This window comes from Leptodactylus fuscus, chromosome 1, assembly GCF_031893055.1.
Source record: "Leptodactylus fuscus isolate aLepFus1 chromosome 1, aLepFus1.hap2, whole genome shotgun sequence".
Taxonomy (NCBI): Eukaryota; Metazoa; Chordata; class Amphibia; order Anura; family Leptodactylidae; genus Leptodactylus; species Leptodactylus fuscus.
The window spans coordinates 198,840,719-198,912,807 of record NC_134265.1 but is presented as its reverse complement, the minus strand read 5'-3'; the positions used below and the strand labels follow the sequence as shown (position 1 = coordinate 198,912,807).

General features: G+C 41.4%; 2 protein-coding genes across 3 annotated transcripts in view; one reads left to right on the top strand and one right to left on the bottom strand.

Annotated features, from left to right (window-relative positions):
* SH3GL1 (SH3 domain containing GRB2 like 1, endophilin A2) overlaps positions 1 to 24,856 on the top strand; it is a 35,853-nt gene extending 10,997 nt beyond the window's left edge. Inside the window, exons 3-9 of the mRNA XM_075281610.1 lie at positions 655 to 727; positions 4,505 to 4,648; positions 7,862 to 7,995; positions 10,727 to 10,885; positions 16,357 to 16,582; positions 22,854 to 22,910; positions 23,932 to 24,856. Of these exons, the coding sequence (XP_075137711.1) occupies positions 655 to 727; positions 4,505 to 4,648; positions 7,862 to 7,995; positions 10,727 to 10,885; positions 16,357 to 16,582; positions 22,854 to 22,910; positions 23,932 to 24,128 (990 nt within the window). The 3' untranslated portion in view covers positions 24,129 to 24,856. The remainder of the gene's footprint in view (positions 1 to 654; positions 728 to 4,504; positions 4,649 to 7,861; positions 7,996 to 10,726; positions 10,886 to 16,356; positions 16,583 to 22,853; positions 22,911 to 23,931) is intronic.
* Positions 24,857 to 39,532: 14,676 nt separating this feature from the next.
* On the bottom strand, positions 39,533 to 70,339 carry MPND (MPN domain containing). 2 transcript variants are annotated; one of them, XM_075281460.1, is made up of 13 exons: positions 70,065 to 70,339; positions 64,247 to 64,452; positions 62,435 to 62,665; positions 62,242 to 62,353; positions 57,469 to 57,541; positions 54,380 to 54,476; positions 54,226 to 54,298; positions 54,061 to 54,137; positions 52,434 to 52,602; positions 52,277 to 52,347; positions 52,098 to 52,187; positions 39,987 to 40,079; positions 39,533 to 39,714 (listed from the first exon to the last, which is right to left on the bottom strand). In XM_075281460.1, the coding sequence occupies exons 2-13, from the start codon at positions 64,448 to 64,450 to the stop codon at positions 39,637 to 39,639; spliced, it is 1,368 nt and encodes a 455-aa protein (XP_075137561.1). In that variant the 5' UTR covers positions 64,451 to 64,452; positions 70,065 to 70,339; the 3' UTR covers positions 39,533 to 39,636. The 2 variants fall into 2 exon arrangements, with proteins under 2 accessions (XP_075137561.1, XP_075137553.1); XM_075281452.1 differs by having other exon boundaries at positions 70,076 to 70,338.
* Positions 70,340 to 72,089: the final 1,750 nt, after the last annotated feature.

The following is a 72,089-nucleotide window of genomic DNA, read 5'->3' as shown; positions in this document are numbered from 1 at the left end:
GACATTAAGCCCTCGTATGGCTCTGAACTGAAAAATAAAAAAAGTTATGGGGTTTGGAATGGGCAGAGTCAAAAACATAAATCTAAAAATGCCTCCAAAGGGAAGGTGTTAAAACATAGAATAACTATCAATTTGGTATAGCTGTTGCCATATTTAACTAAAGAATTCAGATACTCAAAAAAAAAATACCTGTGAAAAAATGGCGCGGCAGAATTGTTTCCAGCTGCCCAGTACAGTCTTTGATACAGAACAATAAATGGTACCACTGTGAAATAAAATGTCTTCCATAAATCAAGCCCTCTTCGCTATATCAGCGAATTATAGCTTTTTGACTGTAATATTTGAAAACTTTAAAATAAAAATTTGGCTTGGTTCTGAAAGTGTTCATTCTGTACTGGTTGTTTCATTTGCAGTGTTTTGCACCTTGCTGTGTAGTGTGAAACTTAGCTATGTAAAAGTGCATGTATTTCAGTGTAAAGAAAAATGCCCCCAAAGGTGTCCATAGATGGCCTCTAACAATGAGAAGTGTACATCAAATCTGATATTTCACACTGAAATTTAATTTTGTCAGTTATCATAATTCATTCAGTTTGGTTAAATTGCCTTTATACTATCTGTGTTATGTTAAACGACTAAATTGCTCTGTTCTTGCAGAAGGTTGATGTTACCAGTAAAGCAGTGTCTGAAGTGCTGACGAAGACCATTGAATACCTTCAGCCAAACCCCGGTACTTTTATAGTGGTTTCACTTTCTTTTTGAGTTTTATTTAATCCTTTTGTGTCATATCTCTATCTATCTATCAATCTATCAATCTATCTATCTACAGTGTTGGCCAAAAGTATTGGCACCCCTGCAATTCTGTCAGATAATACTCATTTTCTTCCAGAAAAAGATTGCAAGCACAAACTCTTTGGTATTATCTTCATTTAATTTGTCTTCAATGGAAAACCACAAAAAGAATTGTTAAAAAGACAAATCCTATTAATATTATAAATGTGAAAGTTTGTGAGTTTGGATGTTTGTGGGTTTGTGTGTTTGGATGTTTGTGTGTTTGGATGTTTGTTCCTCAATCACGCAAAACCCGCTTGACCGATTTGGCTGAAATTTTCCACAAACATAGTCATTACACCTGATTGCGCAATAGGCTACTTTTCGTCACAATTGCACACATACGTTTGTGCCAGGACCCCCACAAAACCCAAACTCACACCACCATCTCTGCAATCTCACACACTTTGGACCATAGCAAGCCCCAAAATTCATATTGCCCTCTACAGCCTCGCCCCTAACCCCACACAATCACATATACATATACATTACCACTTTGCCCCTCACCTTACCGATACTCCAGGAGGTTCTCTTTAACGCTCCGGAGCAGCCATGTTTGCTGCCCCACCACTCTGACAATCCGCAACACCGCCCACCCATGTCAATACCCCTAGGAAGTCTAATAAATGCAAAAAAAAAATTTTAAAAAAGGAAAAAAAATATAAAAACAAATAAAAAGGATTAAAAATTCAAATCACCCCCCTTTCCCTAGAACACATATAAAAGTAGTTAAAAACTGTGAAACACATACATGTTAGGTATCCCCACGTCCGAAATCGCCCGCTCTACAAAGCTATACAAATATTTTTCCTGTTCGGTAAACGCCGTAGCGGGAAAAATGGTCAAAAGTGCCAAACCGCCATTTTTTCACTGTTTTGATTCTGATAAAAATTTGAATAAAAAGTGATCAAAGCAATAACATTTCCCGAAAATGGTAGAACTACAAAGTACACCCGGTCCTGCAAAAAAAGACGCCCTATACATCCCCGTACACGCACGTATAAAAAAGTTACGGCTGTCGGAATATGGCGACTTTTCAAAAAAAAAAAAAAATTTAACACAGTTTTGCCTTTTTTTAAGGGGTCAAAATGTAAATAAAACTATATAAATTTGGTATCCCTGGAATCGTAACGAAACACAGAATACAGGGGACATTTCATTTTATACATGAAGAAAAAGATGTCCGGCAACTCTACGATAAAATATAACTTTTAATGATAATGTCATAAAATGACAAAAATTGACATAGTACAGAAAAAAGGAAAATAATAAACCCCCTAAAAAAACGCAGACGCGTTTCGGAACACAATGTTCCTTCCTCGGAATAGAGTGTCTGTGCCGTGCACCCCGGACTATATGTAATACAGCCGATGGAACAAAGCATTATGTAGGTGAGCTGAACCTTTTTCTTTTTTGAATGTTTTTTTTGGACATTTCATTTTGGTTGCACAGTGAGTGCCGTAAAACCAAAGCCCGTAAGAAAGTCGCAAAAATGCATTTTTTCTTCAAATCCACCCCATTCTGAATTTTTTCCCTGCTTCCCAGTACATTATATAGAATAAATAATGGTGGCATCATGAAGAAAAATTTGTCCCAGGAAAAATTAAGACCTCATATGGCTCTGGGAGCGGAGAAATAAAAAAGTTATGGGGTTTAGAAGGAGGGGAGTCAAAAACGAAAATCAAAAAATGCCATTGGCGGGAAAGGGTTAACTTCAAATACTTCTGTCCCAAAGTCACTATGTAAAGTTTCTCACAACACCGCATAGCAGCTCAAATACAAAGTAACTTCAACACAAAAGTCTCACGTATTCTCTGAATTACAGCAAAAACAAGATACAAAGTTACATTTCATATCCCATCCCTTATACACAGTACGAAAACCTTACCCGCGCTTGTATATACCCACCTCTACAATCACCGCAGACGAAGTCGCGGGTACCAGCTAGTTGGATATAATTCTACCCCAAACACAAAAAAGGGGGTGGACAAAAGTATTGGCATTGTTTGAAAAATCATGTGATGCTTCTCTAATTTGTGTAATTAACAGCACTGTTACTTACCTGAGGCACCCAACAGGTGGTGGCAATTGCAGCCAGTTGAAATGGATTAAAGTTGACTCAACCTCTGTCCTGTGTCCTTGTGTGTATCACATTGAGCATGGAGAAAAGAAAGAAGACCAAAGAACTGTCTGAGGACTTGAGAAGGAAAATTGTGAGGAAGCATGAGCAATCTCAAGGCTACAAGTCCATCTCCAAAGACCTGAATGTTGCTGTGTCTACCGTGCGCAGTGTCATCAAGAAGTGTAAAGCCCATGGCACTGTGGCTAACCTCCCTAGATGTGGACGGAAAAGAAAAATTGACGAGAGATTTCAACGCAAGATTGTGCGGATGGTGGATAAAGAACCTCGACTAACATCCAAACAAGTTCAAGCTGCCCTGCAATCTGAGGGTACAACAGCGTAAATCCGTACTATTCGTCAGCGTCTGAATGAAAAGGGACTGTATGGTAGGGTACCCAGGAAGACCCCACTTCTTACCCAGAGACATAAAAAAGCCAGGCTAGAGTTTGCCAAAACTTACCTGAGAAAGCCAAAAATGTTTTGGAAGAATGTTCTCTGGTGAGATGAGACAAAAGTAGAGCTTTTTGGGAAAAGGCATCAACATAAAGTTTACAGGAAAAAAAAAAGAGGCCTTCAAAGAAAAGAACACTGTCCCTGTGTGCATGGCATTATGAAGTCTGAAGACTACCAACAAATTTTGCAGCATGATGTAGGGCCCAGTGTGGGAAAGCTGGGTCTCCCTCAGAGGTCATGGGTCTTCCAGCAGGACAATGACCCAAAACACACTTCAAAAAGCACTAGAAAATGGTTTGAGAGAAAGCACTGGAGACTTGTAAAGTGGCCAGCAATGAGTCCAGACCTGAATCCCATAGAACACCTGTGGAGAGATCTCAGATTGGCAGTTTGGAGAAGGCACCCTTCACATCTCAGGGACCTGGAGCAGTTTGCCAAAGAAGAATGGTCTAAAATTCCAGCAGAGCTTGTAAGAAACTCATTGATGGTTACCGGAAGCGGTTGTTTGCAGTTATTTTGTCTAAAGGTTGTGCTACCAAGTATTAGGCTGAGGGGGCCAATACTTTTGTCCGGCCCATTTTTGGAGTTTTGTGTAAAATGATCAATGATTTGACTTTTTTTTCATTCTCTTTTGTGTTTTTTCATTGCAAGCAAAATAAATGAAGATATTAATACCAAAGAGTTTGCACTTGCAATCATTTTCTGGAAGAAAATTAGTATGAGGGGGTGTACATCTCACCCACACTACTAAGATGGGTGAGATGAGAAAACTCCCGAAGGAATGTTTATTCCATATAGCAGTGGGTTTATTTAACACAGCCTTGTTCAGTAAAGTTGTTGCTAAATAAAATCTGACTCTGCTGACGCCATGAAATGCGTCTTTTTTTTTTTTTCTCCCCCTTTTCCCCTGCAACAACCAAAACAGTGTTTCTGTAATTTGCTGGATTAGCTGAAATTAATTGGTGTTTTACTCACACAGAACTGAAACCACTAGTTGCATGGGGATGGGATGTGGGGATAGCACTATTTAGTGTGTTACTTTACGTTTTACCATATTCATTGCTAAACTTAAAACTTTGTATTCTAATCTATTCTGTTTAGCCTCTCGTGCCAAGCTTTCAATGCTGAACACTGTATCCAAAATTCGAGGGCAAGTAAAAAATCCCGGATATCCTCAAGCAGAAGGTCTTCTGGGAGAATGCATGGTACGATATGGAAAAGAACTGGGAGATGAATCAAATTTTGGTGAGTAGTATAATGGTAAAACTGAAATATGTTTGTTTCTTTTTCTATGAGATCTGGTTCCCCATTTCTAAATGTGGCGATGCACGTTAGACTTTGACTGAAATGGGTGATTTTGACCATATCAGATACTGATTGTTTAAGGGGAAAAAAATGCAAAGGTCGACAGCAGACTTCTATTTGTCAAAATAAATATTGGAAGTGTCTGTTGGATTAACTTAAGTGTATGACCTAATCATCTTCGTTTGGCAGATCATTTAACATTTTGTTCAGGCTTGGTGATTTATTTATTTATTTTTTTTCTTCACACACAGTTGGGCAGTTTTAGTTGTTCAAGTCAATGGTGAGATCGTTCATCTAATATACTGTATATACTTGAGCATAAGCCGACCCGAATATAAGCAGAGGCCCCTAATTTTACCCAAAAAAACTGGGAAAACTTATTGACTCGAGTGTAAGCCTAGGGGGGAAATGCAGCAGCTACTGGAAAATTTCAAAAATTAAAATGGACGGAGTTTTTTGGTGCAGTAGACGCTGAGGAAGGGTAGGGGGTGTTTTGGTTGTCTGTCTGCCCCTTCCCTGAGCTTGTGGACTGGGATTTTCCCCCACTTGGAATTCAGCCTGGCTGAATATAGGGTATCTGCAGGGCTCCTATTAACCCCTTCCCGACGGAACAGGAGCACTGCAGATACCTTATATTTAGCCTGATTATATGTTGTCAGGCTGAATTCCAAGGCGGGGGGGGGGGGGGGAACTCAGTCTCGGGGAAGGGGCAGTTAGACAACTTTTTTTCCCGCTACAACATTTACCATACAGGAAAAATATATTTATAGATTTGTAGAGCAGGCGTTTTCGGACACAGGGATACTTAACGTGTATGTGTTTCACAGTATTAGTTTTATATGTGTTCTAGGGAAAAGGGGGAGGATTTGAATTTTTTTAATACTTATTTTTATTTAATTTTTTAAATTAATTTATTTTTTTTCCTTTCTCTAGACCCCCTAGGTGTCTTGAACCCCGGGGGGTCTGATCACTAATGCAATACATTGCAATGCTAATGCATTGCAATACATTGCAAAAATTGTCATTTCTTTCGCAGGCTGCATAGAGCAGCCTGCAAAAGAGATGCTCTGCCGGCTGGGGAGCCTTTACAGAGGCGCTGGGGGGAATCCCCGGCAGAAGCGCTTCTGCTTGCGGCTGGCCGCAGTTCCTATCTTCAGGATCGCCCTTGAGAGAGCGGTCGCGCCCACTCCCTCCTCTCTCCAGCAGCATGGCAGCGCCTGCCGGTTCCCCTTGGAACGGGACATCATCGGAGAGCATCTCCACTGTAACACTTACAGCGGAGCTGTCAGAACTCATGCTTGCAATCAGAGATTACAGCGGAGGTGCCGGTTGGTATGGCGTCCGCTCTGAAGCAGAGCGGTGCCATTATAGTTATAGACCCGACGTACAGACACCGGGGCGGGTGCCGGGCCGCAGTATCGCCACACTCATAGTAGGAGCGTGGCGATGCTGGTCATTTCAAACTGCAGAAGTACATACGGTACTTCTGATAGCAGGCCCGAAACGCAGATCCACGATCTGCATTCTGGGCCTGCTAGCAGAAGTACCGTAAGTATACTGCAGTTTGAAATGAGCAGCATCGCCACTCTCCTGCTAAGAGCATGGCGATGCTGTGGCCCGGCACCCGCCCCGGTGTCTGTATGTCGGGTCCGGATGCCGGGTCTGTAACTATAAATATTGCTGAATTACCGTAATGACTCGAGTATAAGCCGAGGCGGACTTTTTCAGCACACAAACTGTGCTGAAAAACTCGGCTCTCCAGTATATATGGTAGCTAATTGTTTGTGTGGCTAGTCTAATTATCTATGCCATTTCTAAAGCTGGCCATATAAATGATATAGCGGTAATTGTCTATAGATCTTTGGAAAACGCTGTTCACTCTAGAAGCGTCTACTGTTGATCTTGTGTTTGAGATGACCACAGAAATAAGATTCTCAGCTTTCAGATTTCACCAAATTTCATCCGATTGACCTAGCCTAAGAGAGCCTGTCTGCTAAAAAAAAAAAAAAATGGTTAAACAGGGACCGCATAGCTGGCTGTCTATCGGGTTTCTACTTTTTTTTTTATACTGAAACAGACAGCGAGAAAATTCCGCCGTGCAGGACTATTTTCTCTGACAATATTCGTCGGAATGTGTGGAGGAGACGGCAATGTAGATGTGAACCTAGACTAAAGCTGGTTCTGCCAAAGGTCAATAAGATATCTTATTTGTGTGGCAAGCTTTAGGCACCTAAAGAAACTGTAATATGTAACTGTAATAAAAATCAATGTAAGGTAATTAAAAGAGAAAAAAAAAATTAACATTACCCACATTCTCTTTTTGAATCTACCTGTGTCAGAATAGTTAAATCTATTTTTTTATTTAGCTTGCTTGCATATTGCCAACATATTCAGTAGTAATTTACAGATATTGTTAACACTTACCCAAGTAGGCCTCACAAACTAAATCTATCAGTATGTCTTTGGGGTTTGAAGAGGACTCCCTCAATCCATACAAAAGTTTGCAAAAAAGAATAACTTTTGCTTGAAACTTGTACGTTCTCCACATGTTTGCCTCTTGGGTACTCCACTTTCCTTACACACTCAAAAAACATGCTATGAGCCCTATATGTGACAGTGACTGACTTTTTCTGTGAAGTGCTGTGAAATATCAGTGCTATAAAAGTAAAATAAATTAATTAAAAAAAAAACAAAAACTTTTTTCTGATTTGACTTTAACCCTTTCTCATTAGTGTAGGTTTTTTTTTCCTTTGAATTTTTATTTAACCTCCCACCTTCCAAAAGCCAGAACTTTAGTTTTTCCCATTCACAGACCCATATGAGGGCTTATTTTTTGTGCAGTACAAACAGTCCTTTCTAATGATATTGGGAAGCTGGAAATAAATCTGAATGAGTTGGAATTAGAGAAAAAAAACAAACTGCAATTGCACCATTTTCTTATGGGTTTTGTTTTTATGTTGTTGAATTTGCAGTACACATGACTTGTTGCTTATATTCTACAGATTGGGGCAATCATGACAATTCCAGATTTACATGGTTTTATACATTTTTATGTACTAATAGCTTTATAAACATTCAAGTTTTAAAATATCAGAAACTGAGTCCCAACATGGTGACACTTCCTAAGTGATAATGCTTTTTGTGTGTGTGTAGGTAATGCGTTGTTGGATGCCGGTGAGTCCATGAAAAGACTTGCAGAAGTAAAAGATTCTCTGGACATAGATGTGAAACAAAACTTCCTGGATCCCCTGCAAAACCTATGTGACAAGGACCTCAAAGAAATACAGGTTAGAGAATATAAAACATGACCTTTCTAAAGATACTTTCAGACGTGGGGAGGGGGGTTGGGGTTTTTTTTGGGTCAGAATTTTTTGCAGTAAGAAAAAATTATTTGAACCTAGAATGTGGCTTAAACGCATCAAAACTTCTGGTGAAAACGTCATAGTTAGTTCTAGGCCAACCTTTCCAACAGCAGGTATTTTTCGATTTTTGTTTGTCTCCCTGTCAATACAATACAGAAGACAGGGAAAGGATAAAGGTAAGTAGAATTTCATAGAAGGGAACCAAAATATATTAATAATATACTACAATATGTATTAATTACACAAAGGTTGTCAGAAAGTTTAGTTCTTTAATTTGCACAGCCAGCATTAATTTAGCTAATTTGAAAGGAGGTCTTAGTTATCGCCTTTATACTGTTGGAGTATAACCAGAAGAGTTGTCTTTGTTTGAGAATTTGTTGGTACTTAAATTGGGATTATAGAAATATCATCAAAAGTAGCCAAAGTATTTGGACTTCCTCTAGTATCCAAATGTAGTTGTTGTACAGCTTCTCCTGTCATCTTCCTGGAAATAAAGAACATAATCATATCTTATCATGTATGAATCATCCTTTCACGTGACGTGCATGCGGCCGTTGGGTTATTTCACTTCACTCACTCCATCTTGCACTCGCCCTTCACGCCGGCTGAATATTGAGTGTAAATTGCACCCCAAATACACTCACCGGCCACTTTATTAGGTACACCTGTCCAACTGCTCGTTAACACTTAATTTCTAATCAGCCAATCACATGGCGGCAACTCAGTGCATTTAGGCATGTAGACATGGTCAAGACAATCTCCTGCAGTTCAAACCGAGCATCAGTATGGGGAAGAAAGGTGATTTGAGTGCCTTTGAACGTGGCATGGTTGTTGGTGCCAGAAGGGCTGGTCTGAGTATTTCAGAAACTGCTGATCTACTGGGATTTTCACGCACAACCATCTCTAGGGTTTACAGAGAATGGTCCGAAAAAGAAAAAACATCCAGTGAGCGGCAGTTCTGTGGGCGGAAATGCGTTGTTGATGCCAGAGGTCAGAGGAGAATGGCCAGACTGGTTCGAGCTGATAGAAAGGCAACCGTGACTCAAATAGCCACCCGTTACAACCAAGGTAGCCAGAAGAGCATCTCTGAACGCACAGTACGTCCAACTTTGTGGCAGATGGGCTACAGCAGCAGAAGACCACACCGGGTGCCACTCCTTTCAGCTAAGAACAGGAAACTGAGGCTACAATTTGCACAAGCTCATCGAAATTGGACAATTGAAGATTGGAAAAACGTTGTCTGGTCTGATGAGTCTCGATTTCCGCTACGACATTCGGATGGTAGGGTCAGAATTTGGCGTCAACAACATGAAAGCATGGATCCATCCTGCCTTGTATCAACGGTTCAGGCTGGTGGTGGTGGTGTCATGGTGTGGGGAATATTTTCTTGGCACTCTTTGGGCCCCTTGGTACCAATTGAGCATCGTTGCAACGCCAAAGCCTACCTGAGTATTGTTGCTGACCATGTCCATCCCTTTATGACCACAATGTACCCAACATCTGATGGCTACTTTCAGCAGGATAATGCGCCATGTCATAAAGCTGGAATCATCTCAGACTGGTTTCTTGAACATGACAATGAGTTCACTGTACTCCAATGGCCTCCACAGTCACCAGATCTCAATCCAATAGAGCATCTTTGGGATGTGGTGGAACGGGAGATTCGCATCATGGATGTGCAGCCGACAAATCTGCGGCAACTGTGTGATGCCATCATGTCAATATGGACCAAAATCTCTGAGGAATGCTTCCAGCACCTTGTTGAATCTATGCCACGAAGAATTGAGGCAGTTCTGAAGGCAAAAGGGGGTCCAACCCGTTACTAGCATGGTGTACCTAATAAAGTGGCCGGTGAGTGTACATGCCCCCACCACCTATTGTATTCAGAATCAGAAACAATAGGAATCCCATTCACAAACTACTATTCCCAGCATTCAAAAGCAAACAAGGTAATGGTTCATAGAACAAACACACAGTACCATTAAATTATAATGATTTAGTATTCAAAAGATTCAATGGTATATAGTGTGTAAAGGACTAATAAAAGATGTCAAGCAAAACTGTTTTTAAAAATAAAGAAAGAGAAAAGGCAGAATTAACTTGGTAACTTAGTCCTTTTGTTTCCCTGTTGATTGGAGAAGGAATATGGCTGAAACTCAGCTTGTTCGCTGGTTTCCACAGTATGACCAAGTTTCCAAGGTATACCCAGTCCTTTTTCCTTTGTGAAGCTTTTCAACATTTCCAACATTCGGAGCTTATGTACTTAACTAAAATGCAACTCCAGTGGAGGAGCGAGGAGGGCTTCTCTCGTGTATGCAGTACAATGGACTTTTAACTAAGTGCATATGCTATATTTCATTTATTATTATTATTATTATTATTATTATTATTATTATTATTATTATTTTATCTTTTATAATAAAATATTTCATTAGATGTTATTAGACAAATGGAACAATATTTTTTATGCTCTTTGGTTTTAAAGTGGATCTGTCACTGTAATATTCTATGCAGTTTAAAAGTTTTAGTACCAGATCATTCTTCTGTAAGCTGGTCCATTGTATCGAAGAATAACAGATATTAAACACGGCCAATGTTTATTAATTATGAATGCTCACTTCTCCTTTAATGGGTAGTAATGTCTTGTTCTTTTCAGCACCATCTGAAGAAATTAGAAGGTCGCAGGTTGGATTATGACTACAAAAAGAAACGGCAAGGAAAGATCCCAGATGAAGAGTTGAGGCAAGCATTAGAGAAGTTTGCAGAGTCTAAAGAAGTGGCAGAGACAAGTATGCTCAATCTCTTGGATACTGATGTAAGAAAAAAAGAAATATTCATTATTCCTTTATTTTAATTTTAAAGAGGCTGACTGTAACAAACAAAACAAAAAAAAAAAAAAAATCAAAACTTTTATATATTTATTTTGCTTACTTGTATAGCGCCATCATATTCCTAAAACTTAACTTTTATCTAATAAAGCATAATAAAAATGACACTGTAGTTGTCAGTCAAATATTTACAAAAATCCCTCAAAGTGTGAGGGAGAATTATACTTTTTTTTTTTTTTTTTTTGTTAAAGCTCTAAGTAAGGAGTAGCAGATATCGGTATTTTGCTGAAGGTTTATTTTTTTATACATGATGAGGCTGTCTGTGAATCAAGAAAATCAGTTACTCATATAATAATCACTTTATGTGGTGACAAAGTATCTTGCAGCACTTTACAAATCAGAGCGCCCATGAACAGACAATTCTTTGTCACATTGTAATTAATCAATAGAATTGAGGGCCTTGCAATCTATGAGGAAATAGGGGAACATAAGAGGAAAGAGAGCTTGTTTGGTACAAGGGTCCAGCCATCTTTTAACAAATAAGGTCTTTAATTGAAGCTGTATGAGCCCACCACCAGCCTATCTGTGAATATACAGATACTAAGTGCATTAATTGCAAGGTAACTTCAAGATGGTAACTTCTGAGGCATAGTATAGAAAGGATAGCCTAGGATAAGAAATATTTGCTTAGGATGAGGAGGTGTAGAACGGGATCAGGTGACATAAGCCTGCCTAAAAAGATGTGTTTTCATGGCATTTTTGAAGCTTTTGTAGTTGATTATTGATATGACTGACCAGAGGCAGAGCATTCCAGAGCACTGGTGCAGCTCGAGAAAGATCTTGGAGACAGAAGTGGGATGTTCCGATAGCAGAGGATACAAGTCTAAGGTCATTGGCAGAACAGAGAGGATGGTTAGGATGGTAAATGGTGTTGAGGGAGGAAGTGTAGATGTGGGTGAGTGTGTGAAATTTATATTGTTTTCTGTAGTGGATGGGCAACAAGTGCAGAGATTGGCAAAAGGTTGATGCATCTTGATGCAGTGTGACAGAAAGAGAAGTCCGGTGGCTGCATTCAGGATAGATTACAGAGCGGAGAGTTTAGTAAGAGGTAGACGAATTAGAGCATTGCAGTAGTCAAGGCTAGCGTGAATCAGAGCAACAATTATGGTTTTTGATGCTTCCACAGGGAGAAAAGGGTGAAATATGGAAATGATTTTGAGGTACAGGTGAAAAGAACGAGCAAGTGTCTGGATACGTGGGTTAAACCTATAGGTATATAAAAATGGCAGCTGCTGGGTCTCTGTTTTGTCTGCAGAGACCCGGTGATAATGCCACGATTTACTGAAACACTTCCTGTACCATGGGCCATATAGGAGAGGCAGCTAGAGATTAGGAATGTAACCAAGTGGCTCAACAGCTAGTGTAGGAAGGGGTTTAGGTTCTAGTATAAGGCCCTGTTCCCACGGAGTAATGTGCCACTCATTTAGACACGTAAACATGTGTCAGAGTGAGGCGCTTCAAAACAGATCCCATTGACTGCAATGGGTGGCAGCTTACGCGTGCTACACATTGAAATCAATGGGAGGCTTTATAACCCATTGATTTCAATGTGAAGCGTGTGTAAGCCAGCACCCATTGAAGTCAATGGGATCTGTTTTGAAGCGTCTCGCTCTGACACGTTTACTAGAGGTGAGCGAACACTGTTCGGATCAGCCGATCCGAACACTGTTCGGATCAGCCGATCCGAACAGCACGCTCCCATAGAAATGAATGGAAGCACCTGGCGCGCAGACTTTGCCGGCAGCCGGCCGCTTAACCCCCCGCGTGCCGGCCGCTTCCATTCATTTCTATGGGAGCGAGCTGTGAGCGTGCTGTTCGGAACGGCTGTTCCGAACAGTGTTCGCTCATCTCTAATGTTTACGTGTCTAAATGAGCGGCGCTTTACTCCGTGGGAACGGAGCCTTATTGTGTCAACTTTGCTTTGGGCAACAGATTATAAGGTAGGAATGGTCTGCACCTCAAAAGGGAGAAGATGGCTAGAATGTGGCCCACAAATTAAACGCAGCAAGAGCGCAGGAAACGACCTGTTCCTATGACAGCCACAAGGCCTGCCATAGGAATATTAGCAAAAGTCACACAGACTGTAATAGAAGTGTATTGAAATCTATGGGACTGCAGTCAAAAGATTGCAGGCTTAAACCTCCTACAGGGAATAATAAAATAGTGTTTTTCCTGTACGGTGAACCCCGTAGTGGGGAAAAATAAAACATCAAAAAGTGCCAAACCGCCATTTTTTTTTCACCTCAAAATTTTTAAAATAAAAATAAAAAGTGATCAAAGCAATTATACCAAAAGGGTATAACTAAAAAGTACAAGTGGCCCTGCAACAAAAATAAATAAATAATAATAGTAATGCCATATGCATCCCTATTCACCGAAATATAAAGTTACGTGTGTCAGAATATTGCGACTTTAAGAAAATAATTTTTTTTTTTTTTTTTTTTTTTGAAGGATCTGTATTTTTATTAAGGGGTTAAAGTCTAAATAAAACTATATAAATTTGGGATCCCTGGAGTAGTACTGAAACATGGAATACAGGTGACATGTAATTTTGGCTGTAGAGTTAACACCTTAAGGACGATGCCCATAAGAAAGTTGCATAAATGCTCTCCAGTTCTGCCCCATTCTAAATTTTTCCCAGTACATTGTACTGAATAATACATGGTATCGTTATGAAGAAGAATTTGTCCTGCAAATATGCTATGTGAATGGAAAAGTACCTTATATACTCGAGTATAAGCAGACCCGAATATAAGCAGAGGCCCCTAATTTTACCACAAAAACTGGGAAAACTTATTGACGCAAGTATAAGCCTAGGGGGGAAATGCAGCAGCTACTGGAAAATTTCAAAAATTAAAATGGCCGGAGTGTTTGGGTGCAGTAGTTTCTGGGTGCTGGGGAAGGGAAGGGGGTGTTTTGGTTGTCTGTCTGCCCCTTCCCTGAGCTTGAGGACTGGGATTTTTACCCCCACTTGGAATTCAGCCTGGCTGAATATAGGGTATCTGCACTGCTCATATTAACCCCTTCCCAACAGAACAGGAGCACTGCAGATACCGCCAGATATTCAGTAGACCGGGCACTTTCAGACATAGGGATACCTAATGTGTATGTGTTTCGCAGTAATTTTCTACTTTTGTATGTATTCTAGGGAAAGGAGTGATTTACAACTTTTATTTTTTTATTTTTTTTCAAGCTTCTTTTTTTTTTTCTTCCAGATAAAAGTTTTTTTTTTTTTTGCTGACTTGAGTATAGGCTGTGGGGGGCTTTTTCAGCACAAAAACTGTGCTAAAAAAATTTGGCTTCTACTCGAGTATATATGGTAACAGTTATGTGGTTTGGAAGTGGGGGTGGAAGGGGTTAACCCAGGTGGAAGTGTGTTAAATTGACACTAATGTTAAACATGACAGAAGATAGCTTCTGTCATTTTGCTAACTTTAAGGAAAGTTAAAGTCCTGCATGCAAGACTTTATCTTATGTTACAAAAGTGAACAAACATGACAGAAGATGGCTTCCATCATTTTGACACTTATACTATTATGTGCAGTTTTGGGCCGCAGTGTACAAGAGGAATAAATTGAAATAGAGTGCAGAGAAAGACTGGGAATGGGTGGATTGAAGTACAGAGACAGATTAAGAAACGTGCGTATTCACTTGAGATCTCTTCATAACCATCTTTTTTCTAAACCGCATGTACAAACACTTGAAGGGGACAGGACAGAGAACTTTCTTATTATTTTTTCACTCCTAGGCTGGTGACAGTGACAACAGGCTATTTTCTATGCCTAGCAAAAAGAACATTATCCCAGCAACATAGACAGGGATTCTTTACTGTAAGGATGCATTCACACTACCGTTGGTGACTGTCAGCAGTGTCTGTAGCTATTGTCCGTTACAAGATTTTAGCAACGGACACTAGCTGAACCATAAGAAATCCGTTAAAATTTCCATTAATTTCAATGGGATTTTATTTTGTGTCCGTTTACACCCAATCCATCAGAAGTCTGTGTTTTGTTTTTTTTTGTTTTTGTTTTTTTTGTTTTTTACAGCGAACAAAAAAAAATCCTACATGCGGGACTTTTGTGTCTTTTTGGAAAAACAGACAGCAGGTGTCCGTTATTTTTTTTTACATTGAAATCTATGGGCAACTGACTGATAGCCATCAGTTACTGTCTGTTGTTTGTTTGTGTCCGTTTTTTTTTTCTCTGCAGCCTGTAAAAGCAGAAACAAAAAAACGGACAGTATAATAAAACGGACACTGATGTTGATGCTAGTGTGTCCATTTTTCTTAATTGATCCATTAAATGGATCAGTAAAAAAAAAAAAAAAAGACACATTAACAAGAGTTAGTGTCTGTAAATGTTTATGATAGGTGTCTGTTTTTTGCTGAACTCATTCCTCGCGCTGTGCCCGTGATCGTTCCGGCATTTCAGCAGCTCGCTGGGAAGCCATATAATGAGCAAGTTGTTGGCATTGATAAAAAAAAAGGGTTTTTTTGTTTTTTTTTTAAAGCTGTAAAACAAGAAAAACCTAGACATCTTAATCCTCATAGTCGAACGAATCTACAGAATAAATTTGGAATTTTATTTTTTACCATATGATTAGGTCAGGGCTCTTAGAAGGCCACTTCAGAAAAGTCCAATGTTTTCCTCTGAGCCATTCTTGGGTGTTTTTAGCTGTGTGTTTTGGGTCATTATCCTGTTGCAAGACCCATGACCTGCAACTGAGACCAAGCTTTCTGACACTGGGCAGCACATTTCTCTCTAGAATCCCTTGATAGTCTTGAGATTTCATTGTACCCTGCACAGATTCAAGACACTCTGTGCCAGATGCAGCAAAGCAGCCCCAGAACATAACAGAGCCTCCTCCATGTTTCACAATAGGGACAGTGTTCTTTTTAAGATATGCTTCATTTTTCTGTCTTTGAACATATAGCTGATGTGTCTTTCCCAAAAGTTTGATATTTGACTCATCTGTCCATAAGACATTCTCTCAGAAGCTTTGTGGCTTGTCAACATGTAGTTTGGCAAATTTCAGTTAATTAAATTCAAGTTATTTTTGTGACCATTGTGGGTTTTTCTTTCATTAAACAAGGGGTACCAACAATTTTATTCGTGTGTGTGTGTATATATATATATATATATATATATATATATATATATATATATATATATATATATATATATGCACACACATTTTTTTTTTTTTTTCTGGTAATGTAGCCATATAAGGACTTTTTTGTGGGATTTGATGCATCTGGTAATAATGAGCACTGTAACTTATTGACAGATCCTGTTTAAGATTGTAAAAAGAGAACATGTTTCATATATTTTAGCCTGTAGTGCATACAAGGGTAATCATGTTAACCATTTCATTATATAGTCTGTATCTTTTCTTACAGGTGGAACAAGTAAGTCAGCTTTCGGCTTTGGTAGAAGCACAAGTGGATTATCACAGGCAAGCAGTTCAGATACTGGAGGAGTTGTCAGACAAACTCAAGGTTAGCGTTCGTGAGGCTTCCTCCAGACCCAAAAGAGAAGTAAAAGTTAAAACACAGGACTATGACTATGGTGATACTGACCATTCCAATGGAGGCATTTCTTGTAACCCTATCAACAAGGCACCAGGTAAGACTTGTAAAATCCCCTTCCTTCTGAAGGTGCTGTGTAAAAGAGGTTGACCAGGAGTTCGGGGGGGGGGGGGGACATAAAAAGCATATGAAATATAGCAGTCACCTCTTTAATTCCCTGTTTAATCATCACTGATATTCCAGTGGAACCTCACTGTAAACAGTGTTGTGTCTTTTTGGTATGTGACTGATGCAGCCACTCACTGGCCTTGGTGGTTATGTACCTAAAGTATCGGCATCTGGCCTCAGCAAATCATTGCTGCAGCCTTTAAACTAGTGGTTCTTAACCTTGTTTGAGGTACCGAACCCACCAGTTTCATATGCACATTCACCGAACCCCCCTTTAGTGATAAATCAAATATGATTTTTTTTCCAAATTCAAGACATTAGGTATATGTTTTTTTTTGTTTTTTTTTACTGGTACACAAAATGAACCGCGCATAGGGTCTAGGGTTTGATCGAACCCTGATTAAGAACCACTGCTTTAAACAAATACTGAAATAAGCCATTGGATAATTCCATTGGAGAATGATTCAAAAGGTGACTGCACTTTTTTAAAACTTTTTGTTCCAGGGGTGCACTAAGTTTGAATGTTTGGAAGGGAAATGCTGGTGTAAACCGTGTAGAAAGTGCATACTGCAGACTTCAGGGGGTGGGAGTGGATAACATATACAGTGTATGGTAGTGAAAAAATAAGGCTTCCATGGTAGACTCTTTATGGAGGGGGAAATCGCCTTCTGTTCGGCACCATTATTTATAAAAGTGGAGAGATCCCTCATGCGCTGTAGAAGGATAAAGCCATTCTAAATCCAGAGTCCATGAATGAAACTCTTATTACATTAAAACTAGCATCAAAGACCAGACATCCAGCATGTATGTATTGCTCCAACATGCCTTTTTATCACTTCCCTCCTGCGTTGCACAGTTCCTGTGCCATTGGCCTGGTAATTTTAAGGGCTAATTTAGATGACGATGATGTGTTCCTACAAATGGTGTTCTGGTCAAATTCAGACATACTGGCTACCAGTTCTGTATTCACAAGCTACTGAAGTAATAAGTTGCTTGACACTAAAAGACATAAACACATGGCTCATAATGGTGCTGCCCTGTGTTCCTAATGAAGAGCCAATATTAACCGTTTATTATCGCCATATCGCAGCAGAGCACCTATAGATGGCACAGTTTGGGAAAAGCTGCTCTACATCATAAAAAGAAATGGTGAATTCTTCCCCCCCCCCCATTTAAATATTTAAATTCAAAGGAATTAAATGACTACAATTTTTATTTTTTTCCCCCTGTGAATTAGAGGAACTTTGCAGCTTCTGTGTGACCGGGACTATCAGCCATTTATGAAAGCATGAAATTAGAAGAGTACAGACTCCACAGCCTAGATGTTTGTCCAAGAGACAGGGGTGCAAAGGAGAGAGTACCAAAGAATGCCTGTGTTGTACACTGGTCCTTAGACGCTGTGCATGTGTTATGTGCCTGCACTATATTAGTGCAGTGTATCAATACGGCTGTACTTTTAAGTGCATTAAAGACGTTCTTTCAGGTTGTTTCTTGGGCAGGTGGCAGCTCAGTATAAGTGGAGTGTTTGGGTTTTTTTGTGGTTTTATGAAGCTTCAAGCTTCATTGGGACCCGTTAATTTGACTTGATAGACTCAAGTGTTTAAAGGGAATCTATCAGTAAAATAATTTTTTTTTTTTTCTTGAGTACACGTAGGAATAGCCTTAAGGCAGGCTATTCTTCTCCACACCGACGTTCGGTAGAAATCCCGGTTTCCGTCTGTATGCAAATGAGTTCTCTCGCAGCACTGGGGGCAGTCCCCAATGCTGCGAGAAATCTCCAGTGCTTAATTCTACCAAAATAATAATTGTGTAACGTGCCCTCAATAATATGTAAAACCAAGAGTAGCAGAGTGGGCCTACCCAAAAGGGGACGGATACTGGAGTCTAACTAACTTGTAACATAACCCCCAGCTCCCCGCCGGCATTAATGTGCAGCTGTGTGTGCGAGCCCAGAGTACGGTCTTTTAAAGCTCAAGGGCCACCCATTCATCAAGTCCTGGCCAATCACTGGGATCCTCACCCAGCCAGCTCAAAATCTATCCAAGGGCTTTGTCCTGGGAACATGTGCCGACCGTCAGCCGGTAGAAGGAGAGGCCAGAAACACCATCCCCCCCCCCTAAGCTCCGCCCTCACAAAAGGATGTAAACAAACACTGCCTAATCCAACGCGGCTATCAATTGCAGGTAAGTAAATATTGCTCCCTCATGATTATAGAGATTCCTCCACACCTCCAGGAGCCTCTACACAGTAAATTAAGCAACTCAACAGACACCATCATCAGTGACGCCGCTGTAAGTAGCTGGATAATCACAGCGGCCGTATCCAGCGGACGTAACCAGCAGACCGCTCATTAACCCTTCGCAACTATTCCTAAACATTCTCACAGGATATCAAAGACGCCAGCAAATAACTGTCACAGCAGTCTAGATATCTGTAGTAAACCACCATAGATGTTAAATAAAGCAGGCATATGAGATGTTATCGTTTAACCCATCTAACCTCCTTTTGTAAGAGCTTGTTGTCAAAATTGCCCCCTCTGGGGGAAGGGGGATACCTTTTCAATTCCCTGAAATGACAACTGGGATACATCACCCCCGTGATGTTCAAGGACATGTCTCACCACTGTCATCCTCCCTACCGACACCTGTGACATGTTACCTCTTGCGGAGTTCCCGAGTAGTTTTTCCCACATATTGAACCCCGAAGGAGCAGGTGATGAGGTAGACGACCCCCTCCGTCCTACAGTTAATGAGCGACTGATTTTGAAAATGTCGCCCAGTAACCGTACTCGTAAAGCTCTTGCTATGGCATATAAAGGGGCACACACTACTGGACCCACATGGGTATGTTCCGACCAAATCCCTAATCTGTCTTTCCAGCCGTGTCTCTGTACCCACTGGCGCCACGTGACTATGCACCAATTTATCTCTTAAGTTGGTCCCCCGCCTATAGGTGATCAAAGGCTGGGGGCTTAATTGGGAACCAATATCAGGGTCTGAAAGAAGGATCTCCCAAGTATCCTGAATCACACCACGTACCACATGATGAGCCTCATCAAATGTTCCAATGATGCGCATTTGTTCATTTTCCTCTTTCTTGATAGGTTTCAAGAGGTCATTACGTGCCGATGACAGGATGTGTTGATGGGCTTTTTTCAGGACTCCATCAGGGTAGTCCCTACGATGAAACCTCCCCTTCAATTCCTCAGCAGCAGTTTGATAATCTGCTAGGCATACCTTTTCGTAAGGCATGCGGTTGCCAACTGTCCCATTTCAACAGCGAATTTGTCGCTGTTATTTTCCGAAAGATGGTAGTAGACAGCTGGCCTGAGGCGGACTTCTTAATTTTGAGATCCAAAAAAGTAATAATATTATCATGGATCTCTAATGTGAAGAAGAGTCCTAGGGAATTCACATTCAGAATATTGACAAATTCAGCAAATGAGGCCTTAGTACCTCCCCACAAAATCAACACATCGTCGATAAAACGGACCCATAAAATTATACTGGATCCCCTATGTTCTGTGGCGTCCGAGAAGACCACCTCCCTCTCCCACCAGCCCAAGTATAGGTTGGCGAAGGTTGGGGCACACGGGCTCCCCATGGCCACACCTTGGAGCTGGTGGAAGAAGAGGCGGTCGTAAATGAAGGTATTACGTGTGAGTACAAAGTTAAGAAGGTCAATCACAAATCTATTATGCTGGGAGAAAAAACTGCCCCTAGTTTTAAGGTAGTCCCCTACAGCTCCACACCCCTGGGAGTGGGGTATGGAGCTGTAGAGGGCCTCCACATCAAGCGATGCCAAAAGGACATCCTCGGGCACCACCAAATCCTCCAGCCTCCTAAGGACGTCAGTATACTTCTTAGATGGTAAATGTAAATCCATGAAAGGGCCTTCTTCTATTTCCTGTTGTCCCTCTTCCCACAAGCCCCCCAACAATCTCAAAGAAGGTAGATCCTCAACCTGAATGCCCAGCTCTTCTCATTTCCTTCTATCATTTATTGCAAATAACTTTTTTTCACTTTAATTTTCTGCAAAACAGGTTAAGATCTTTAACCTAGGTGAAGGCGTTAAATCTGGGTGTGGGGACAAATGAAAGGCCCCTTTTAAGTAGAGATTCCTCCTCTGGTAACAATATTCTGTCTGACAAATTTACAATCTGCATCTCATCCTGCTTAAAGCTTGTTGGACACATCATTTCTGATTCCGGAGAAAATACTCCGAAATTGGGGGGTCCTGGGCTAAAAAAAAAAACCCTTTGTTTTCCGCTCTACCTCCTCTACTCCGATTCTGTCGAGGGCTATTCACACTTGAGTTATATTGTGCCTGTCTGTTATACCCTCTTCCTCCTTGTTGTGGTCTACCCCTTGATCGTTCACCCTCAGACTCTCACACTCCGATGAGGATGGTTCTGTTTCCAGGTCCCTACCAGGTGTCTCCTTAATACAGTAGTCAAAGATTTTGCCCTCCTTAAAATCCTCCAAGTCTTTCTTAATCTTAATATATACAATACATCGTAAATCATTAATCCTAATTCATAAATCTAAGAGAGAAAGCAATGGATTCCTTTTTGCACTTTTTAAGGAGGGCTTGGGTTCTCGGCCTTTGTGCTGGAAGAAGATTGAGTCGCAGCCCCCTAGGCACAATATTGTTTTTAATATAATTCTCCAGAGTGTGAATCTCCCAAAAAGACCTCAAGTTGTTCTTATGAATGCAGGTTAACTTCCTAAACGCAGCTGATGTACTCAGATTATGTGTCGGTATAGGTATATCCCCTTCAGAAAAGGCTTCCTTGGTGTCAACTAGCCATTTCTCTACATCAACAGAGCTTGACAAGAAACCTGCCATAGCCACCAAGCCTCTTAGCGTAAATAATTCTACCAAAATAATAATTAATTGTGTAACGTGCCCTCAATAATATGTAAAACCAAGAGTAGAAGTGTGGGCCTACCCAAAAGAGGACATGCCCTTTTGGGTAGGCCCACTCACCTACTCTTGGTTTTACAAATCTCCAGTGCTGCCTCCATCTTATTCAGGAATGGCCTCTCTGCGCGTCTTCTTCCGGAGCTGGGTTAAATTTTTTACGCATGCACAGTCTGTTCTGTCGTCGATAAGCGGCCACAAGAAAATGGCCGCTTACACCAGGCGGGCATGCGCAGTCGGTTCTGCCCGATGGTAGAAGTTTGAAGCCAGCTCCGGAAGAAGACGTGCAGAGAGGCCGTTCCTGAAGAAGATGGAGGCGGCGCTGGAGATTTCTCTCGCAGCATTGGGGATGCTCCTAGTGCTGCGAGAGAACTCATTTGCATACAGATGAAAATTGGGATTTCTACCGAATGGCAGCGTGGAGAATAGCCTGCCTAAAGGTTATTCCTAAGTAAGATCGAGGAAAAATGTGATTTTAATGATAGAATCCCTTTTAAAGAGGACCTTTCAAAACCCCAACAAGTCCGGCTCTTTACACCATTTAATAGGCACTGCTCCATTGATTCTGGCATAGTTGGAATTTTTTCTCTAGTCCTCACCATTACCCAATGGCTATATCTGATTGGAGTTCTGAATCGCACACCCCTGGCTGACATTACAGAGCTTAAATAGCACATTGTGCTCCAAAACTAACTGCACTTGTTTCTTAGGAATGGTGGGGGCTAGAGATAAAATTCCAACTGGGTCAGAATCAGAGGAGTGGCACCTATTCACAGATACGAAGAACTTGTGTATTTTTTTTTTTTATTTTTTTTTTTTTTTTAATCAAGGTGTTTGATACCGTGTATTCATGCTGTCCATGGTGTTGATGTAAATTTTGCCTGTAGTTTTTCTCCCCTCATAAAACACAATTTTAAAGCAATAGATTATGGTTAGTTTTTTTGTATCTGTGTGTTTTTTTTTGTCCATTTTCTTTTTATGTGAATTTATTTTATATTAATGCGTCGGGTTTTTTTTTTTTTTTTTTTTTTTTTTTTTTTCATTGTGAATTAAAAGACACATGTGTGTTAACTAGATTGTTTCACTGTAAAAATTTAAGGTTGTTCTGGAGACTTCTCATTACTAACAAAAGCATCACAATAGTTTATTGCTGTGTAAAGAGTTACTCCATCATTCCATTTTCACTTTTGTGTATAATATATTAAGGTGTTTTCTATTTTAATACTATACACAGCAAGGTATTATTTGTTCCTAATTATTCGACATTTATTTTTTAGTCTCGTCCTCTTTTCGATCAGAGAAGCCCAGCAGAACACCTAGCAACCGCAGCTCCAGTAAGTACATGCTTATTCCTTCATATGCCTGATCAGCTTGAGGCTAAGGACACATGTTGGGGATGAACGGATTGAGTTTATGATCCATATCTGGTCTTGGCTATAAAAAAAAAAAAAAAAAAAACTCACCATGTGTCCTTACCCTTTAAAAGGGTTTTCCCAGACCAAAAGCGTTTTTTTTTTTTTTAAGTTGTTTTTTTTTGGCAGAAGTTGCATCGCTCCTGTTCAAATAATAGCGTCTCTGCTGTTCACTGGAAATGCAAATTACAAAAACAAAAAATATTTGTGGTGGAAAGAGATAAAGCATGGGGGAAAACACTTGTCCACCTGATCACCTTTGTTTAGGTGACCAAACAAGAAACAATAAAATGTTCGTTTGTAATTTATCACATGGTTTATTTGCTATCAACACCATATACTTGTGCAAACAAGTCTCTTTGAAACTGCTCTAACTTTATGTGAAAAGGGGACAAATAAATGATCATTCAGTCCCACCAATAATGGAATTAAGGAACCGCTATCAACTTGCTGTATCGTCACTCAGTATGGGCCAATCGTTTCCTTGCATAAAAGAACACTTAAAGGAAATGTGTCACCAGGTTTTATGTTAAAAATACATTTCCAGCACCACGGCTACCCTCTGTAAAGACAACAGAATCCTCGAGTCACAATAGGTGACTGCACAGCTTATCAACTCCCTTCTCTGCTCAATGATCTCTAGACGCAGAGCATGCCTAAAAACTCTCTCATAGTTAATACACCATTGTGTCTATAGTCCAGCTCCAGGAGACAGGAAGTCACCAACCATTTTTAGGCTTGGTGATCAAAATTTCAAATATGAATAACATGAAATACTAAAAAAAAAAATCTTTAAAAAGATATGTATAAAATAAAAATGTGATTTAACCATTAGGCCATTTTTTTGGTGACACATTCCCTTTAACAGGAACAATGTATCTAATTTATTTATTTCTTATTAATGCAAATTTAATTATTCCTTGCCATTTTTTTCTATTTCCAGCACCAATGGACCAACCATGTTGTAAAGCTTTGTATGATTTTGAACCAGAAAATGATGGAGAGCTTGGCTTTCGTGAAGGTGATATTATAACCCTGACAAATCAGATTGATGAAAACTGGTATGAAGGCATGATCAGTGGGATGTCTGGATTTTTCCCCCTGAACTACGTGGAGGTTCTGGTTCCATTACCTCAATGAAAACTGCCTTCTACTGGTAGAGATGGCCGTTATCCAGCCTTTCATTTAACAAAGGACCAAATTACTGGGGTGCTGGTTGTATCAGTCCTCTGAGTAGGAGTATGCCCCCCCCATTTCTTGAACAGCAGGAGTTGGCAATGCTATATTGGTAAGCTGCATTAGCTTCAGAACACTAGGTATAAAACATGATTCCGTCCATATAACCTTTGTTATAACACTCTTTATGGACACCTCTTGAGAAATACATTACCTAACTTGTAAAACACTAAAGTCTTTAGCACAGTAACTGTATTGTCATAATTTTTTTTTTTACAGTTAATTGCCCTCGGATACCAGGGGAAGTATATCACTGCTATGTGAGGGAATATTAGACATCTTGTATTCTTTTGTATTTCTTTTTAATCTGCTACTCTGAAAAGAATTTATCTTGACTATATAAATACAAATGCATGTAACCTATATATGTTTCTACTTGTATTATTACAGTAAATGTTATTTTTTTCATATATAATCTTTAAATTTTTACCTTTCTAAGTAGCATTAGATGATGGCCTTCAGATGTTAAATGAGTTAAATGAAATATTTTTTTTTTTTTTTAAAGAACACAACATCTTACCCAATGGATGCCTCATCATCTATGCTATAAGGGCTAATATGTACATTTCATATTTTCATTTACTTGCAATAAATACTCCATTGATCCCAAAATCAGATAATCACATGCAGTCCAGTATGTATTTTTTTTCTTTAAACTGTAAAATATGTTTAACTTTTTCCTTTACTGCTTAAAACATACTACGTGATTGTGCTACATGCATACCAATGTTGTAAAACAACGGCCGCGAATAACAGGTGCAGTGCCTCTTTTTTCATGGCCATTTTGCATTTGTGGCTGCAGCTGTTTTAACTGATCCATCATAGACTTGAGTATATTGATGGCTCTGTGAAAACCGACAAATAGAAACTGTCCTAAGTTTTTAAAAGACTGTTGAAACAGTCAGTGGAAAAAAAATTTGTGTACATGGGGAATAACACTATTTTGGCCATTATATGATTTGCATTCTTCAACTTTGGTGATAGACTAGACCAGTGGTTCTCAACCTCTCTAATGCCGTGACCCCGCAATACAGTTCCTCATGTTGCGGTGACCCAATTCAGTTTGGAATGTGCGTCCATAACGGCGTGCGTTCCAGCTGAATAGCGTTGCGGTAGACAGTAGCGCGGCTTCTGAGTGGCTAAAGCCATTGGAAATATATTTTCTGATGGCTTTAGGCATACCTCCCAACTTTTGAAGATTAGAAAGAGGGACAAAATATGCGGCGCGCGCGCAGCATGCCGCGACGAATTTAGCTCCGCGCACTTTTATGTTGACTCTGCCCATTCTTATTCATTTTTCATGTACAGTATAATCCTCCTACAGTCACCCGTACATTATATGTCCCCCCGCCATCTCTCCCCAGTTTCATATAACCCCTTCATCTGCCCCCAGTGTCATGCCGTACCCCCCTTCATCTGCCCACAGTTTCATGTCCCTCCATCTCTGCCCCCAGTGTCATGCCGTCCCCCCCCATCATCTGCCCCTTCATTATGTTCCACCTTAATGTTTAAAACAAAAAAAAAACCTCTTATACTCACCTTCCAACGCTCCCCCACCGCTCTCTACGCAGTCTCGCTTACTCATATAGTTGTAGGCACAATGTCATCACATCGCGGCTACACATGCAGAAGCCGCAGCACAGCGTTAAAGCAGGAGCTGGCTGTGTCAGCTCCTGTTTTAATCGCCTGTGTGTTCAACTCATCGGCGTCCTCCAGGCGCCGATAAGTTGAAACGGGACATACCTCCCACTGACTGGGACGGTTGGGAGGTATGCTTTAGGCGACCCCTGTGTTTTGGTCTTTCGACCCCCGCCGGGGTCCCGACCCACTGGTTGAGAACCGCTGGACTAGACTAATAGCGATACACTGCATGCAGTAATTAGAAAAGTATCTGCTCCATAATGGTCTTAATTGTGATCAAAAGCTCCTATTTAGCTCCAGCATCACACTAACCCTAGCGCTTTTCTTGGACTAGAAGACACACATTTTTTCGCCCAAATTTCAGAGGAAAATAAGGGTGTGTCTTATAGTCCGAATGTAGCACTTGGTAGGGGGGAGCGGAATTCCAAAGTGTTAGGGAGCAGGGTAAAGGCAGTGCAGGTACATTAAGACAAGAACGCCCACAGCGCCTGTACGTGCCTCCTGCCTGGTTTGTCCTGGCGGTGCAAAGAAATGAGCGAAGTACTCATTGTAGCATACTGTTCTAGTGAGATGGAGGGTGTACAGGCGGCGCAGGCATGCCTGCGGTCCCTGTACTTTGACTTCATCATATGTCCCCCACACACCAGCCCTTTCCCGACCTCTGCCGTTCTATTACAGCAGATGCTGGGTCCTTAAACATGCAGCTGGTCCTACAGAGTCCACTCTGATCATGGGCATTACAAACTGTGAGCAAAAATAAAGTTAAAAAAAATGCCCCTGGTACCTTTTTTGTTGCAGGTCGGCTCTCGCAGGAAGAAAACAGTCATAGGAATATTAGTATTGTGGCTGGTCCAAAAAAAACAAACTAAAAGTACAAATCGCCTCCATTTCCCTAGAATAGATATAAAACTAAAAAAATTCTGTGAAACACATACACATTGTGTCCCTGTGTCCAAAAACCCCCCAGTCTACAAACTTATAGTAATATTTTTCCCATACGGTGAACAATAATCAAAAGTGCTGAACTTCTTTGTATTCAGTTTCACCTCTGATTTAAAAATTTAAATAAAAAGTGATCAAAACATGGGGGGCCACATGGTGGCTCAGTGGTTAGCACTGCAGCCTTGCAGCGCTGGAGTCCTGGTGTTCAATTCCCGCCAAGGGCATAAAACCATCTGCAAGGAGTTTGTATGTTCTCCCTGTGTTTGCATGGATTTCCATCCCATATTCCAAAGACATACTGATAGGAAAAATAATGTACATTATGAGCTCTATGTGGGGCTCACAATCTACAAAAAAATAAAAAAAAGACATTCCCCAAAATGGTATAAATAAAAAGTACACCAGGCCCCACTTAAAAAGACATTGGTGAATTATGTTATTAAATATTTTACCACATTTTTCGCTTCAATTTTTTTTTTTTCCTCCTCTAAAACCTAAGTGTGCCTTATGGTCCAGGACTTCTTACAGTCCGAAGAATACAGTATGTTTCTGCTGTGATCCCTCTTCACTCCTATCCCCCTTTCCATCAATTTCTATAGACGTGTGTTAGTGGAGTCATGTTACATACAGTCTGTCTGAAGACGTATATAGCAGAATTTTTAGAATGAAAGTCGTCTTACTGGAGGGTAAGAGGGAGCAGAGAAACGGCCTGATTAGAATAAGCATTTCTTCTGATAAGATATTGTAAAGTTTCTTTCAATCAACTGTAATATTGATTTATGCAAACCTGGTTGAGAAGTTGGACCAGCAAAGGCTTGACGAAATCATTTTTGATTTTCTGGTGGCATTTGTAACATTAATAAATATTACAGTATACTTTAAAGGGATTCTACCATTAAAACTTTTTTTTTTTTTTGGTTTGTATAAGACGTTGGAATAGCCTTTAGAAAGGCTATTTGTCTCTTACCTTTAGATGTGGTCTCCACCGTGCCGTTCCTTAGAAATACCGGTTTTTACCAGTATGCAAATGAGTTCTCCCGCAGCGATGCGTGCGGGCCCCAGCGCTCAAACAGCGATGCCTCCTTCTTCGTTCACCGCGTCATGTTCAAAGTCTTCTTCCGGCGCGGGCTCGTAACTTCTAGCAGAGCAGGTGCACAGGCCATGGGAAAATGGCCACTAACAATACTGTGCAAGTGGCCATTTTCCCGTGACCTGTGCGCCTGCGCAATCTGCTCTGCTGGAAGTTACGAGCCTGTGCCGGAAGAAGACTTTGAACATGACGCGGCAGACGAAGAAGGAGGCGGTGCTTGGAGACCCTTCTCTGGCAGCGGTGGGGACACCCTTATCGCTGTTTGAGTGTTTGGGCCCGCCCCCATCGCTGCCAGAGAACTCATTTGCATACCGGTAAAAAATGGTATTTCTGAGGAACGACGCGGTGGAGACCACGTCTAAAGGTAAGAGACGAATAGCCTTTCTAAAGGCTATTCCGATGTCTTATCCACAAAAAAAAAAGTTTTAATGGTAGAATCCCTTTAACAAATTTTGCCACCTTTTATGAAATACAGCTCTGAAATCCACTTTATTTCCCTGTTTGCGGAAATCTGTACACTGTTCCAAACTGAAGTATGGGGGAATGAGCTTATGTACAATATGATGAAGGGAAAATGAAGTTGTAAATCAGGGGTCGGCAACCCCTGGCACGCGTGCCAAGACTGGCACGCGAGGCATATTTTGCTGGCACGGCAGCCAGCCCACAACTTTCATACACTAAATTGAGAGAGAGAGCGTCCTTTCAGTGCTCTGGACACGCCCCCTTCTCTCACTGCCCACCAATCAGAGGTGAGCCTGTCACTGCACAGGATAAGGGCTCCCTGGACCTGCTGCTACATGTGAGGAGCTCCTGCCGTCTGCAGCCCTGAGGAGGAGAGGAAGCTCCGGTGACTAAAGTGAAAGCAAACACAACACCAGGTACGTGTGTGTTACTAACTATTCTTATTAATGTCAGGCATTTGGGGTTATTACTTTAGTTTTAGAAACTCCATGTGCCTCTCATTAATAGGAATAATCCCCATCATGTCCCTCACATTAACCCCTGTGTTGCTCACATAAGGGTTACTGATATGTGAGACATATGGAGGTACTAATAAAGGACCTATATAATGAAGATATTCACTTATTACCTCCATATGTCTCACATATCAGTGTCACTTATGTAAAGCACACAGGGGGTTAATGTGAGGGACATGATGGGGTTAACTGCTATTAATATGAGGCACATTGAGTTGTAACCTGCAATGCACATGACCAGACTCTTTATCTACAACTGTGGATAAAAGTACAGACCTATATATTTCAATTGACCCATACATACAGCCAGGGGTGAACCTTCCCCTTTCGCCGCCCGAGCTAACGGCAGAAAGCCGCCCCCCCCCCCTGCCGGGAGGAGGGGGCGGATCGGGGGCGTGGCCGGTTGGATTGGGGGCGGGGCCGGTGGATCGGGGGCGGGGCCGAGTGAAGGGGCGGGGCTTAGCCCCGTTCGCCGACAGAGAGTAGGCCCGGAGACTGCCTGCTCTCTGCCTGAGCGTGAGGGGAGGCTGCCGGAGCAGCGCTGCTCCAGCGGCCTCCCCAAACCACCGCTCGGTGATAAGCCAGTCCAGGACAGCTTGTCCTGGACTGGCTTAGGTTAGCAAAAATGCCGCCCTCCCTGAGGCCCTGGCATAGTGCCGCCTGAAGCGCTCGCTTCAGGTCGCCTCATGGGAGGTGCGGCACTGCATACAGCCATTCTTTTTGTGGCTGTGTATCTGGGCCAAATTGAAGAGCTGAACATTATAGAGCAGGTCCTATATCTGCCCTATACATACCCTATATCTGCCCTATACATACCCTATATCTGTCTGCATTTGCAGCCCTTTCAATTCATTTTTAATGTATAGGTCAGTGAAAACAACTTCCGTGCCATTTGTATGCAGGAGGCGTAAGGCTGAGGCCCCACATTGCAGAAATGCAGCATTTTTGTTGCAGATTTTGATGCGGTTTATTTCAACCAAAGCTAAAAATGGCTACAGAAGGAATGGGAAATATATAGGAAGCTTCTTCTACGTCTCCCTTCTGTTCAATCCACTCCTGGCTTAGGCTCAGAAAAACACAGCAAAATATGTAACAAAAAAAGCTGTGTTCCCTGTGCCTCAGCCTTAGGCTAAAGCCCCACGTTGCAGAAACAGCTTTTTTTTTCGTTGCAGATTTTGCAGGTTTTTTTTGAGCCGAAGCCAGGAGTAGATTGAGCAGGAGGGAGACATATAAGAAGCTTTCTATATATTTCCCATTCGTTTTCTAGCCATTCTTGGCTTTGACAGAAAAAAAAACACAGATAAATCTGCAATAAAAAAGCTGCATTTTTGTAATGTGGGGCCTCGGCCTTAGTGTGATTCTATTGGGTGGTGACACTATAACTAGATGCAATTATAGCCAAATCCAGTTCCTGGGCACCAGTGCGGCCACTTTGTTGAAAGTGTGACACCGATTAATTCCTGGCTGGGGTTTTGCTGTTACTGCACCGCCAGGAACTAAAAGTGACAAATTAATCTGCGTTTCACTTAGGGGGCGTTCACACTACAGTCTGTGTCCAACAGCTAGTGTCTGCTGCTAATGTCTGTTCAAAATCTTGTGCGGACATTAGCAGCGGACACTAGCTGTGTCCGTGACATTTTGCATTGATTTAAATGGACGTCTGGTGCATTCGTTTACTGTTCGTGGGTGTCCTTAAGTGTCCGTTCCCAAAGATGTCCAACTTTTCAAGCGGACAGAAAAACCTACATGTCGGGTTTTGCTGTCCGCTTGAAAAGTCGGACATCTTTGTGATCGGACAGTTAAGGACAGGCACGGACAGTAAAAGAACGCACCCGGTGTCCGTTTAAATCAATGCAAAATGTCACGGACACAGCTAGTGTCCTATACTAATATCTGCACAAGATTTTGAACAGACATTAGCAGTGGACACTAGCTGTCGGACACCGACGGTAGTGTGAACGCTCCCTTACAGAATACTGAAGTTACTAACAGCCGAGGACTGGATGGAGCATACAGTTACATTGTGCGTCAGCTCTTTACAGGTATGACCTCACTCTGCTCCCAGTTACATACATTACCACTAATTGTGGGTTACGCATGTACTTACATTGCTTCTAAAGGAAAAGAACATGTGTATCCAGGCAAATAGTGGTAAGCGCATGTGACTTGGATCACAGTATGACAGCACCCCTGTGCTATATGACTTTAGTGTAGGTGTCGTCAGCTTTACAATTATTGCCCGGCACTCCGAGGACCTCATCTTTGATTTTTTTAATTTAAATCGGCACGCCGAACAGAAAAGGTTGCCTACCCCTGTTGTAAATAGTTATATTTAGGGCATTGATTTAGCAAAATCAAGTAGTGTCATATGAAAGATGAGATTCTCAGACTTTATTACAGTCCTACCTGTATTATTTCAGGAGGTAGCAGAAGCTGAAAATTCTGGATTGTGCACAGCTGCATACAAATATGCCACTGTGTATTCAATTGGTCATTTTTTGAGGGGGGGGGGGGGGAAATAATACAGGTAGGACTTTGATCTTGATGTCATATGAAAAGCTGGGAATCTGCTCGTCATAAAAAGCCTGAGACTATTGGAAGTGGCATTGCACCCCCAGGCCTCAGCTTACTTCCATTATACAGGAACCTGCCCACACCTAATCCATAAAAAGAAGAGTACAGATCTCAGTTAGGAATAAAGAAAAGTGCTCTTTGATTATTGGCGAATCTCGTCACAGGTGTTTTTTGGGAAAATAAAAGTAAAAATCATTTTTCAAAATAGGTCTGTTAGTGCTATTAATAAGTTAATAAATGCATCAAAATACCTTTGCAGTGTTTTTAATGATTTCTGAGTTTCTTTGTGATTTCCTAGCTTCTTCTGCATTTGTTTACATGGGCATCTTCCTGTTCTGTTTTTTCTTACAACTACCTTGGGCTTCACTCAGAGCTGACTCACTCCCCCCTCCCTGTATCACCTGCACCCCACACTCCTTGTTTCCCTAGCTAGTCTGCTAGTCATGATTATACTTTCAGCATACTGCTTCTATTTTTGCCTCTCATTGAAAAGAATGAGAGGAAGATTCAATGTGAATTTGATGCATATTTTGAAAGGGATCTAAGGTAAGAATCAGGAAGGCCACACACCACTGACGTGTGATTTAATAGAAGGATAGAAAATAAGCAACCAAGAACAATCAATCAAGTAAAATCCAGTAAACAAGAATATAAGCAAATTGCGCACACGCCTGGGGTGAACCCAATGTCAGCTAGCCGAAACCCCAAGGTATACAGGCAAATCACAGAAGTGGAGTCTCAGACGTCTGCATTCCAGTGAGCGTTCCAAACAGCCCTAATTCTTAAGCTATGGAACTTTCCAGGCACTGTATGTGCGCATGTTTGCTGGTGACTGGTTTAGAATGTGAACTTACACCTTCTGTATTACAGTACTAAAACATTCTAGAAAGGTTAAAACCGTGCACGCGTTATACTACATATGGCCACAGTCCACTGTTTAACAAACAAAATGCTTGCTTGTCATCTGAACATATTTTATGCAGCTGCAGAAATGATTTTTCTCAACAGCACACTTTCCTGTGCAAATGGGGTGTGTTGCCAACATGATATAAAATCTGATTGAGGGGTATGAATGATTGCATGAGCTATCGCCCTCTCACAATCATTGAACAGTGTAAATGGTTAATGGCAAACCATGATTAACTTCCATATCCCTGATCAGTGGTTCTTACAAATTCTCTTTACTGCCTCTTAAAGGTTTATTCCTGTTTGGTTTTTTTAGGGTATGTTCAAATGGCATAAAATGAAAAGGAATTCCTCTTCTTTTTCAGCCGCCATATTTGGCCACAGGATTGCCACTACCATCGTCATACTCCTGCTCATTAGGTCCAGATGAATGGAGTAATGAGCGGTGGAGTGCATGGCAAGATCAAGTAGGATACCCTAAGGGCTAGTTCACACGGGGACATGGAGGCGGATTTTGACAGCGGATTCCACGTCATAATCCACCTCCATATAATGCTAGTCTATGTAGAGGGCTAGCTCTTTTTTTTTTCCGCTAGCGTTTTTTAACACTAGGCGAAAAAAAGAAGTGAGCTGCCCTTTCTTCAGGCGGAAGCCTCCGTTGTCGGCTCATTCATTTGAGCAAGCTACGGATGGGAAAGCCGCGACTGCGATGGTTGTGGCAGGCGGGTTTTGACCTGAGAGTGATGCGGCTCCCGCGTTACTCTGTGTCAAAATCTGCCCCCATGTGAACGAGTCCTTATTATTTTTTTCCCTCCAGTGTCCTGCTGCAATCTCTACTTCTCTCTGAAAATAATGGGAGGCATATTTGGGGTGGAATCTACCACAGACCCGCCCCCCCCCCCCCCCCCCCCCCCCCAAATTTGTGACAGATTCCTACATGTGAACAAACCCTAAATGTGGCTATAGAACTCAAAATAACACAATTTTCTAATATATATGTATTTAAAATTATGCTTACATGCATACATTTATTGTATTAGAGCAGACCCCTTTCTGCACCGTAGAATGTTATAACCTGTGGATCAGTCCTGTTTGATGTATCTATGGGCCAAAAGAGTAGGACTAAACATAATGTCAATCGTGACACTTTGTGTGGCCTCTGGCATTGAAGGCTTTTTCTATGAACATAATTAAATTTAAATTTGTAGACAAAAGTTATGTGTATTATGTTGTATTAAGGGAAGCAAGAAATGTCCCTGCGTGATAACCTGTCACAATAAGGAAATCATGGCTGGGTTTCTGACAAGTGCCAAACCATAGAAAGTTCCTGCATCCATGGTTGTATACATTGGCTCAATTCCCTAATTGGAGTTCTTCCGCAGTTAGGTTCCCTGGGAGCTCTCTCGGATGTGGAGGTTGATTTTCAGACAGATAAACAGAGAGAAATAGCTGATTCCTGGTCATGAAAACATTTGACTCAAAAATGCCAGGAATCAAGAAATCATAGGGTTACTAATGATACGGTTATGATTCCCTGTCTCACAAGGCAGAGGGGAGGTCTCCCTATATAGTAGTGCATCTCAATAAATTACAATATCATCAAAAGTTATGGACTGTTGCTCAATGGTCAACGGTGTTGCTTTCAGATGAATGTAAATTTTGCATTTCATTTGGAAATCGCGGTCCCAGAGTTTGGAGGAGGAGCGGAGAGGCTGCTGTACACAATCCAAGCTGCTTGAGGCCTAGTGTGAAGTTTCCACAATCAGTGGTGGTTTGGTCAGCCATATCATCTACTGGTGTCAGTCCACTGTGTTTTATCAAGACCAAAGTCAGTGCAGCCGTCTACTGGAAAATTCTAGAGCACTTCATGCTTCCCTCTGCCGACAAGTTTTTTGTAGATTGAATTTTTATTTTCTAACAGGACTTTGCACCTGTCCACACTGCCAAAAGTACCAAGACCTGGTGTAATAACCACAGTATCACTGGGCTTGGTTGGCCAGCAAACTTGCCTGACCTTAACCCCATAGAGAATCTAGGGGTATTATCAAGAGGAAGATGAGAGACCCAACCCAACAATGCAGACGAGCTGAAGGCTGCTATCATACAACCTGGGCTTCCATAACACCAAAGCAGTACCACAGGCTGATCGTCTCCATGCCACATTGATGCAGTCATTCATGCAAAAGGAATCCCGACCAAGTATTGAGGGCATTTACTGGACAGACTTTTCATTTGGTCGACATTTCTGTGTTAAATAATCTTTTTACAGTTGGTCTTATATTCTAATTTTCTGAGATAATGACATTTGGGATTTCCTTGGCTGTAAGCCATAATCATCAACATTAACAGAAATAAATACTTGAAAAAGTTCACTCTGTAATGACTGTAACTCTAAACTAGTCAGTCACTAGGTCAGTTAATGTTTCTCATTTATATCATTGGGGGCACCAGCACCATGGGGTATAGGCCCAGCCACTAGGAGCCTCCTAGTGGCCAGGTCAATACCCATGGTGTGGTTTCCCCAATGGGTACAAAAAGAAAAGGATTTTACGGTAAGTATAAAAATCAATTTTTATTGTACACTGTTTTTATATCATATATGTAAACCCTTTTCACATGTGTTGCATCATGGAATTAACAGCGTTCTAAATAAATAAATCACTTCTCAGACAACACATGTATATTGTACACAGCTTTGGGTAACCGTACACATGAAAGACAGTAGATCTCAAGTGAGTTAAATGGTGTGCATAAAGTAATAAGTAGATTCTATAGATTACAATGAAAACTATGGTTATTTAATTTAGAAAATAGACAATTGAGAGGCAACCTAACTAAACATGTATAAATATATCAGAGGTCAGCAGAGAGATTTTGCTGATAATTTATGTATACATATTAGACAGTCAGATGTTGGCCCCCAGGAGTGCCGATCAAAGAGAAACACTTTGATTGGCACTTGTTTAACATCAGCCTCATTACAAAGGCCAATGCAAACTAAAATAGGGGGTGGGGGATTAATGATCTCTGCTGCAATTGTTCCTTGTCTGTTTGGTTGCATGGATTTATGAGCAGCACTCTGCATCTTTATACCTCCAGAATACGCCCTTTCCTTACCAGAGATACACTAAAGACACTTATTGTCTCTCTGATTCATTCTCGCCTTGACTACTGTAACTCCTTACTAATCGGTCTTCCCCTCACTAAACTCTCCCCTCTACAATCTATTCTGAATGCAGCGGCCAGGCTCATCTATCAGGCTAGACGCTGCAGCGAGGCCTCTGGTCTGTGACAGTCGTTACATTGGCTGCCTATTCAATATAGGATCAAATATAAAGTTATCACTCTCATCCACAAGGCTCTCCATAATGCCGCAACTCCCTACATTTCCTCCCTCATCTCTGTCTACCGCCCAACCCGTGTTCTCTGTTCACTCAATGACCTAAAACTTACATCCTCTATTATCAGAACCTCCCACGCTCGTATACAAGATTTCTTCCGAGCTGCACCACTTCTCTGGAATGCTCTGCCCCGGACAATCAGATTAACTCCCAATTTCTACAGCTTCAAACGCAAACTAAAGACACATCTTATCAGACAAGCAGTGGCGTAACTACCGTGGTAGCAGCAGTAGCAGCTGCCACAGGGCCCGGGACATTAGGGGCCCGGTGGCAGTCGCTACCGCTGCGTTTTTTGGTTTTTTTAATAGGCCGTTACCGGCTGGAGTTACTCCAGCCGCTAACGGGCCCTATATACTTACCGATCCTGGCAGGGGCCGGGATCGGTGACACTGCGGGCCCCACAAGCACTATTATACTCGGGGGTCTTTTCGGACCCCCGAGTATAATGATCGGAAGTGCAGGAGAGGTAACTGAACATAAAAAACTGTGTTACTTACCTCTCCAGGCTCCGCACAGGCTTCGGCCTACTTGTGTGACGTCTCAGACGTCACATGATCGGGGCCTGCGTCCTTATGCGTCGCGACGCAGGCTCCCGGTCACATGACGTCCCTGACGTCATTGAAGATGGCCGCCAGCGGGGAGTCGGGAGACAGGTAAGTTACAGTGTTTTTTTTTTTTATGTTGTTCTTCCCCCGGGTCTCCGATTATTATACTCTGGGTTCTGAAAAGACCCCAGAGTATAATAATTGTTAATGGGTGTCCATAACGGGGCATAATAGTGGGTGAAGGGGCCACAATGGGGGATAATACTGTGTGTAGGGGCCACAATGGGGCATAATAGTGTGTGCAGGGGCCACTATGGGGGATAATACTGTGTGCAGGGGCCACTATGGGGTATAATAATGTGTGCAGGGGCCACTATGGGGTATAATAATGTGTGCAGGGGCCACTATGGGGTATAATAATGTGTGCAGGGGCCACTATTGGGTATAATAATGTGTGCAGGGGCCACTATTGGGTATAATAATGTGTGCAGGGGCCACTATGGGGTATAATACTGTGTGCAGGGGCCACTATGGGGTATAATACTGTGTGAAGGGGCCACTATGGAGCGTAATAGTGTGCGTAGGAATGCGGGGGGTGGGGTCGTGCGGGGTTTTCGGCGTTGGTCGGGGTTTTCGATGTCAGCCGGGGGGGGGCCCATGTCAAAGGTTCGCCACGGGGCCCCGCCATTCCTAGTTACGCCACTGCAGACAAGCCTATCACAATTTCTAACATAAACCCTTCCGTACTATAATTAGAATCCCCAAAATGTAACCCTCCTCTGTCCCCGCTCCCACATTTCCCCACGATATGATGCCATTTCAGGCTAACTTTATAGGTCCAAGCTCCATCCACATGTTAAAGGACACGACTGTTGGCTGCTCATAAAGTTTAAGTTTGTGTAATGACAGTAACCTCTATTACAAAAGTATCTGACCTCTGCATAAGCAATGCCGCCCCTGCTACCTCGTGTCATCCCCTCTACCTCATAGATTGTACACTCTTGCGAGCAGGGCCCTCAGTCCCATTGTGTGAAATGACTTTCTTTGTAATGTATCTTTCTGTCTGTATTTGAACCCTACAAATTGTACAGCGCTGCGGAATATGTTGGTACTATATAAATAAAATTTTTTATTATTATTATTATTATCTTTCAACCATCTTAAACAGAAACTGTTAAATGAATTCTCCATGAATAGTGCTGGATCCATCATTTGCAGAATCAAGTAATTTTCTTTCCATTGGTACCCTTTTGTAATCTCCCTTGTGATGTCAGGGAGTGAGGGGACTCTGAGGGTATGTCAGTTATACCTGTGGGCACGATTAGTAAGGGGACAGTGTGACTGGGCTGAATCTGCTTCCAGTCCACTACCGTGTTTCCCCCGAAAATAAGACAGTGTCTTATATTAAATTGTCGTCCTAAATATAGGACCTGTCTTATTTTCGGTGGATGTCTTATGACAACCGGCAGTCATGCCGGTACTTCCTTAGCGGGGCGTCAGCATGACTGCTGGTTGTAGGTAGTGTAGGGGAGGGGGGGGGAAGATATCATACTTACCTTTCCCATCTTCATAGTAGCGCTGGTGCTGCTGTTCGTCCCGGCAGTGGTGGGCGGGGCTTAGTGATCCTCACTTCATTGATGCTGCCTCTCCTGTATGCTGGCTGCTGCCTCTGGGATGAGCTGGGAGAGCTCATCGTACAGCAGGAAGGACAGTGGACACAACAGCAGAGGCAGCAGCCGAATTTCCTGTGCACACCAAGCACATCGCACAGTGTTCAGTCGGCTGCAAAGATTTTTGGGCATGCCTTATTTTCGGGGGTTCCTTATATTAGGCAATTCAACAGAAACCCCCACACGTCTTACTTTCAGGGGGTGTCCTACTTTCGGGGAAACACTGTATGACTACTTAGGTTAATTTGCATATGACATTTATAACTTCAGTTTGCTGCAACAAAAAGATTACAGAGGAGGACAAGTGGAACGGTCACTATTGATCCTGCACATAACAGGGCCAGTTTATGGTGGTAAAATCATCTGACAGTTTTCCTCTAATTAAATGAGCTAATCACTTAAATGACTTTTTCTGGGTAAAAAATAATGGGGTTTTTTTTGTCTTTTTTTTTTTTTTTTTAAATATCTGTTAGTGCTATTAATGGGTTAATAAATGCAGCCATATACCTTTAGCCATGTTTTGAGTGTTTTGTTTCTGGGTGTCTCTGGGAGCTCCTGGTATCTTCTGCATTTGTTTACTAGGTTCAGCTTCCTGCTAGGCTAGCTATCTCTCATCTCACTCTCCCCTTCCTCTCTCCCTCCCATAACCCCCTCACCATCTTTCTAGCTATCCTGCCCACTACTAGTCCTTCCCTATCTACTCATCCCAACCCGCCAGCCTCATTACATACTTACCTCTCTTCCTTTCAGGCTTTTTCGGGCGGGACGGCCCCTCTTTCTTTACTGATTCTGCAGGCACGCGCTCTTCTCCCAGTGCTGCTCTTTGTAATGATGCTGAGGTGGATGGTAGGCAGCAGTGCGCATAGTAGTGCTTGAAAAAGCGGTGGCAGTCAGAAAAGAAGGAGGAGCTGTCCCACAGGAAGAGGCCAGGAAGGTAAGTATGAAGGGGTGGATGGGGAAAGGGGGGGGGGGGGGGGGAGAGTAGTAGTAACTATCCATTTCCAGAAACTGGGAGATGGATCATCACTGGATAATCAGAAAATGGGTAACTATATATTTTTGATTATTTATGTTATTTAGGAAGAAGGGGGGGGGGTTAGATTAGTGTAGGGATTTATATTTATCCCAGGCAACTCCTTTAACCAACAAGTGTTCACTGGTTGGTCAGCTGATCAGCAGCACCATTACTATTCCTAGGAGCTTGTTGCTGATAATAGCCCTGAATATTAGCCCATCTAATGGCCTTAACAGTAACAAGGTGGCATCCTCTGTGTAGAACTTCAAAGGGATTCTTCATTCTACTAGATAAAGTTGTCAGGATTTTATTCTGATTGCCATATTTGGAGTCAGGAATTATTTTTTTCCCATATAAGGAAGATTGCTTTTGTCAAACGAGAATTTTTGCCTTCCTTTGGATCCACATTGCAGGTTACAGGCTTTCAGTCTCACAAACTGATTCTAAATGTGACCTATTTAAAATGAACTTTGTTTAAGTTGTTTTTAACATTAATAGCTCTTTTAGAATGTGCAATGTACATACTAACCAAAGAAAAACAGCTGAAACTATTTTTATTGAACACATAAGTGCAGGTAACAAAACTACTATACTCTAAATTGTATTATTAGAAATGATAGATTTATAATAAGACCTGCACAGTCACGCCAGTTAGATAAGTACTCTATAAATTTGTTCTAGAGCAGCCTCAAATCCAGCATCCTTAGGTATACGGGCAGCCAACGATCCCTGCAAAAGAAAAAAGGTGTAATATGATATCTCAGTGAGCTTCTGTCCGTCATATTCTAGAAAAATGTGTTCAGCAGAGATTCAGAGTGAATATCAGTTGTGGAGGGTTCCTATCCAATTGCACTACACATTTATAATAAAAAAAAAAAGTTAGAAAGGTAATTACCTTTTCAATGTAACTATAAAATGTATAGCTAAACACAGACCTGGATAGATTACATATTGCAAAAGATACACAAGAAATTGTGTATGGTGGGATGGATATGACATACCTTTATTTTGTCTAGGAAAGTATCATTTTCATTCCATATATCCTGTAATGTAATCTGGTCAGATCCTCCTTTATAAAATTCAACAAGCAGGGCCTGTATAAGATGGAAATGTGACTGAAAAACACTGCTTTGTAGTATAGAACATAGTAACAAGCAGCTAGTACTTCTAAACTCTTAAAGGGGTTATCTACTTTTTAAGAATTGATGTCCTATCCATAAGATTGGACACCAATTTCAGACGGTTTGCAGTCCGACTGTCAGGGCATCCACAGAAAGCTGTATACCCTTTTTTGGCTCACTTGCTGTACTTTTTATAGCGGTGGTTGTTTGAGTACTGCATCGGTGCCGCATTCAAGTCTAAGGGACACCACTATAGTACAAACTGCTGTTATTAAAAGTACAGCGAGTAAGCAATACAGCTTGAACAGTTAACAGCAATTTTACAGATAGATCATGAATTTAAAAAGAGGATGCCACCTTTGATATTAAAGAGAACACCAGTGCTAAAAATAATCTGACTTAACCATTGGATTGTTTTTTTTATTTTCTGTAAGTTAAAGAGAACCTTTAATCACCTCACTTTTTTACATTATTTAATAGGTGTTCCTTCACTGAATCTGGCACAGTTGGAATTTTTTCTTTAACCCCCACCATTCGTAAGCAATCAATGTGGTTAGTTCACACTACCGTTGGTGTCTGCTCAGAAGGTGTCAGTTTGAAAAAAAAAAAAAAACAACGGACACAATCATAGCTGTCATGAAACAATCAACTTCGCTAGTTACGATGTAATCTTTTATCTACATGAAAATAAAAGCTACCGTATATACTCGAGTATAAGCCGACCCGAATATAAGCCGACCCCCCTAATTTTACCACAAAAAACTGGGAAAACTTATTGACTCGAGTATAAGCCGAGGGGGAAAATGCAGCAGCTACTGGAAAATTTCAAAAATTTAAATGGTCTGAGTTTTTGGGTGCAGTAGTTGCTGGGGAAGGGGAGGGGGTGTTCTGGTTGTCTGTCTGCCCCTACCCTGAGCTTGAGGACTGTTTTTTCTTCCCCCACTTGGAATCAGTCTGGCTGAATACAGGGTATCTGCAGTGCTCCTATTAACCCCTTCCCGACAGAACAGGAGCCCTGCAGATACCCTATATTCAGTAAATCGGGCACTTTCAGACACAGGGATACCTGATGTGTATGTGTATAAGCCGAGGGGGGCTTTTTCAGCACAAAAAGTGGGCTGAAAAATTTGGCTTATACTCGAGTATATACGGTATGTTTTACACTTACCGTTGAATTGCTTTGGACCCATCCTGGTTTGACACTGGATTTTAGTCTATATATATTACATTTCTGTGTACGATCATATAAAAAAAATCAAATTTTCTCAAAACCATTTTTAAACAAAAATTCTTTTATGTTTAGATATTGGTGTTATGAGCTTGTTATAGCACCCATTGTCTTCTATTAACACACCCTCATATAGTCCACCTAAGTAGTGATGGGTAGTGATGTTCAAAGTGAACTAACATATAGTTTACACTCCTGGCAAAGAATAGTTAATAAGGAGCTATAGCAAGTGAGAGGGATCAGTGAGTGAGACAGCACAGCAGGCAAAGTAAAAACCATAAAGCAGCCAGCAAGTACAAATCTACTAAACAAACAAAAAAGCCTCTAAAAAGAACGATCAACCTCTGAAATTGCACTAGACTAGACATAGTGTGGGTAGCTTCCTTTAGCTCACCTGCTTTTGTGATAAAGTCCTGTCAGTCCACAGGTCCAGTCTAACTGCCACCAACTCGAAACAAAATAATTTAGGTGTTGCCTCCATGAGTCAGTACCATTAAGCTACTATAGGTGTCACTGCTGTGCTCAGCCATATGCATCTGACTGTAGTAAACTTTCATGATTCATTCTTCTAACAAATCGCTTGAATAGTTCATTCAGTTCACAAGTTACATGATTCATTCCCTATCAGAACACAGAGCTGGTATAACATAGGCTATGCGGAAGATCTGTATACTCCACCAGGTCACTTCTATTTGTTCTTATTAAAAGTTTGTGCATAGTAGCTGAGTCACTAAACTGTGAGACAATAATTCCTAGTTATAAGGTTGTCAATGAAAATACTGTATTAACTTTGCAGAGTTCAACATGGTGCTGCTGGTTTGTAGTAGAAGTAATTGTCCCTTTAAGACATTAATGATTAGACATATTAAGTATTTCTGATCATATTAACAGAATGATAACTCATCCAAAAAACTAGTAGTGACTTGGCAGAATAGGCTACATCTATGTCTCAATTTCCTTCTCAATAGTAGCCCAGAGCCATAGAAATAGTGAACTAAATGAACTAATCTTTTGAATGAAGTGGATCATGAAGAATTAATCTCCAGAATAAACTAGATTATGGGGATAATGTCACTCCTTAAGGAGAGACCAGCTATTAGGTGTGTGGAGACTTATACAGCCATAGTCACTCCACTGTAAGGGATCATGGGAGGAATATGCAAATCTGTCTCCCAAGATGTAAATAGGGAGACAGTGCCACTGTTATGCTGCCCCCTATAGGAAGCACCCTGAACATCTTGCCCGACTTTCCCAGAAGCCTTTAATGCATAATGTGGGATTTTTACCAAGGCAGTTTCTCAGGTATGGACGGCCGTTTCGGTCTGGTTGGACCTCGTCAGCACAGCGTAGAGAGAACTGACTTGGTAGAAGTGAGAGGCTGAGAGACCAGATTATGGGGATAATGTCACTCCTTAAGGAGAGACCAGCTATTAGGTGTGTGTAGACTTATACAGCCATAGTCACTCCACTGTAAGGGATCATGGGAGGAATATGCAAGTCTGTCTGCCAAGATGTAAATAGGGAGACAGTGCCTCTGTTATGCTGCCCTCTATAGGAAGCAGTAAAGGCTTCTGGGAAAGTTGGGCATGATGTTCAGGGTGCTTCCTATAGAGGGCAGCATAACAGAGGCACTGTCTCCCTATTTACATCTGGGGAGACAGATTTGCATATTCCTCCCAGAATAAACTAGATTTCCTATTATACCTACATTCACAAATTAAGCTACATTCACATGTGTCCAAGTCTCCATAATGAGACTCTGTCACTGTGTCCATCTGAAATAAGTAGACATAGTTACTTTGACCTCCGTTTTCAGTTTAACCCCTTCCCGCTGATGTCACTTTTTTTTTTTTTTTTAAATGTAGATTGTGAGCCCCACATAGGGGCTCACAATGTACATTTTTCCCTATCAGTATGTCTTTTTTTTTTTTTTTGGAATATGGGATGGAAATCCATGCAAACACGGGGAGAACATACAAACTCCTTGCAGATGTTTTTTGCCCTTGGCGGGATTTGAACACCAGGACCCAGCGCTGCAAGGCTGCAGTGCTAACCACTGAGCCACCGTGTGGCCCCCTCTGATGTCACTTTTTGACTTCCTGACCAAGCTCGATTTTTCTAAACTGACATGTGTCACTTTATGTGGCAATAACTTTGGAACGCTTTAACTTACCAAAGTGATTTTGAGATTGTTTTTTCGTAACACATTGTACTTCATGTTAGTAGTAAATTTTGGTTGATATCTTTTGTGTTTAGTTATGAAAAATAGGAAATTTGGTGGAAATTTTGAAAAATATGCATTTATAAAGTTTGAAATGATGTGCATTGCATACAGATAGTCAGACCGCCAAAATTATATCATAAATCTCATGTCCCAGATCTCTGCTTTATGTCGGCATAAAACTTTAGTCACCCTTTTATTTTTTACGGACATTAGAAGGTTTACAAGTGAAGCAACAATATTCAAAATTTTCAAGAAATTTCCAAAACCCATTTTTTAAAGGGACTAATCCAGTTATGAAGGGGTTTTGAAAGACCCCTGTATTAAAACCCCCCATAAATCACCCCATTTTCAAAACTGCACCCCTTACATAAGCCCAAACAACATATGCCTAGTATTTTAACCCTATAAGTGCTTAACAGGAATTAAGACAAAATGGAGGTGAAATTTTCAAATTTTATTTTATTTTACTAATATTTTAGTTTAGCCCTAGAATTTGCACATTCACAAGGGGTTAAAGGAGAAAACGCATCCCACAATTTGTTATGCAAGTTCCCAGGACTACCATAGTACCCCACTTGTGGGTGTAAACTAATATATGGACGCACAGTGAGACGCAGAAGGGAAGGCGTGCCAAGGAGCTTTTAGAGGGCAGATCTGGCTGTGTTCAGTTTCAGGAACCCTGTCGCATTTACAAAGCCCTTGAGGTGTCAAAACAGTGGAAACCTCTAGAAAGTGACCCCGTTTTGAAAACTGCACCCCTCAAAGAATTTATCAAGTGATGTAGTGAGCATTAGTTAACCCCGAAGTGAATATGTAAGCTGTGCGGAGTAAATTGGGTACACCAAATCCCATTCTATTTTCCCACTAGCTCCTATGACACGGACGGGGAAGAGGAGCATTCTGGGGGATCAGCGCTGGTGTCTTCTCTCTCATAAGCTCTAAATATGGGGTGTCCCCTGAAAACGCTCGCACAGCTTACACATTTCCTTCTAGTCGCAGCCACTTATGTCCTAATGATTTGGCGACTTTTGGGGTTTTTGTCTTCACATTGTACAAGCTAGATTTTTATTTTCTGGCAATGCGGCCACATGAGGGCTTGGTGTTTGCGGTATTAGATGTACTGTATTTTCTATGCCAACATTTTGGGGTGCCTGTAACTTATTGACTACATTTTATTAACTCTTTCTGGGTGGAATGTAAAAAGAAACATCAATTCTAGCATTGCTTTTAGCATTTTTTGGGTTGGGTTGGGTTGGGTTGGTACGGTTACGGCAATACCTCATTTATATGATTTTTTAATGCGTTGCTATATGTGCAGAATAAAATTCAATTCAGGGGAAAAAATCAATTATTTTTGCATCGCCATCTACTGAAAGGCATAACATTTTTATTTTTCGCTAGACAGAGCTGGTTGAGGGCTTATTTTTTGCGGGATGACCTCTGCTTTTTATTAGTACCATTTTGGTTTTCATCTGACCATTTGATTACTTTTTATTGAACATTTTGTAAGGCAAAGGTGGTGAATAATCATTATTTTGAGCGGTTTTCTACGTTTTGTTTTATGATGTTCGCCGTTCGGGTTAAATAATATTTTAATTTTATTGCTCAGGTTATTACGGACACGGTGATACCAAATATGTAATGTTTTTTTCTATTTTTCTTTATTTTACATAATAAAACTTTTTATATGGGAAAAGGGGATTTTTGGGGCTTTATTTATTTCTAATTTATTTTAAACTTATTTATACTTTTTTATTTTTATATAACTTTTTTTTCATGGAGGATTGAAGCAGTGATCTGCTGATCATTGCTTCACTAGATGTAGCTGCAATACACGTGTTACACGTGTATTGCAGAGTACAGGAAGCTCTCAGCCCCGTGCACACACACGGGCTGACAGCTTCCAATTTGGCTGGATCAACCAGGTACGTGGAGGGGAAGTGATGGGGCAGACCCGGGGTCACTGATCAGACCCCAGGCTGCCCACTACCAACACCGGCACCCCCCGAAACCGTCGCGGGGGGTGCCGATCGGCACCAATATGTCCCGATCCCCGGAGATGCCGGCGGGCATGTTTGACCGCTGGCATCTCAGGGGTTAACACCCGCGATTGGACCCGGTTCCGACTGCGGGTGTTACAGGGCATTGTCAGCCGTATGACACCCGCAGGGCATGGTGCGCACACATTTTCTACGTGCACACCATGCAGCCGCTGTAGTACTACGGCGGTTTGCGGGCAGTTCTTCCGGCAGCTCCGTACTACTACGGCGGATGTCGGGAAGGGGTTAACATCAATCACTACAACTACTTATATTTATATAATGTAAAACAAATCATTCCCAATATTCACTCTTCACACAACTGTCTCCACGATTTCTCCCATGCATCCCTCATACTCTGGAACTCATTACCAAGACACATAATACTGGCCCTCACAATCACAAGTTTCAAGAAGGTCTTGAAGACTCACCATTCAACACTCGTTCAGGACTTCACTCCACTCCTCCCTGCATTCCTACCAAGACTCATTCAGGAAGGCCTTCAATCTCTAATAACACTACTGTCACCACATCACCATCTGAACAGTCTCCCCCCTTCTCCTTCTGTCTCTATCCCTCTTCCCTCATAGACTGTAAGCCTTTGCGGGCAGGGCCCTCTATCCCATTGTGCCAGTCGGTCTTTGTTAGTATTATATTTGTTTGTATATTTTGTGTACCTTTATGTAAACCCTCAAATATAAAGCACCATGCAATTAATGGTGCTATATATAAATAAACAATAATAATAATTGCCAAATGTAGCAAGAAGAACTGTATGGGTTTTCTTTGGAGTCCAGGTTTTACCATCAGATGTAGTCCTTTTGGAATCAGAGTAGTGTTCCAAAAGAGTAGAGTACTGGTGACCTCCCGTCTCTGGAAACAGAGAAATGGAACGTCACCAGGAAATCAGAAAATGTGCCTGGGGTGATTACATGACTGCCCCTGGGATATGGGTAACTATACATTTTTCTTAAAATGGAGTAAATTAGAAGCTAGACAGGTGGAGGGGGTTAAGCTTAGTGTTAAGCCCTTCCTGAAATGCGCCGTAATAGTACGGCGCATGTCAGGTCTGTAACTATGGCGACCGCCCGGGAGCCGGGCGGCTGCCATAGCCGCTGGGTGTCTACTGCTTTAAGCAGTAGACAACCGGCTCTAATGCCTCTGATCGGTCCCCGGACTGATCGGAGGCATTAACCCCTCCAGTGCCATGGTCAAAGGCGCCGGAGGCGCCATTTTCCCGGCGGCGCATGGGCGCCGCCATTTTGCCGGTGATCGCCGACTCCTGGAGCATGCTCCAGGGCCGACGTCACGTTGCCATGGCAGCCAGGAGCCTTTACAAGGCTCCCAGGCTTGTCTGCAAATTCTCTCTTTTGCAGGCTGGTCTATGCAGCCTGCAAAAGAAAGGATGATTTTTTTCGCAATGCATTAGCATTGTAATGCATTGCATTAGTGATCAGACCCCCTGGGGTTCAACACCCCTAGGGGGTCTAATAAATGCAAAAAAAAAAATAAGAAGTAAAAAAAATATATAAAAAGTATTAAAAGTTCAAATCACCCCCCTTTCCTAGAACACATATAAAAGTAGTTAAAAACTGTGAAACATATACATGTTAGGTATCCCCGCATCCGAAATCGCCCGCTCTACAAATCTATAAAAATATTTTTCCTGTTCGGTAAACGCTGTAGCGGGAAAAATAGTCAAAAGTGCCAAACCGCCGTTTTTTCACTGTTTTGATTCTGATAAAAATTTGAATAAAAAGTGATCAAAGCAGTAGCATTTCCCGAAAATGGTAGAACTAAAAAGTACACCTGGCCCCGCAAAAAAAGACACCCTATGTATCCCCGTACACTGATGTATAAAAAAGTTACGGCCATCGGAATATGGCGACTTTTAGAAAAAAAATTTTTTTAACACAGTTTTGGATTTTTTTTTAAGGGGTCAAAATGTAAATAAAACCATATAAATTTGGTATCCCTGGAACCGTACCGAAACACAGAATACAGGGGACATGTCATTTTGGCTGCACAGCGAACGCCGTAAAACCAAAGCCCGTAAGAAAGTCGCAGAAATGCATTTTTTCTTCAAATCCACCCCATTCTGAATTTTTTTCCTGCTTCCCAGTACATAATATAGAATAATTAATGGTGGCATCATGAAGAAAAATTTGTCCCGCAAAAATTAAGACCTCATATGGCTCTGGGAACGGAGAAATAAAAAAGTTATGGGGTTTAGAAGGAGGGGAGTCAAAAACGAAAAACGAAAATCAAAAAATGCCATCGGTGGGAAGGGGTTAAAGTTTTAGTTTACTTTCCTTTCCATATGACTCGTACACTGCGCGGAAAACACCCGGACCCCATTATAGTCTATGGGGTCCGTGTGCTTTCATAAGCTCACTGCTTGTCAATGCGTTCAGTATTCCGTTCGGGGGGTCCCCAAGTGGACTTCCCGAACAGAATACCAAACACAGATGGCAACGTTGAAACTTTCCTGAAGCTAAATATAATTAATTTGATGCATACTTTCCTTATGCTAAACCTAACTACAGTGAGCATTTTCAAGCAATAAATGATAAGCTCCCTTTCCCTAGTATTACCTAAAACTACATATTTTTTTTAGTTTATATAGTTTTAAAAAATAAAACAAAAAAAAACAGATAGGAAGAGATCAGACACATAGGAACACTAGCGATAGAACATAAATGAGAAGGTGGAGGCTGTTGATGGGGCACACAGAGAGGAAGTGGTGCACAGAGAAGAGGTGAGTAGAGCAAGAGAGAGGAAATTAACCAATAAGACACAGCAAAGATAGCAAGGGATCACAGCTAACACAAGTAATACCTCCTAAGAATGACACAAAACGCAACAAAGCTGTTCAGGGTGAGTGTGTGTGTGTGTGGGGGGGGTGTGTAAGTCACCATTAAACGCTATTGGTCACTAACCAATAGTAGCGATCATAAGGGCAGGACCACCACTATTGGTTATTTCCAGATTTGTGATTTGCTGCTGCCTGCAACAGCAGACATCATAGCTCCAACACTGTTCAACAATGGGCAGTGCGTGAGCACCACCATTAGTCACTGACTAGTAATCCACGTGGTTTGCATATTCCACGTTTCTAACTCTTTATTTTATTTCTGGCCAACATGCAAAGGGGAGTTTAGATTCTCTTTCTGTAACTTTGTTTCGATCTATTGTTTATACTTTGAGAGAGTATTGTACTCTGGCAGAACTGTAGGCTGTATTTGTTTTCTGATAAACTTTAATAAACAGAGCTTACTTTCATTGGAAACGTTTAAAAAGACCCTCCAGCCCCCCCCCCCCCTTACTAAATTTACAGCTACATCTTTTAGCATCACCTTTGAAGATGTCAGAGAATGCTACACTGACTGCCCTTGCACTTCGAAAAGAACTGTAACTACAGCATTTTTAGTGAAACCTCCTGCTTTATAGCCAGGGATAAGAAAACTCTTATCATGACACCAGGTGATCCTACAGTCAGCCTGGGAACTAAACAAAGGACCCGAGGGTTGTCTGTTTGGTAATTCTGTTATTGGAGGCATTGTGGCACTGTCCTAACAGCAGCCTACAACTAAGTGACAAAGAGCATAATGTACTAACATGCAGAAGTATGCCATTACATTAGAATAGTAAAACAAGGAGGCTTAACAAAAAAAGTTTAAAAAATGTAATAAAAAAAAAAATAATTCAAATGTCTGCAAACCTCTCTTCAACACACACTAGAAAAACTATTACACATAAATGTAATGGTGCCTGCATTAGATTCAAATAAACAACTAATGCATATATGGCAATCCAATAACCACAATAACATGAAAAATTAATTTATCAGGTTTTCCGGTGTGAACGCTATTAAAAGTTAAAAAAAACAACAATAATAATTACATAAATGACTAACATTTTTATTCTTTTTACTCTCAATAGTGTTAATTTATCCGGTTATCCAGTGTAAACACTATTAAAAGTGAAAAAAATAATAATTACATAGAATATATATATATATATATATATATATATATATATATATATATATATATATATTCTATGTAGCTCCAAACAGCACCAAAAAAGCTCAAATTTGCCTGCATAAAGTTAGGCATCATAAAGCCATATAAATAAAAAAAAACCTGAAATGTTACAGTTATCAAAATTAAGGCAAAAATTTTAAAAATGGGGGCAACATGGTGGCTCATTGATTAGCACTGCAGCCTTGCAGCGCTGGAGTCCTGGGTTCAAATCCTGCCAAGGACAAGATCTGCAAGGATCTCCATGTTTGTGTGGATTTCCTCCCATACTCCAAAGACATACTGATAGGGAAAAAAAAGTACATTGTGAGCCTTATATGGGGCTCACAATCTACAAAAAAAAAAAAAAGAATTTAAAACTGATCTGATCATTAAAGGGTATCACATTTTCCTTATATGATACAGGGGCATCAACCTGGGAGAGCCTTTCATAGAGTGATTCCCAAATGGAAATTTCTGGCATAACTAGAAGTGGCCTGTAACATCTCTGCCTGTTTGGGTCTCTGCGCCACACTCCGCTCACACAGTGCAGCGCAGGAGGTGTATTCAGTTATGATTCCTTGCTTTTGGTTCTTGTTGCTCTGTTTGAACACTGCCCTATTCCCTCATCTCTGAAATGATTTTCCACTACACCTCTCTCTTACACCTTTGTTTCCCTCTGGTCCTTAAACAGTTAATCCTGGCCTTACCTTTGTGATTGACAGACTATCAAGCCTGGGGTGGGTTCTGGACCTCCTTAAACAGGACACTTGCCTACACATACTTGCTGGCTATAGTGACTCTGTCCTCTCTAAGCTGTTCTCTTGCTATTGTATTGTATTTACTGACTTCTGACCTTTAGCTTTTCTTGTTATTGCTCTTTTGGATTACAATTTGGCACTGCTTTGTCTCTCTGTCTTTGAACCTTGGCTTGCTGACTCCTCTTCTGTGTTGTGTTGTCTTGTCTGTGAAGAGAAGGGATTGTCTCACAGTTGTCCCTGTCATTGCGACAGTTGAGGCAAGTAGGTAGGGACAGTGTCAAGTTTAGGACTCACTGTCGCTGTCTTTCCCTTCCTCTCATGTTTCAGCAGTAGCACGAGGGAATTGCTCAACTGGCAATACCCTTACATGGCCTTTTCAAGGGACATGACTCTTATAAAAGGACACACTTAATTATACTCGGATTCCATTTTATAATATAAACAATTGTGTTATTTTTATTTATTCCATTTAGTGATCACGTTAAATATTGTGTAAATTTTTATTGGGTAAGGGCTCGTTCACATCTGCGCCCAGTCTCCGTTCATACAGGTTTCCGTTTCCTGCACAAAACAGAGCAGGAGACAGAAAGCTGCAGGACTCTTTCAAACCCATTCATTTGAATGGGTTTGAAAGATGTCCGGCCGAGAGCGGCGGTGAGCGTTTTATGCTCTCCGCCGCGAAACTGTTTTTTTTTAAAACCGGACACAGAGTCGGACAAGCAGTACTCTGTGTCCGGTTTAAAAAAAAAACGGTTTAGCAATGGAGAGCACAAAACGCTCACCGCCGCTCACGGATGGACCCGCTCTGACAGCTTTCCATCTTCTGCATGAAGAAGACAGAAAGCTCAGAACGGAGTCTGGGCGCTAGTGTGAACCCAGCGCAACTTATGGTAACACCTAATATGTCTATGTTTCTTCCTATGGTTTGTAACTTATTTAATAATATATATATATATATATATATATATATATATATATTTTATTAAAATGAGTCTCTTGTTATCAAGTTATTTATTAAAATATATATATGTAATCTCATAAAAAAAAAAAATCACAAATTATTTTAAACTTTATTCTACTTATTTTATCATTTGGTCACAAGAACAAATTGCTAAAGAAAAGGAACAAATTCTAAATTGTTAAAATGTAACTTTTAATTAGTAATGTAAATAAAATTCTAGGTGGGACCTTTTGCAACAATGAAACAAGGTTGACCTTCACATATTTGATGAAAAGTTATAATAGTCTGGGCTTATGCACAGACCCAATAAACCTCATTATATACTACTGGCTCTGTACATATGTCCAGACTTTTCATCAGATATGTGGATGCCCAACTTGTGTTGCTAAAGGTCTCAGGACTGGTTCACATCCCCGCTTGGGGACTCTCTGAACGCTTTAAAAAGCAGTTTGCTAAGAAACCACACGGAACTATAGACTATAATGGGGTCCATATGTTTTCTGCACAGTGTCCGCACGAGTCATGCGGAGAGAAAAAGTACTGCAAGCACAATTTACAAGAAGCATAATGTCATAAATTATATAAGGAAAAGTGGTGATAGTAGGTTAAAAAAATAAAAAAGGAAATTTATCTATTTACCCCTTTTAATGATCAGATAATTTTTTTTTTTAAATTGCACAATTTCTGGTCAATTTATACAAAATCCTAGATTATAAAACTTCAATGTCCTAAGAAAAATAACGACTCAGTCTTTACCATGTCATGCAAGATGTCATTGGTTAGAAAGCTGTCCTGTATATAGGTCACCTCAACTTCCATAGGAATTCCATAATCATTTGGACGGTGCTGAAAGAGATTTTAAAATGTATTTAGGAAAACATTCCTCCTAGTATCCCATAAAACAGTGAATGTAAACAATGAAGTTTAGCTCTAACCTCTGCTGGAGGCATAACCCAGAATGGACAAATTGTAGATTGGGTGCCATGGTTTCCACGGAAGTAGGGAGCTAATAGAAAGGAAGTAAACAGCTGTCAAAGGAACACAAGTCTTCATATGGTATGGATTGGTGAGGCAAATAGAAGATTTTCTCACCACATATTAAGCCCAAACATGGTTGGAAACTGTTGTCTGAACCCTGCAGTTTTAGTTGATAATCCATCTGAGACTCTATGTCTTGCAGGGATGGCAGTGCCGGGCTAAAGGGATGACTATGATACCAGCCAACCAAGGACATTCCCCGTAGAAAAAGGCTGTGATAAATCTGGTCAAAAGAAAGAACTATACTCAATAAAGAGAACATGGCAATGGGAAAAAATGAAGGTGATCCAAAAACTGAAAATGTATGTTCACTTTCAAAAATCAGCTACCAGAAAAATCTGCTTATTGCTGAAATTAATGGGAGACAGATTTTAGTTGGAATAAGGAGCCAATTTTGAGAAATTTGCCTCAAAAGCAACTCCAAATTATGTGAACATACCCTTAATTATTCTTTCCCCTGTTTCTCTATTACCAGCTGAAATCTCAGGCATTATAAATCTTAAAAGGAGTCTGTCAGTACAAAATTGAGATATAAACTAATCACAGTACCTTGTAGAGCTGTCAGCACAGTTTACAATGATGTAATTCTTATTCAGGACTGCTGCTCCATTCCAAATTGTTCTTTTATTCCTATGCAAATGAGCTGAATAGGGTTTTAGGGGTGTTGCTTTCCCGAAATAGGATTCACTATCTGCGGCTCACTAAGTGTAATGTGCATGCCTGATGATGACACACTGCACCCGAAAGTGAAGGAAGCTGGCTTCAGAAGCCCTTTCCTGCTCATTTGCATAGGGATAAAAGGACAATTTTTACAAAAAAGGAGCAGCGGTCCTGGTTTAGGTGTGGGTTATAGGCTTGTTACTGGGCCATAAAAGGCTGCAGAGCCTGCACTTCAGGACAGATCCTGGAAGGAGAGGAAGTGGCTGGGTCTGTCCTGACACTGAGAGCCTGGCGTAAGGTACAGTGTTTTTTTTCCGTTGATTTCATGTCGCTGGTAGTAAGCCACAAGTACAGTTAGTATTTTCTGTTTAGTTAGCGCTCAGACGAGCAGGATTTTGGTTTGACATTATTTTGCCTGAAATTAATTTGTTCATTTTGACGTAAAGGTTTATTTATTTGACTGTTTTTCTTAAATAAACCGCTTTGTTGCAGATTTGTGTCCCTGTTTCTGACTGGTTGGGTCCGCATCACTGCTTCTACCGAGATAAGTTCCCCATAACGTATACAAAAATCTTATATGTATCCTGAATAGGAGTTAAGCACTTTATAGGAAAATGCCTGCACCTGTACCCACAGAGGTATTTTTGATGCCCATCATGAATGGGATCTACTGGAGTAGCATTGAAAGTCCTCAACAACTTCTTCCCTAAGGCACTCCCATTCCAAATAGCAGTACTATAGCCAGCATCTAGATTTAATAAACTGTGGAAATCTTAAGGCATAGAAAGAGCTACCATTGGTGTCCAGATCTCTCTTTGAAAGACTTTCGTATATAAAATAAGAACAGTTTAACCTGGAAACTGAAAATTTTTATCATCTACAAAAAAAAAAAAAAAGTTTTCAATTATAAATGGTAGTCAGACTAAGCCCAAAACTGCATCCTGACACATTCTAGGGAATGTATGTACCCAAATGGAAATCCTAGCTTTTTACTTTCCAATCAAATTTCCTCAAACATTACCTCTTCTTCTACAGCTGCAGCAGTCTCTGTGTCCTTCAGGCGGGAGCGACAAGGAAAAGCACGCAGCACAGTCAACACTGTAGAAAGATTTATAGTTTGCTACAGCACAATAGCGAATGTGATAAACTACCATTAATGAAGTGCTAAGAATCAAAGAATTCTTACACTGGCTGCTGGTGTCCCAGCGCCCCCCAAGGTATCCCACTACTTCGCTGCGAGTCAAGTGGCTGTGAAAATCCTGGAATGAGATTCAAATGTTACTTAGGGCTTATTAACAGCATTGTATAGTAAAAAAGCCTAATGTAGACTCAAAACTCACCAACAACAGGAGAGTATTACTAGAAATGGACACATGAAAAGGCTGGAACTTGTTCAATGCCATAAATGAGGTAAGCTGAACCAAGGTATGTGGGTCCCTAGAACAAGAGCGATGAGTATCACGGTTATTCCTAAATTATTCAAGAGAAAAAGAACAATTGTAGATTCAGAGAAATAATGCAGTTCTCAAACCTATCTGCAGGTTCATCCTCTATTTTTTTTCTTACTGAACAGTATAGCACGGCAGGCACTGCTATTCTACTAGGCAAAAGAAATATAACAGAATGCTTGTGCGAACAGCTTAGCTCAGACTGTTATCAAAGAGACAATGTGAACAAATGATAAAAATGAAATCTCAAACTGCAAATCTCATATTTTCTTTAAAGCCAGTCCACTTTTTAAATATCTATTTGGTAAGGGTGTAAATACAAAAGCAAACTAACAACAGCAAGTATCTAAGGAACATGTCACAGTTATTTTAAGGTTCAAGTACACAAAAAAGTGAGATCACAAATGATAAAAATCTGGGTATAACAATTCTCTAGAACAACTTCTATGCCATTTTTCTCCTGTAATCTAATGGAAAAACAATATACAGCTGCTTTAGCTTTCTCTTGTGGAGATGGTCGGAGCCACAGACCACCATGATAGCAGTTGGGGAAAGCCTAGTTCCTTTACTGCTATGCATATTGTAAATGGAAATGGGTCTGGCATATCAATGGGCCCCTTTCCAATAGATGCTTGCACAGGGGAGGTGGCTAAAAATAAAAAATATTTATACTCACCTCTACTGGGCTTCTGACAGTCCTCAGCATCCAGGGCTCTTCTGGTCTGTGACTGAGGCAACGAGCCCCAGATCTCACAGCTGGGGCCTATGATTGGGCCCCAGCGACCACATGGGACATGATGGTGTAATGTTATCAGTGCTCCCCACGTGACCGATGAGGCCCAATTGCTCCTAGGCACTTCACCTCACAGTCGCAGACATAAGTTGACCAAACAAGATGCTGAAGAGAGCCTGAGCCAGCTGAGGAGAACCCAATGTATAATAATAGCATTGAAACAGAGGGCTGAACCTCATGAACATTCATGGAATTTCATGGGGTACACTTGAAGCAGCTTTAGGGGGCTCTTGGGAGCATATTATACTGTGTGGTGGCCCCTGTGGAGCATATTGTAATGTGGGGGTAGAGGACACTGTGGAATATATTACACTGTGTAGGGGACCACTGTGGAGCATATTATACTGTGTGGGGCCTCTTCAATATTCACATCACATGGCATCTGTTCTATAGTAACCATGTACTGTTTTTACAGGCTGTAATAACATTGCATGGTGATTATAAAACAGATACTGTACAATGCAAATAGTGAAGGAGTCACGTTGCTTGCAAAAGCACCACGGTAACTTTAAACAGTTGATCAGCCAAGGGCCCTGGGTGTTGGACATCTCTTAGACTGTTAGGACCCTGCAGATCAGCTGTTTCCCACAGCACATAGCTCCCAGTATTGTATATGTACTGGGTGTTGCGCTGCTCACTCACCATATTCTTGATAACTGCAGTTGTGGGTACTAAAATTGTATCTCTTTCAAGAATCTGAGATACTGCTGCAGCACCTGTAACTGTCACTATTAAGAATACGCTGTAGGGAGGTGGTAGGGGCCCTGGACAAAAATTTGCACTGGAGACCACAAGACTTTAGTTATGCCCTGCAGTATCTGCATGTCAGTACTATGTGGTGAACCCACATGGAGCCATGAGCCATTTTCTGTGTGTTCAAGAAATCACAAAGATATTAAACTTCTTGAAAAATGTCTTTTGTGCTCTTTATTTCCAGCCTTGCCATACTAAGGTAAAAGCTATTTGCGCATTCACCATTGAGAAGAAAGGATAGAGAGCTAGAGGCAATTCTGCAGAAGACGCCTTTTTTTATCAATAAGAACGCACATTATCACAGGAGCTTTAATACTTTCTGGCACATACTAAAACAGATAGATTTAAGTAGTGGAAGATTGAAAGACCCTTTTGCAAGGAGTGGGAATAAGGCCAATTATTGGGTACAAGTGTTCCTAGGAAACCTCCTTCTCAATAACTGCTCTAATTGTGCTGCTGTTCAAGCGGCCAAAAAGCAAACGCTTGCCAGCTGACTGCATATTTTAGGGTTCATTTACATGCTCAGGTTTTTGCATGCAGTTTTTGAAGCCAAAAACCAGGTGTGGATTATAATAGGAGAGAAAGTACAAGTGACAGATACTACTTTTTCTCTTTGTTTCAATCCAGTCTTGATGGCTTCAAAAGCTGCTTGCAAACACTGGGCACATAAATGCACCATAATGCAATTAAAAAGATGCAGATTATTAGCAGTGCACTGCCCAACGTAAACCTGTGCTGATGAGGAGTGCTGCAATGGAGCACCGTTGTAGGTTTATTTTCAATTGCCACGTACGCCTACAACTGCAATATGAAAAGAGTTTACATGCTTGGTCTTACATAGAAAATCTTTAAGCTCCTCTCAGAATGTCTGGATCTCTATAGGACTATATAATGCAGGTTGCAATATTTGTGAAAATGTGACCCCAAAAAGCTGAACAACAGCGACATATTTGGAAACTCAACTCTACAAGATACTGGGATTAGGTTTATAATGAATTTACTGCTGACAGACTCCCATTAATGTTATTAGTCCAAGGATGTGCTTGTGTACACAAGTGTAACTGAGAACTAAACATGGGGTCAGTCACAAGATCATGGGAAATCGTATTCAGTTAGTCCATGCATGTGAGCATTTTATTTCATGTCAATTCTAAAATAATAGTTCCCTATTTTACAGATAAATTATCCAGACGCCTTCATAAATAAAAATTCACCTCCTAATGCCAAAATGCCACTGTGTTATTGGTAACACTTGCTTAGAATGTGACAATAGTGACATTGGTTCAAATTCTGAATGGCGTGCTATCATGCTTTAAATTAGTTGTTTTTACTAAATTATGCTTATATGAAAAAAAAAAAACAACAACCACAAGACCCTTTTTAATGCATATTTCTCTAGTTCACTGTATATGTATTGCATTATTTTGTTCTGTACCTTGCTGAATCCCGACTCCCTAGTGTAGAAAACTTCACAGGTGTCCGGCTTTCAACTTGGCCGCATCTTATATCTGCAACAAGGACACAAAAATAATAAATTACTAAGAATTATATGGTTTTGCCTCATGGAAAAATTTGGGCCCAGCCTCTATGGCTCAAATTACAGCAAATGGGCCTCGGGCAGAGTGTACTCCGCATGCCCACCTGGTGTAAGCGTCCATTTTTCTTGTGGCTGCTTACCCCAGTTAACTGTGTAAGCGGCCACAAGAAAATGGCCACTTACACCAGACGGGCATGCGCAGTCGGCTCTGCCCGAGGCCTGACGGCAGAGCCGACTGCGCATGCCTTGAAATTTGAAGCCAGCTCTGGAAGAAGACACGCAGAGAGGCCGTTCCTGAAGAAGATGGAGTTGGCACTGGAGATTTCTCTCGCAGCATTGGGGACGCCCCCTATGCTGTTTGAGCGCTGGGAGTGCTGCGAGAGAATTCATTTGCATACAGACGAAAACCAAGAACAATAGACTATGCATTGGAGTTGGTGAGTAATTATGGTGGGCGTGTTTTTCACTTAATATACAAAGGATTCAGTTTTTTCATCATGTTATTTGGTGTATGAACAGTGACGATAAGAGTGATCTAGATCTATATTCTGACATCTAATATTTAACAATGCCCCAACCGCTCCCCTCTGACAAATATCTGCATCTTGATGGCAATAAAATAGCAGGCAGTTATATTGGATGTGACGTCAGTGGGTGTGTGTGAGTTAGGAGTTGGGGCCAGGCCTTTAAATACTGAGAAGGATTGAGCTTTGGGCAGACAATTCAAGTATGGACACCCACCATCCGGGCCCTGGTAACTGCAGTTTATATTGCACTATAGGCTATCGAATGCTATAATATTTTCTTGCCATGACCTTTCGGTGATTTTTATGATATACAGTGGCTTGCAAAAGTATTCATACTCCTTTTTATACATTTTGTCACCTTACAACCACAAACTTAAATGTACCTTATTTTTGGACTATCACTGGACTATAAGACGCACCTAGGTTTTAGAGGAGGAAAATAGGGAAAAAAAATTTTGAAGCAAAAACTGGTAAAATATTTAATATATGGGAGTTGTAGTTTTGCAACAGCTGCAAGGCCACATTGACAGGTGACCCTGCAGCTGTACGGGGATGCATAGAGCGTTTTTTTTGCGGGGCCAGCTGTACTTTTTAGTTATACCATTTTGGGGGATATCTATTGCTTAGATCACCTTGTATTGAAAAAAAAACAGGAGGTGATTTAGAACTTTTATTTATTTCATATTTTTAAAGCTTTTTTTTTTTTTTTTTTTACTATTTTATTCCCCCCCCGGGGGCTTGAACCTGCGGTCACTTGATCGCAAGTCCCATAGACGGCAATACAACTGTATTGCCGTCTATGGGACATTCTGTGTATTAGTATTACGGCGGCTGGTCATAGAGACCAGCCGCAATACTAATATATAGCAGTGACAGACCCGGGAGCCTCATTAGGCTCCCGGCTGTCACCCGAACAGGTCGGCTCCTGCGATATCGCCGCGCAGGAGCCGGCCTGCAACTTTACAGGTACGGGGCCGGTGGGGACCGGCCCCGGGGGAGAAGGGGCCGCTGATACTGACCCGGCATCCGCTGTACTAGAGAGGCGGATGCCGGGGAGGGATAGACGCCGGGGCCTGAGACATCGCTACGATCCTCTGCCCTTCATGAAGCCAGCAGCGGGGGGACGGAGGAGCCCCTGCCGCTGCTGGCTTCATGCAGGGCAGAGGAGCGCAGCGATGTCTCAGGCCCCGGCACCTGTAATGGCGTCTATCACTTGCCGGCTTCCGCCTCTCTATTACAGCGGATGCCAGGCGCCACCTTCAGACTATAAGACGCACCCTTCTTTTCCCCAAAAATTTTGGGGAAAAAAAGTGCGTCTTATAGTCCGAAAAATACGGTATTTTATTGAGATTTTAAATGATAGACCAACACATAGTAGCAGATAATTGTGAAGTGGAATGAAAATGATACATGGTTTTCACAACTGTAATCAAATAAAAATCTTTAACCCCTTCCCGCCGATGGCATTTTTTGATTTTCCTTTTTCACTCCCCTCCTTCTAAACCCCATAACTTTTTTATTTCTCCGCTCCCAGAGCCATATGAGGTCTTAATTTTTGCGGGACAAATTTTTCTTTATGATGCCACCATTAATTATTCTATATAATGTACTGGGAAGCAGGAAAAAAATTCAGAATGGGGTGGATTTGAAGAAAAAATGCATTTCTGCGACTTTCTTACGGGCTTTGGTTTTACGGCGTTCACTGTGCAGCCAAAATGTCATGTCCCCTATATTCTGTGTTTCGGTACGGTTCCAGGGATACCAAATTTATATGGTTTTATTTACATTTTGACCCCTTAAAAAAAATCCAAAACTGTGTTAAAATTTTTTTTTTCTAAAAGTCGCCATATTCCGACGGCCGTAACTTTTTTATACGTAAGTGTACGGGGATGCATAGGGCGTCTTTTTTTGCGGGGCCAGGTGTACTTTTTAGTTCTACCATTTTCGGGAAATGTTATTGCTTTGATCACTTTTTATTCAAATTTTTATCAGAATCAAAACAGTGAAAAAAACGGCGGTTTGGCACTTTTGACTATTTTTCCCGCTACGGCGTTTACCAAACAGGAAAAATATTTTTATAGATTTGTAGAGTGGGCGATTTCGGACGGACAGTTTTTAACTACTTTTATATGTGTTCTAGAGAAAGGGGGGTGATTTGAACTTTTAATACTTTTTATATTTTTTTATATTTTTTTTTCCTTTTTTTTTTTGCATTTATTAGACCCCCTAGGGGTGTTGAACCCCAGGGGGTCTGATCACTAATGCAATGCATTACAATGCTAATGCATTGCAAAAAATCATCCTCTCTTTTGCAGGCTGCATAGACCAGCCTGCAAAAGAGACAATTTGCAGACAAGCCTGGGAGCCTTGTACAGGCTCCCGGCTGTCATGGCAACATGACGTCGGCCCTGGAGCATGCTCCAGGAGCCGGCGATCCCGAGCAAAATGGCAGCGCCCATGTGCCGCCGGGAAAATGGCGCCTCCGGCGCCTTTGACCGCAGCGCCGGAGGGGTTAATGCCTCCGATCGGTCCGGGGACCGATCGGAGGCATTAGAGCCGGTTGTCTACTGATTAAAGCAGTAGACACCCGGCAGCTATGGCGGCCATAGTTACAGACCCGACATGCGCCGTACTATTACGGCACATGTCAGGAAGGGGTTAAAGTGTGACGTGCAAAAGTATTCAGCCCCCTATCCCTATATCAATACTTTGTAGAGCCACCTTTCTCTGCAATTACAGCTGCAAGTCTTTTGGGATAAGTCTCCACCAGCTTTCCACATCTACAGACTGAGATTTTTGCCTATTCTTATTTGTAAAATAGCTCAACTCAGCCAGATTGGATGGAGACGTCTGTAAACAGCAAATTTCATGTCTTGCCATAGATGCTCAATGGGATTTAGGTCTGGACTGTGACTGGGCCATTCTAATACTTGAACATTCTTTGATCTAAACCATTCCACTGTAGCTCTGGCTGTATGTTTAGGGTCATTATCTTGCTGGAAGGTGAATCTCCTTCCCAGTCTCAAGGATCAGGATCGCCCTGTATTTAGCTCCATCCATCTTTCCATCAGCTCTAACCAGCTTCCCTGTTCCTAGAGAAGAAAAGCCTCCCCACAGTATGATGCTGCCACCATCATGTTTTACAGTGGGTATGGTGTGTCCAGGGTGATGAGCTGTGTTACTTTTCCACCACACATAGGACTTTGCATTTAGGCCAAAAAGTGTCCCCTCTATGGCTTGTGGCAAACTGCAAACAGCACTTCTTACGTCTTTCTTTCAACACTGGTTTTCTTCTTGCCACTCTTCCATAAAGGCCAGATTTGAGGAGTGCACGATTTACACTTGTTCTGTGGAAAGTTTCTTCCACCTGAGCTGCAACCATAGGCCTCTTGGCTGCTTCTCTGACCAGTGCTCTCCTTGCTTGATCTGTTAGTTTAGGTGGACGGCCATGTCTTGGTAGGTTTGCAGTTGTAAAATACTTTTCCCATTTTTGGATGATGGATTGAACAATGCTCCTTGGCATACTCAAAGCTTGCTCAAAGTTTTTATAACCTAACCCTGCTTTAAACTTCTCCACAACTTTATCTGTGACCTGTCTGGTGAGTTCCTTGGTCTACATGATGCTGTTTGTTCATTTCTGTTCTCTAAAAAACCACTGAGGCCTTCACAGAACAGGTGTATTTATACTGAGACTAAATTACCCACAGCTGGACTCTATTAACTAATTAATTTTCGTCTGAAGGCAATTGTGTGCACTGGATTTTATTTAAGGGTATCAGAGTATAGGGGCTGAATATTTTTGCATGTCACAATCTTGAAAAACATGTATCATATCATTTTAGTCCCACTTCACAATTATCTGCTACCATATGTTGGTCTAACACTTAAAACCTCAAAAAATTACCTTTAAGTTTGTGGTTGTAAGGAGACAAAATGTGACAAAGTTCAAGTAGTAAGAATACTTTTGTAAGCCACTGTAAATTTATCCCCAGTGATAGCTTGCTCAGATGGGAAACCCCTTGGATACCCTGTGATTGTGATTTTTTTTTTTTTTGTAGTACTGTATCTACATTCTTAGGGATGAAGATATATCTTAATGACTAGCATGAAAAAATGTCCCATCCTGTCAGCTTTTAACTCTTACCTTGCTCTTTCTTGCTGCCATTTGGTTCCATGTTGCATAACTTTCCACATCTAGAGTCAACATCACCCTCTTCCTCAAGCAGGTCATACTCCTCTCCTTCGCTTATTGGACTCTGCAGGGAGCATGAGCATTCAACATTAGGCAAGAAGGCGGGGTATATATTAGTAATTTGGAACACAGGAAATAATCTTACCCCTTCAGTCATTGACCCATGAAGCTGATTCTGTCTCAACCATGCAGTCTTATACTGGTCTAGTTTTTGTCCTTTGTACCGTACTGATGCCCATCCACAGCCAGATTTCTTAGCAGGATTAACCAAACGTTTGCAGTGAGTAGCCCACGCACTAGGAGAGTTAAAGGCTTGACCACTCTCCTGCCAGATAATTTTTCCATCCACTAAAAGATCTCCAAGAAATTTCCTTCCCTAAAAAAAAAAAAGATTATAGAATATGCGACTTACAGAATGTCAAATTCATTGATAAAGTAAATGAAAAGTGTGGAACAGGCCCATACTAGAAGCAATACTTTACCTTAAAAAAAAAAAGCAACATATAACTGAGATACCTAAACTTTCCATGGCCAGACAGTGGTGCACCTATCCACAACACCAGTGAACTGGGGCTTCAAGTACAGTCATTCCAGCAGAAATAGCTTCCCAGCTGCTTATTGGTTCACATATCTACATTGTACAGTGCTTGGTGCAGTTTGGTTAACACATCACGTCCCTGTTTTTTTTTTTCTTAATTGAGAAACTTTTGTGTACGTTAGTTAGGTTATGTGGATAATAGAAATCACAACACTGCTGGATCTGATGTGGATACCACACAGACAAACCATACGGTCCTCCTGGTCACATAGTTAGTACAGTTGATAGTCAAGTTCTCTTTTATTCATATGCTAATTAGCCTTCTCCGTGCACCCGGAAGTGTCTGTGATCACAGTCTGCTATTCTCTATGTGTATGAGAGTAGGGAGACTCATCAGTAGCAGCAGCCTGTCTGCTTGTGGAGAACAGCAGAGAGGGTGCATACAGGCACTTCCGGAGTGCATGGAGAAGGCTAATTAGCATGTGAAAAAAAACACGGACTTATTCAAAAACTACTGGGGCAATTTACATATAAAAGATATGTGTGAAATAGCCTTTATAAAGGCTATGCAAGTATGTGCTTAGCTAAAAATGACTTTTCACAATGATAGAGCCCCTTTAAATTTCACATGTACTTTCAGTTTATATTTTCTAAACCAATGGAGCTGTTTTACCTATTAAAGATATAAGGAATAAGGTCAAATGTAAAGTCCTAGAACACTTTATCCACTGCTTCCACCCTTTTCCAGGTCTTTTAGTGACCTCTTCATAGAAGCAAGTGAGATTACCCTGGCAACTTCTATCCTTAGTAAAAACTGTCCTTGGAATTGATTCATCAATTAAGATTAGCTGGGGTCTGACAACAGGGCCCCGTCCAATCAGCTGTTGGAAAAGGCTGCCGCGACTCTGCTTGGTATTGCAGTTCAGCAAATTCACTAAATGGGACTGAACTGCAATCAGGACATGTAACCGATGAACATGACATCACATGGATTGTGAAGTGGAAAGTTTCAAACAGTTGTCAGACCCCCATGGATAGTCATGGTCACATACTCCTGTACATAGTAATATACTCTCACTTTCCCTACAATGAATGTGAAAGAGGACCTCTCACAAGATCCAAAAAGTCCCATGACAAATTTTCTTTATCCAAATCCATTCAGTCCTTCCAAAAGATATAAATCCTTTAAGTGTTAATGCAAATTAGGGTATTAGAGTCAAGCGGACAGTAACAATGTGGTATAGGCTCTCTGTGTGCTATATGTCATGCAGTGCTACTGCTCACTGGGCTAGTATACCCTAATTTGCACCTACACTAAAAGGACTTTCAGCAGTATTTTATGTATAGTCCTGGCCCTGGAGGATGAAGAACTGCTTCTGGTTATCAATATCAAATCAAAAATTAAGTTTATAATCTCACCAAGTACAGTATAGATAGAACCCCTTGCCCAGGCTCTATCAGTCCATCTTTCAAGAGTACCCTCAGGGTAATGCCTCTCTTTGTCAAAAAGTTGTTTGCCTTTCCAGAGTGAAGCACTCTACCAGAGCTCTCGGTCTCATTATCTTCCAGCTCCTCATCATCTTCTTCCAGTCCATCTTCACCCCATGGAGACTGTTCCTCCATTACTAAAAACAAGAAAACAGAGTCCTAGTCACTGCCTCGGTTCTGAAGCCTTGCATCTCAGCGCCATAAAAAAAAAATGGATTTCATGAACCTCAAAGAGAGAAAACCTATTCTCCTTTCAGAAACATAGCAATTTGATGTAAAAGGGCTGTGTATTCATGGCTTCATGTTTTGTAGAGGTTTTTCTGAAGTGTGACATGAAATCTACTAAGACAAATGGCTTTAGATGCCTGAATTCAAGAGCCAGGCAGCAAACTCGTAGTTGGCAGTTGTGGGTAGAAATTTCCTTGGGCTGGCCGGACTGCACACACAAACAGTAACTTATTGGAAGAATTGGACAGCACTCCAACAGTACATTATGAACTTGTTAATTACTTTATTTATAAGGCATCTGTCATTTAATCAACTTGGAAAAAGAACACGCCAAAACATAGATTCGAAATATATATAAAAATATCAAATATTTTATTAAATACCTGGTAACAAATCAAAAATACAGCAGGGCAGATGGATCTAGCCGAAAGTACACATAATAGACACATAAGAAAAAGACATGAGCGCTAAGCTGAATAGTAATAATAATGGTACAGGTACACTAATATATGTAAATATTGGTGCTCAAAGGTCTACAAATATTCATGAATATCAACTCAGTGATATGTGGAAGAATATATGTTATCAAAATCACAGTAGATTAATAAATTTAAATACCTTTTATCCACAAAACACGAGTACACAAAATTTCTATAAATATTGTTGTGTCCAGACCTGACTCAAATAATACATTAAATAGTTAAATACCCCTTAGGGAGCGTTCACACTACCGTCGGTGTCCGACATGTAGTGTCCGCTCAAAATCTGTCACGGACACTAGGAGCGGACACTAGATGTGTCCGTGACACCTGTCATTCACTTGAATGGGCATCGGGTGCATTCTTTTGCACTCCGTGCCCGTCCTTCCCTGTCCGCAAGTGAAGATGTCGGACTTCTCAAGCGGACAGAGGAACCCTGCATGCAGGGTTTTTCTGTCCGCTTGAGAAGTCGGACATCTTCTCTTGCGGACAGGGAAGGACGGGCACGGAGTGCAAAAGAACGCACCCGATGCCCATTCAAGTGAATGACAGGTGTCACAGACACATCTAGTGTCCGCTCCTAGTGTCCGTGACAGATTTTGAGCGGACACTAGGAGCGGACACTACATGACGGACACCGACGGTAGTGTGAACGCCCCCTTATCCAAAGGACACAGAGTTATATAAGTGTATACAGACCAAGCTCAGACAGACCAACAGAGACACCATAGAGCTACCAAATATACATCAATGGTTAAAGCTATGTATATTTACCTGTAGTCATGTTCCTGTAGTAATGGCCAGCTAAGCACCCAAGAGAAAAATGTATGACATGTAGCAAGGACCACCCCTACACGTTTCGCCACATAAATGGCTTCTTCAGGAGTCTATATTATTTGCACCTAAAACTCATGTTCAATCTCACATTCATATACAAAATACATTTAAAATAATAGCTTATGGTGTATACAATGTGTATATATACTATATGTACCGCAAACATCAACTACAATAAGAGCTTGGACTCCCAAAAACACGAATACAGAAGACAAGCAGGATTTTGCAGTTATTCACTAATATGTTAAAAGCTATACTGCACCTACCAAACGGTGACTGTGATACCAAAATCTAACTTTTTTGAGATTGCACAGCATACCATATATAAAAACACAACTTAATGTTTCATATATACAACCACCTTCATGCAAAGTTGCGGCAAACAGAGATTGCTAGCAAAAATTGCACAAAAATTTAAATTTGCCACTAAAGTGCGGCTCAAGAAATCACTTTCTGCAAACAAAATGTACTTTCCAAAAAACTGCAATATGTAAGGAGTTCATACATACCACACATGTATATATTTACAGGGGCGGGTGTTAAAGAAACGCCAAAATCGCAGAAATGCGCCATCCCATTTTGTGCATGCAAATTAAATAGGAGTTTACATAAAAATATTATTTTCCATCCTCCCTATAAAAATTTTAGCAAACTATACGTTCAATTCTAGTGATAATTGTTATTACTATTATTTTAGCATGTAACGGATACCACTAGAAACGTATTTTACTCTAGAAAGCTCAGGTATAGACAGGACAGGGATTGGGTGAAATGTAAACTTTATTTGCGACTTTATGTATATGTTGTGTAAGCGTTTGGTGCGACTTTATTTTTGGCGCTGCGACCTGGACAATGGTAAATGTCTGGGTCACAGCGCCAATAAACTTCCTGGTTATGTTCAGGGGTATTACATAAGAATACCCCACTAAAGCTCAGGGTGGACTTAGAATGCAAAAGTACAGCACGTGCTCTGATTGACAGGAGGGAGGAAATAGGGACTGAATCCCTTCTTTTTTTTTTTTTTTTTTTTTTTTTTTTTTAAATGTAGATTATGAGCGCCACATAGAGCTCACAATGTACATTTTTTTCCCCTATCAGTATGTCTTTGGAATACGGGATGGAAATCCATGCAAACACGGGGAGAACATACAAACTCCTTGCAGATGGTTTTATGCCCTTGGCAGGATTTGAACACCAGGACTCCAGTGCTCCCTTCTCCCCCCCCCCCCGGCCTGTGGTCACATACAAGTTGTGCACAGGGACATAGAAAATGCTTCTCTGTCTCTGTGCACGCTGCAGGCTGCTCCTCCCCATTTCCTGTTTCACTAATGCTTCCCGAAACAGGAGGGGGGGGGACACACTTTAAAGTCCTGTATCTCAGAAATCATTTGGGCTATGAAGATAATTTTAGATTCATTTTAAAGAGGAGAATCACATTGTCAGAATCACGTTGATAACTTAAAGCGTCTGACAGTTATTACCACATAAAGTGACATATGTCAGATTTGAAAAATGAGGCCTGGTCCTTAAAGGGGTTGTCCAGGCAAAAATGGACAACCCTTTTAACTTTTAAATCAGCTGGGGCATTGAATTTTTTTTTTTTTTACTAAACATGCATACTCACCTGCCCCGAATACTCAGTGTGTTCCTGCGCGTCCCAGTTCTTATGCTCCAGCAGCTTCTCAAAGGTCTCTTCTGGAGTTTCTGGAGTTCCGTTGAACCACCTCAACGGTCACCATAATTTTTTCAATGCCCCCGACTGATTTAAATGTTAAAAGTGTTATTTATTTTTGCCTGAACAACCCCCTTAAAGGGGCTCTATCAGCAAAATCATGCTGATAGAGCCCCACATATGCGTGAATAGCCTTTAAAAAGGCTATTTAGGCACCGTAAGTGTTATATTAAACTACCCCCCCCCCCCGTTTTAAAATAAAACCCTAAAACAGAATGTGATAAACTTACCGAACGTGCACGGGGGGCGGGCGTTCAGGGTGTGTCTTCTTCTTTGTCCACGCCTCTTCTTCCTCCAATGTCTTCCGATCCCGTCCTCCTCCGGCGCTCGCGAACTGACACTGATGAAAAAAAATGGCCTGGGCGCCTGCGCAGTAGCCGTAGTAGAAGCCGCATGCTACTGCGCATGCGCCCAGGCCATTTTTTTTAGATCAGTGTCAATTCGCGAGCGCCGGAGGAGGATGGGACCGGAGGACATCGGAGGAAGAAGAGGCGTGGATGAAGAAGAAGATATATGTGGGGCTCTATCAGCATGATTTTGCTGATAGAGCCCCTTTAAGGTACTTTTGATCTGCGTCCCCAAGGGGTTAAAACAAGACCAAGATCACAGCTCTGGAGGTTAGTGTCGTTTAGCCCCTGTCCGCCAAGGGCATTTTTCGATTTTCATTTTTTGTTTTTGACTCCCACCCCCCTTTCCAAACCCTATAACTTTTTTATTTCTCAGCTCAGAGCCATATGAGGTCTTAATGTTTGTTGCAGGACAAATTGCTCTTCATGATGCCACCATTGTTTATTCTGTTCAATGTACTGGGAAGCTGGAAAAAAATTCAGAATGGGGTAGATTTGAAGAAAAAGTGCATTTGTGCGATCTTCTTACAGTATCCGTTTTTACGGCGTTCACTGTGCTGCCAACATGACATGTCACCTATATTCTATGTTTCGGTACGATTCTGGGGATTCCAAATTTATATGGTTTTATTTACATTTTAACCCCTTAACAAAAATCCAAAACTGTGCCAAATTTATTTTTCTAAAAGTGGCCATCTTCTGACACCCGTAGCTTTTTTATACTTCTGTGTACGGGGATGCATAGTGCGTCTTTTTTTTGCAGGGCCAGGTGTACTTTTTAGTTCTACCATTTTGGGGAATTGGTATTTCTTTGATCATTTTTTATTCAAATTTTTATCAGAGGCAAAACAGTGAAAAAATGGCGGTTTGGCACTTTTGACTTTTTTTTTTCCCCGCTACAGCGTTTACTGTATAGGAAAAATATTTTAATAGATTTCCAGAGCGGGCGTTTTTGGACACTGGGATACCTAATGTGTAGGTGTTTCACAGTATTTAAGTACTTTTATATGTGTTCTAGGGAAAGGGAGATGATTTGAATTTTTGATATTTTTTTTTTTACTTTTTGTTAATTTTTTTTAATGCATTTATTAGATCCCCTAGGGGTCTTGAACCCCAGGGTGTCTAATCACTAATGCCATGCATTACAATGCATTGCAAAAAAAAAATTGTCATTTCTTTTGCAGTCTACATAGAGTAACCTGCAAAATAAAGGCACTGCAAACAGGTCGGGGAGCCTTTACAAGGATCCCAGCTGTCATGCCAACACGACGTGCTCCAGGTTCTGGCGATCACGGGCAAAATGGTGGCGCCTATGCGCTGCCAGGAAAATGGTGCCTCGGTCAACGGTGTGTGCATTGACCGTGAACATTAGTGCATGGTGTCTACTGTATGAAACAGCAGAATCAAGGCGCCTATGGCGGCCGCAATAGTTGAACACCCGACATCCGCCGTAATAAAGTTACAGTGTCTGTGAATGAGCTGTATTTGTCCAGTTTCCACCAGAAAAATGCAGAGAAAAGTCCTGCTTGCATTTTTCAAGCGGATTCGGGGACAGATTTGGAGTTTGAACGCTGGTGTGAACCCAGCCTTACCTGTGGTATGGAGGATGGCTGACTATAGTAAAGCCATTTAAAGCCATATTACAATTATCTGTAACAAATCTGCCACATGTAAACCTACCTAATGGCCATAAAAAGCCAAATAGCATCCGAGGGCACCAGTTTTCACGGATCCCTCATAGATTTGAGTGAGAACAGGAAGAAACAGGACACATGACATGAATCCATTGTCATACAGCCGGGTGAATATAGCTTTAGAATTACATTATGTTTCTGCTTCCTGGGTTACAATATTACCGGAGTGCAGTTTATATCTATATATATTGGTCAATTCAATATCTGTTCTGTCATTGTGTCCATTATTTTATGAGGAAAATAGTGCTGCATGGAAAAACTATGGAGTCTAAATAGTAAACAAAAAAGCTGGAGTGCTTCTTTAAGGATCCTAGTGGTGCTGCAGGAAGGTGGCATGTGCATTATAAGGAAACATTCGTATGTGACGTAGAAAGCCTCCAGTCAGCGCTGCAGTGTACACACCATTAATGCATCCTTAATGCACAGAATTACCTGAGCTTTACCAGGCGGGCGGAATCGTGGGAGATCGCGTCACCACAGCCCGGCAGATGGAGATTTCATGCACGTCTTTCCGGTGTCTCCATTGTCCGCGGGCAGTGCCAGTTACCGGCCAGACCAAGGCTGTGGGCACCGAGTCCAGCCGCGCAGGTGACTCCACCGCACACAAAGGCAGCAACCATCCAGGAGCCGCACACAAAGACTTGCCGTATCACACCCCTGCATCCCGCCGATTGGTCAGTTCCTGTCAATATGACTAGGAGCGACGGAGCGTCTTGATGTCATAATTCCTTAAGTGAGGATTAATGGAGAACGATAGCTCCCGTAGGCTCAGCCATTTGTAAGCCAAGTCTGCTCTCCTGGCTCACAATATCGCTATGACTAGAGCAGCGTTTGGTCATGGTGTCGCCATAAGCTGCTTTTGTCTATAACATTGGACATAAGCTTTCTAATGGCGGAACCCACTTTTGGATGAAAATTTTAGCAGGGACCATCTCTACTGTACTTAGGCTAGGATGCCGTCTGCGTCAGAAGATTGGTGGAGAGAAGGCCTCTGTCTAGGTCTTTTCTCTGCACAGGTTTCAGTATAAACCCAAGGCTCACCTGGCGGATACTGTGGAGTGTGAACCTGGCTTTAGTTGCATCTGTATTCTCACTCTTCTGCTGGAATTTTCCTTTTTTGGTGCCTTTTAGAGATGAGCGAGTACTGTTTGGATCAGCCGATCCTAACAGCACGCTCCATAGAAATGAATGGATGCACCTGGTACTTCCGCTTTGACGGCGGCCGGCCGCTTAACCCCCCGCGTGCCGGCTACGTCCATTCATTTCTATGCGAGCGTGCTGTTCGGATCGGCTGATCCGAACAGTACTCGCTCATCTCTAGTGCCTTTTATTCTATTGTATTATCATAAGGGATTTTAGTGCAACATACCGGTAAAATTTGTGTGCCCCCCTCCTCTCCGATGTATCATACAATTTCCTGTCCCATGGTCCCCAAATCCTATCCTCCTAATCCTATCCTTCCTATCCTACTTATCCTCCTACTTAATAATAATAAAAAAATATTATTAATTAATTAATATCTCTCTGTGTAAACACACACTAACCCTCAGTGGTGTGTGTACACACATTTGCATATTATCTGATCTGCTCCAGTGCTGACAAACTGACATGGGCAAACACCTTTAATCAAAATTGGCAGTTTGCCAATTTTCAACATGCCTGGAAAAATAAAATCTAATTTGTCGCAAACAACGAGAGCTATGAAGGAGCCAGAAGTCACAGAGTACTCCTCAAGCGGAGCTCAGGGGGATCATTGACGCCAACAACACGCTCATTATATGGTGTCCCTGCAAGCTGCTGAGATACCGGAACAATCACAGGCACAGCTCAAGGAAGGAGTTCAGCGGCAGGCCAGCATGACAGCTGCCGAAACGCTGCAGAAGGCGGATCATAAACACCAACAACACGCTCATTATATGACGTTCCAGTGAGGTGCTGAGATTCTGGAACAATCACAGGCACAGTGCAAGAAACAAGTTCAGCGGCAGGCCAGCTTGAGAGCTGCCAAAACGCTGAAGCATGCAAACCATCAATTTGCTGAATATAGGCGGCTCATCAATGCCAACAACCCGCAGACGAGGTTGTGGGCAGAAGCTAGTTAAGAATAAAAAGGTCGTGGATATAGTCTAGTTTACAGTTTCTAGTTTATATAGTCTAGTTTACTTTACAGTATAGTGCTCCACAGTAATGCGTTATACATGTAATGTATTAACCCTTTCCCGCCGATGGCATTTTTTTTATTTTCCTTTTTGACTCCCCTCCTTCTAAACCCCATAGCTTTTTTATTTCTCCGCTCCCAGAGCCATATGAGGTCTTAATTTTTGCGGGACAAATTCTTCTTCCTGATGCCACTATTAATTATTCTGTATACTGGGAAGCTGGAAAAAAAATTCAGAATGGGGTGGATTTGAAGAAAAAATGCATTTCTGCGACTTTCTTACGGGCTTTGGTTTTATG

What these genes read in the sequence shown, in the direction of transcription:
- MPND (XM_075281460.1), bottom strand. Translation starts at nt 64,450, where the DNA reads ATGGAGGAACAGTCTCCATGGGGTGAAGATGGACTGGAAGAAGATGAT. An exon ending in ATGGGTCAATGACTGAAGGG is followed by an intron (nt 62,354 to 62,434) that starts GTAAGATTATTT and finishes TGCTCCCTGCAG; the next exon opens with AGTCCAATAAGCGAAGGAGA. An exon ending in CTGGGACACCAGCAGCCAGT is followed by an intron (nt 54,138 to 54,225) that starts GTAAGAATTCTT and finishes ATCTTTCTACAG; the next exon opens with TGTTGACTGTGCTGCGTGCT.